At 39.2% G+C, this 72,089-nt stretch overlaps 1 protein-coding gene across 1 annotated transcript; it reads left to right on the top strand.

Moving 5' to 3' along the window:
- Positions 1 to 1,450: 1,450 nt before the first annotated feature.
- On the top strand, positions 1,451 to 48,765 carry LOC149821154 (Mitochondrial glycoprotein family protein). The gene is made up of 3 exons (XM_089982629.1): positions 1,451 to 1,654; positions 2,048 to 2,391; positions 48,438 to 48,765. The coding sequence occupies exons 1-3, from the start codon at positions 1,472 to 1,474 to the stop codon at positions 48,619 to 48,621; spliced, it is 711 nt and encodes a 236-aa protein (XP_089838755.1). The 5' UTR covers positions 1,451 to 1,471; the 3' UTR covers positions 48,622 to 48,765.
- The last annotated feature ends 23,324 nt before the right edge of the window (positions 48,766 to 72,089 follow it).

The raw sequence follows: 72,089 nt of genomic DNA on the forward strand, positions 1-72,089 counted from the left end.
AAAAGGCAGAGTCCTGATTCGACAGAAACTCTGAAAAAGAGTCCTAATTCAACTAAGACTCTAAGATTTTGGCCAAAATGAAAGGAATGGACAAGGGGTAGGATTACTTCTAGTTTAAAATAGAAATATGATTTTAGAAAAGGCTTAAAAAGGTGAAAAGATAGAGTCCCGATCCAACTAGGACTCTGAAATTTTGAGAAATCCAGATGAAAGAAATAATCTAGAAGCGACACCACCTAGATGGGTCTCATCCGAGAATTGAGATCAGTTAAAATTGAGTTTAAAATGAATCCAAATCATTTCTTAAGAAAAATATTTTGAAATATAAGATCTTGGGGGTTAACAAATGGCAAAATATCAATTAAAACCCCAGGTTTTGAAATTGATTTCGAAAGAAAAGTTTTAAAATTCGAATCTGTATTGAAAGATTTTGAAAGGCTAGAGTGCTGGATCTCGAGAATGAGATGCAATGCCATGCAATGCAATGAAATTACATGCAATGACATACAATGATACGAGATGATATGAAATGAGATGCAAAAGACAAACCCTAGATGAGAGATTTGAAGTCTCGGACCCCTAGCGGAAACAAAGATTTGAACATTTCTGTTCGGAAGTAAAAATTGATGATTGAAATTGAGCCATAATGAAAATTATCTTTTGGAATATTTGAATTTGGGGCAAAATTCGGGCTCTTAATAGCTCTGGCAACCAATAGATTCCCTGAAGGATTTAGAGAGTGGGTCCCAGTTGCAAAAGGAAAGGGTTTGTGAGCGAAGGTGAAAAATTTGAGGTGTTTACACCATACCATTGATAATTTAATGAATTTGGCACCTTTAAGCTCAAACCCAGCATATTCAAAGCCAGCAGATCCCAGTGCGCAGTCAATGAGTCTGGTTTGACCCCGACCCAAATCATACCAAACCCTTTAGGGTTAGACTGTTAGTGTTTGGTGATAAAAATGTAGCTTCGATTAGAATCCGAGTGGGAGTCAGGTATGGTTTGTGAAATTTTATACCAAACCCGGTTTCGATCCCAGGTGCAACTAAGATCCATGATTTAAAGTATTATTTTATAGGCTATGGACCAGGATTGGTTCATGCAATCCTTATAAGACCCAGGTATGGTTTTCCTTATGGTGGAACTGATTAGACCCGAGTCGAGACCCAGTACCCACACCTTAAAGTCAGATCTAGGTCTGATCCCATCTGGGTTTGAACCAGATCCGATCCGTTCACACCCCAGCTTGTTAAAGAAACGAGCAATGAATTCGAGTCCGGGTTTGGTTCACGAGTCTAAACCTGGATCTCGAACATGCCTCAAACCAAGTGGACCCGTTTTCCAGACCCGATTTGCTTTCTTCACTTTCTAAAATTACTAAAAAGCCCTTGAAGGGGTTTCCCTCCTTCGCTCCACCGTCTTCATCATTTGTTCCTTCCTTCCTTCCAGAGAGAGAGAGAGAGAGAGAAAGATGTTGAGGAGGGTGTTAGCCTCTCAAGTGAGGAGGAGTCTCTCCTCCTTCTCCTCGTCCACCGACGTTGATTCGCTCCTCGGATCCCTCGAAGGAGATTCCGCTTCTGTTGCCGTGAGTGCGCTCCTCCTGCGATCCCTCAAAGAACACTACTTCGAAGTCTCCAAAATGAGCCCTCCTCCGGTAAGCTAAACAGAAGAAATTTTCTTTTCAGTCTCTCATGTTTGGTTTCGATTCATGGTTACCATCGTCGAAATTAGCGCAAATATGTAATCGCTGGCTCTAAACATTGAAGATAAATTGATGGTTTGATGTGCTTCTTTTAGGTTATTTGATTCTGTTCAAATCTTGTTTTATTATTTTTTGTGTTTAAGTCCGTTCAATTATGATTAATTAGCTTTTGAGATTCAAAAACATTGAAATTTCGATTGCCCAACTGCTTTTGAGGCTGATTTGGTTAGTTGGTGTTAATGAATCAGCGAGTTCAGTGTTATTTGGAAAGGAAGAGTGTAGATTTTGACAAATTTGTTACTGGAAAGCAATATGATTTTGGTTTTGTGATTTGTTCGATGGCAGAAAGTAAACCCCCCTGCACCATACTCTATAGTGAAGGGTGCATTGGATAACAACGGGCCTGTTCTAAGGAGGACCTATGAACAGGAAGAGATTGGCATCTCGGTGATGCGTTTGGCGAACTTGGTCCCCGAAGATGCGCAGGAAGAAGTGGATAGAGATGATATAAACCAATTGTTCTTGCACGTAGACATTGAGAAACCCGGGCACGAAAAGGTGTTGCATTTTCTCTGCGGTCTGTACCCGGACGCAATGAGCATTCAGGCTGTTTCGGTCAGGAAAAAAGAGAAGCTACCCACTGCCCATGCTTTTTCCATACCTTTATGTTATCAGGGCCCGAGTTTCCAGTATGTTTCACATTTACCTATGTTTCATTTGCTTGATCGATTTAATTGTTGACAACTGAAACCATCCTAGAGCCCAAAAATTTAGCTTCTTATTATTCAGAAATCGGCTCTATTTTTTTACATGACTTGTCGCATTTACTTTTACCATTAAGTCTTATAATTTAAATGATGGTTGTATATTCCCAATCTCATCTGATCGACGGTCTATGGTTTATCCATCTCCTTTATTCTTTGAATAGTCTTGTTGTTTGTTTCATGTAGGCATTGAGATCTACCTTGAGACCTAATGTGAACCATGTGTCTGTCTGCTATTCACGCAGTTGTTGGTGCCAGATAAACAGAATCTGATTACAAAAGCTTTATGTCCCATGAATTTGGTCAGAATTAGGTCTGAACCATGATTAAAATGGTGATATGACTAGCCGTAATCTTCTCATAAAGCAATATTTCTGGTCACTTTTGCTTTGTAGTTTAATCATGAGCAAGTCCTGGAGAGGAAAATAGGATATAAATGTTGAAGTGAATTTCCATGTAAAACTGTGTAACATGCTCATTTGTTATATAAAAGTTATGAGCAATGATGCTAAAAAGGTGATAACTAAATATCCAGACATGTTAGAGAGTATGAGGAGGAAACCTGAAGTGGCAACCTTGCACACTTATCTATATTAACATGTAGGGTGTTGTGGATAACTCTCACTGTTGAGGATTCTTGTAGGGCCCACATTTCACTTGTTGGGTGAAACATAGAAAAAAATTGAAATAGTGTCAGAGTTGTATTGATTTTACAACAGCTGGACTATTTTAGCTCATTCTGACATATTAGGGTGTGTGGGTTGGTAATATGATTTCTTGGAAATTGCGGGCATTGCAGTACCTTACAATTCTTATGTCTCAAATTTCTATGAACCCTCATTAATGAGAATTTTTTCCCACTATTTTCCTTATCCAAATGTGCCTGCAATCTATGTCACACAGACACTTCACTTAACATGGGTATCCTGTAATGACATGGCACGACACAAGACACACCATGACACTTCATGACAGAATCAACACAGTGTCCATGACTTTATCTATTTTCTTGATCTTGATTGCCTGTTTTATGTTTAATTGTGTATTTTCTTTTGAAAATTGTCATTGATTCTATTACATTTAACTTTCAACTCGGATTTATTGTTATAATGATTTAGAATTGTTGTTAAGCATTTTCACTTAAGATGATATTCATGTTCTATTGCTCTAGATTATTGTCACGAAATAGCGTGAAACCCAAGATGCTCCAAAAAGATTAAACTAAATCTTATTTAGGTAAATGAAATCCAAATGCCATATCACAATGCATTCGGATATGAACAAGACAAAACAAAAGTAGAATACAAGAGTTTGATAATAAATAATCTCATTAATAAGAAATATAAAATACATTGAACGTCACTACAAAATACACTCATACACACACCTAAACTACCCATCACTCTCTCACTTACAAATGCACACACCACCCATATTTATAGAAGAAGAAGAGAAATGAGAGAAAGAGAGAGTAAAGATAGAAGAGAGAGGGCTCTCTAGCCGTTGGACTGGTTCCAACGGCTAGATTGACTAGCCGTTGGACTAGCTCCCAACAGCTAGTCAAAGTCAACTTTAGTTGACTAAAATAATATTATATAGATAAATATTATAAAGATATTATATATATACATACATATACACATACATGTATATATTACATATACAAAGAATATGTACAAAAGATACATTTATCTTAACAATTATGTACATATATAAAATGTATGGCTGTGTCCCCATGTCCTACTTCTACAAAACGCTGGTGTTGTACCAAGCGCATTCTTGTCATGCCTCATACACATGTCCATGTCTATATGACAGCCATAATTTAGTAATACATTGGTCTGTCTTGATGAAATCTTTTCAAAGAGAATCTGATCGAGTAACAAAATAACAGTACCCACTTTTGTCAAATGTTGAAAAAGAAAAAAAAAACAATCTCAAATATTCAAAAAGAAAAGACAACTTTAATATACCTTTTGGAGGACGTCTTATAGATCTAAGGGTGATTTCTTCCATAAAGATAAGGTATGAGTCAAGTGACCTACCAGTAATCAGGCCTAATGACAGAGAGTTGAAATCCTGTAAAAAGAAAGAATCTAGAATCTTTGGTAGATTTATGTATGTGTAAGCCAATAAAGTAAGAAGACAAGGGGAATTCTATCAGTAAGTAAAAATTACATTGTTGTAATAAAAGCCATGTTGGTTTCTAAAGAGATGAAGAGAATATAAACGGACTAGGAATTGGGGATTGAAATCATGAGTCAACAAAGATGTATGTCATGTCAATTCTTTAGCATAAGCTTATTTTTGGCACAACCTGAATTTAAACATGTTGCTATTTTTTATCATTTTTTTGCAGCAAAAGTGAAAAGTATATGAAATAGTAAACATGAGTTTAGTGCTTACGGGAGTGTATGTATATATTAAAGGGAGGAGAATGAGAGATGGGATTTCTAGATTTGCTTGAGATCTTGTAAAATATGACCACTTTCATGATATTCTAGTGTTTTCTTCATCCAATGATACTTTTGAAGTAGCAGTTAATCTTTGGAGCAAGAAAGGTGTAATAACCTCAATTTTTGTAATTTATTTATTTAAATTTATTTGAAAATAACGAGTACTTTTCTAAATTTGGGCCTCGGATCCGTTACCGGATCCATAAAAGAATGCGTAAATAACCCACCATGGGGTATTAAAACTATACTTATAATATTTAAATAAATAATTAATAGTATAAAAAAAAACCAAGTATTTAAGGTTGGATCCGTGTTTGGACCCAAATGGATCCAACATGTGGATCTAAGATCCATAAAGTGGTCTTTATATCCATATCTATAATAAAACTAATAATAATAATAATAATAAGAAGAAATAAATAAAATTTAATTTTTTTTTATTTATCCGAGGATCCACAGTTGGATCCATTCGGATCCAACTGGTGGATCCATATAGTTTGGGGGTCGGGTTACGGGGCTCGGGTCCGGACCCGAGCCGCGCCCCTGTGTAAGCCCTTTTAAAGAAAGGGGCAACCCGATAAGGGGCAGGGGGGGGGGGGGTTACGCAGGCGTAACCGAAACCCCGCGCCTCTCGGCAAGAAGGGGGGGGGTTTCAGCGATAAAAGGGAGGTGGAAGAGGGGGTCTCACCCTCTTCCCTCGTCTCTCTCTCTTTCCCTCTCTCTCGTGTGGGCGTGCAGTAGAGGGCTGAAGGTCGCCGGAAGGCTGCAGCCACCAGCAGCCACCGCAGGCTACAACAACCCTCTTCTCCTGTCCTCTTCCCTTGGGTGCGACAACCACCGACACTAGCCCTAGCTGCAGTTCCCAGCCAACAAGGCCATCAACGACTTCTTTTTCTCACGGCAGCAACCTAATACCGGATAGAGGTACGGGTTTCTCCTTTGATTTGAATAGGAAAAGGGAGCATAGATTCGTATTCTATGCAATATTCTAGTAAAGCCAAGGAGAAGGGGGTGAAATTTGTATAGTTGTTTTAATATCCATGACAAGCAGCCGACCTAGTGTGTTAACATTTTAAATGATTTGTCAACAAGATTTAATGCTAGAATTAAGTTAGAAATCATGTTTTCTTTTTGGATTCATATAGAATGGTGTATTAAAATGCATGTTTGGCTTATTCTTATGTGAAATCGTGACTTCAAAATCTGCATACCATGTCCTGCTGATGGGTATTCTAGCACCCGATTTCGGATTTCGGCTTTGTTGAGCATAATATCCCAAGAGCACGATTTCGGCCATAGGTGTCTTGCTGTGTATGCATATTTAAGTTGCTCACATACATCTCAACATTCGTTTATATCAATACTCTGATATTGCTATTGTAAGAAAAGAAGAAGAAGAGGGAAACAGTGTGTTATGTCACGGTAAGTCTAGTACGAGAGCTATTATGTGTGCATGTTCAGATTACTGTTAAACCAGGATTTTCTTTTAGAGTTTTTCTTTTTGTCATATTAGAAGAACATGTATGTGGTGCAGATGGGGCCTGCCAGGGGTCGGTTGGCAGGGTCATCCTGATTCCAGCGAGTGGGCTCGGTTGGGCTGTTTTCTGTTTTTAAAAAAGAAAAAAAGAAATTTTTTTTATATATATATATATATATATATATATATATATATATATATATAAACCTTAGATGCTTCTAAAATGTAGTCCATATCTGCTATTTGCATAGGCAGGCGTTAATAGTTTTCTCTAAAGAGATTGTTGTAAGAATACCAAAACTTGTTAGGTTTAGAGGATGCTTTTGACATTAATGATTTAAGTCCTCCTACGTATGTATACTCAGGTTTAATCACCCAGTTGATTTTTTTTCAGTAATCGCACCTGTTTATAAGGTGATAAAACACATGGTCATGCAAAGCTTATTAGGTATACCCTACGTAATTAGTGGAATAGAAACGTTTATGGGTGTCGTCATGATTTAGCTAGTTATGTAGCTGTTTTCTGTTTACCATGGTATAAGTTGTTTCTAATGCTTTAACTGAATGTTTCATGTTAAGTTAAAGTTTTAGTATAAGATTGGCTTGTTATGCATGAGTTTGCATGGAATTAATGTGTTTATATGTAGAACATTGCATGAGTGTTCATGTAATTGAAAGCATGCATATGGCATGAGTAGATGCATAAGATGAAATCATGCATGACATGAGTACCTGTATTGAGAAAAAGCGTGTATTTACTGTGGGTGTGTGGATTATGCTTATGAAATTATTGGTTCATGACACAAGTGTTAATTCCAATACATGTTATAAATGAAGGGTTTTGGGTATAAACCTTCTCTCTATATGTTTATGTTTAAGTTAAATAATGCTTTTGGGCACGTGCACTATTACCAGAATACTCGCATGTGTGATTAAAGTGCAGGCTGTGCAAAAGAATTACATTTAACATGAATATGTGAACTCATACGCATGCATGAGGATATTGTTGTTTAAGGCACATTTATATATTAATGTACATGATCGTGCATGAAAAGGGATGTGAAATGAATGCATATGGGCATATGATTTATGATTCTTGCTTGTGAATGCATTGATGGTCAAATGGATCATCAGGAGGCTGGGTGAGCCTCGAGAACCAGTTGTTCTCTGTTTTAGTTATTTTGATGTATTGCAACAAATCAAATGTGATATTATTGTTTTACCGCACTGTTCTATGTTGTCACGGGCTGTGGACCCGTGAAAAGCTTAACATGCTGATGTGCAAACTTATGTTATTAATTCTGCATGTAAATTTGCAAATGTAAGAGAGATGAATTAATAACCAGATAAAAGAAAATAAAGAACAGTGTAATTCACTTTCTCCTTGATGTCCCTGCTTTGGCGTGGGAATCTTGGATGTTGCGGTTTGGGGAAAACCGTGAGGATTTAAAAACTCCGTGTGCGTTGTTGCCCCTGAACCTGATATTGAGGTTCTTCTCCTAGCCACGGTTTTAGGGAGAGTCCGCCACTATTCCTGGGGGTGGTGTGATTTGACACAACTGTTGTTGTTTGGTATACCAATAAAGTGGCGCCAATGGATGCTGTTTTTCATGGTGTCCTCGACTTTGGATGCTGCTTTCCAAGGTTCCGATGGATGGTGCTGTTTCCTGATATCGGTCGAGGGCTAAGTGTGGAACCCGGTAATAAAATACAAATTGGGTGTTAAGCTACCTCGGGAACCCTACTTGACCTCGGGGACTGTATCCGTTTGGTGTATCCGCGGGCAATGATAAATTAAAAAGAGTAACTTAAAGATTGTGTGCATTTAATATGCCATGCATATGGAAAGAGAGGATCTTAAATGAAAGATAATAAGGGTTCATGCATCACACATAAATCATGCATATTCTTGCTATGCATTAGTTCATGCCTGTTTACCTATTCACTTGGTTGATCTCTTTTGCATTCAAATGCCCTTATTGATTAAATTATAATCACTGTTACTTACTTAGTGTTCCCTCATGCTTAATGTTTATTTTATTTTGCATGAATGGTTAATTGCCTTATAATTTGGTTATAATTGTATCATTTTAAAATATTACATGAATCTTATTTATGTTCTTTTTCTTATTTGATTCATTAGGGAAACCTGTACGCAAAATTCTTCAAATTTCTGACATTTTCATTTTATTGGTTTTTCCCAGACACAGGTGATCAGTGAAATTGACTCGCTTCTGAGGGGATACGAGGGTCACAATTGCTTCAGATTGCTTCACTTACGGATAGAGTGACTCTACTTTTGTTTCTTCTAGTTCTTTTTATTTCCTGCAAGATGTTATTTCACTATTGACATTGAGTATGAGACTCTTATTGATTCATTAATAAAATAGTTTAGTTGGTTGGTTATGAATGATAAATGTAAGTTTGTTTGTGGTGTGTGGTTATCCAACTGAAATTGGAACTGTAGGGACCCAAGGTCTCTGGGAAGTTTTCTGCAACTCTTAGAAAAAACAAATTCCGCATTTTTCAAAGGTAGGAGTTGGGGTCATTACAGGTTTGGTATCAGAGCCACCACAAAGACTTACACTTTTATCATCTTTTTGTGTTAAATTTCTAAATTTTGGTATATGAGCCCTGTCCTGAAGCGTCGACAAGTGTGACTCGTCCTCCAGAGCAGTCTTCTTCACTGGTATGGCTATTTAATACTTTTACTTAAAGTATGTGGATTTTGTGTGATTGATTGAAATTATAGTTTAGTATTCCTTGTTGTGAATTTAATAGTCTTGGTGTGATTTCATGAACGATTATTGTTCGGGATAAATCCTAAGGGAGTAGGATTGATACAGAGTCTAAATTTTTAAGAAAGGATGTGCGTTGTAGATGTCGCATTATACCCGCAGAGGTGCTTCGTCCTCTACTGCTGCTCCCGCGAACTGGCAGGAACAGAGAGACTTTATGATGGAAGCCATTCACACCCTAACCGAGACCATGACAACTCAGACGGCTCAAACAGCACAGGCGATGCAAGCGGCTCAGGCTATGCAGGCGGCGCAAGCGGCACAGGCTGCCCAGGCAGCTGCGCAGGCAGCCGCACAAGTAGCAGCTCGTGACCCTCCTATCATTATTGCTCCAAACGCGGGTGGCGTTTCCTTCGAAAGTTTTCTGAAGTTGGATCCGCCAACTTTTTCAGGAAAGGCAGACCCAGAGGCAACGGAGAACTGGGTTGAGGAGTTGGAGCGGGCGTTCGACGTCCTGTCTGTTCTTGAGGACAGAAAGACATCTTTTGGCACGTACCGACTGAATGACGATGCCAAGAAGTGGTGGGACACCCTGCGAAGGGTAAAGTACGCCGATTGGGACGAGATCCCCTGGGAGATGTTCAGAGAGGAGTTTCTGGACACGTATTTCCCCACATACGCTGAGGAACAGATGCAACGAGAGTTCCTTGATTTGACTCAGGGAACCATGAGTCTGGTAGATTACACTACCAAGTTTCGAAACCTCGAGAGGTACTGTCCGAACCTCTTCAAGAATGAGAAGGCAAGGGCGTCGAAGTTCGTGCACGGACTAAAGGATGGATTACGAGCTCGCGTATTGTCAGGTCGGCCTCCTACCTTGGCCGATGCGATCGAGTCAGCCACGGTTCTGACCAAGGACTGGGAGAGGTCTAGGAATGTATCACAAAAAGGAGGCACAAATGAAGGGGATGCTTCAGGCGGAAAGAGGAAGGACCCACCGATAGGCGGAAAGGCTCAGGGTGGCAGTATGAGTATGCGGGTGTTTTCTACACTCTCAATGATAATATTTTTTTTCCTATGTTTGGAGCTATTTGTGTTTGAGGTATCGCGGTTGGCAACTCTGGTGTCGATGATGCACGAACCATTGCCAAGAGACTGTTCCAAACACTTGTGTTTATCATGATAGGCCAATTCTATGTTGAAATTTGGAACCAAGCAGTGTTAAAAAATTGACAACCATGTGATTTTTATTGCACAAAATTGGCAAACTAGTTTATTTAAATTTGTATAAATGCTGTCTTTTCCTTCATATATTTGACTTGATTGTCAGATAATGACTTATCCACCTCTATGTCATTTTCCTTGATAAGCTCTAATGTGCTTCATTTTTTCTTTGTTGTGGTTTCTTTGCCTTTGTCTTCAATCACAAACTAGATGGATGGAGTGAAAACATCTATTACAACACGATTTCTGTTATTGGTCTTAATTTTAGTTCCAGCTCCATTCTTTTTTAACATTGTTCTCTTGGTAGCCGTCTATGGAGTGAAGGTGATGACGGAGGAGAATTATGGGGGAAGATGGATCTGCTAGAAGGGAAATGGAGGTCGGGTATGGAGAAGAGGGAATTGGGTGAGAGGAAGGGAAATTCTCAATTGAGATGAACTCAAATGAGCCAATTCTCAAGCCAAGAGGCAAGAGCCAAATCTACTCTAAAATTAGAGAGGCCAAAGCGAGAGAATTCTCATTCAAGTAGGAAGATCACGAGTGAAATCAAAACTTGTGCCTATTTGTAGACCCCATAGGCCAGATACCCCTCACTAATACACATGTTCCTCCTACACCCTCCATTGGTCTTGGACCCAAAAGTACAATGTGTGAGAGGATCCATATACAAAAGAGACTTTCTCCAAGTATACCCATGGTTCAATACACTTTTATTTGGGTCTTGGATCCAATACATGCCATGAGAGGACCCAAAATACAATTCAAGCTGTCACATAGGTGCGGGTGCAGATGCAGCGATATGGCACTTTCAAAAAACGTGGGTGTAGGGGTGCGTGTATATATATATATATATATATCAGACCTAGTTCTGGTTTGTCTCAAGTTTGAATCAGATTTTGGTCAAAGTGTACTACGTCTAATTTGAATCAGACCTGGGTTGAATAGGACCAGGTCTGCTTCAGACCTGAGTCAAAACAGACCTAGGTCTGATTCAGACCTGGGTCAGTTTTGACTCGGGTCCGAATCAGATCTGGGTCATCTTTTCTGGGCCCAGGTCTGATTCGGACTGTCAGACTTGGGTGGTCAAACCAGACCTAGGTTTGAATCAGACCTGGGTCGAGTAGGCCCAGGTCTCCTTCAGACCTAACTCGATACAGGCCCAGGTCTGATCACACTTAGGTCAAGCTCAGACCCAGGTCTGGATCCAGACCTGGGCGACCTCGACACTTGGCCCTGAAAGGCCAGGTGTTGAGAGAGAGAGAGAGAGAGAGAGAGAGAGAGAGAGAGAGAGAGAGAGAGAGAGAGAGTCTTACCGAAGGAGGAGGTGGTGGCTCGATGGCAACGGCGATGATGGTGGTGGCTTGGTGTCTCGGCGATGGCATCATTGTGAGAAGGGGAAGTGAAGAAAGGGGGGGGGATTCGTGAATTAAGCCCTCTCCCTTTTACAGTTTTTTACTCTTAATATGTGGACCAAAATGGATTCGGTCAGAGTTGACTGAGTCCATTTTGGGTCAAAATGAGCCTGGGTGTGGTTAACCACACCTGGACTCGTGTTGACCGCACAGGATGCGGTGAGACCCACTTCCCGCCGCACCCACACCCGCACCCTCGTCAACGCGGGTGTCCCCCTTAGCTGAATTCCTGTGACAGAATTCAAGAATACACCTATTACAAGTGGAACTGATCCAATACAAAAGTATGCTATCAAATCCCACCCTCTTCAAATTTGCCTTGTCCTTGAGGCAATGCATGTGAATATGGCTGGTTCTCTTCCTCTTAGCTCACTTTTTGTTTTCTTCCATCTCTTTGCATGAAGATGTGGATCATAGTCTTAATTCCCATGAGAGTACACTATACCCCAATCTCCATTACATTAAGAAAGAAATTACTACTACATTACATTTTATTTCCCAAGATCCCTAATTAATACTGGCCACAAGATTACAAAATGCAAGTGGCTTGAATTTCTTTTCCAGGAAAAGCCATGATAAGCATGAGAAAACATTTGTTCATCACTCCATGGTGACAATCCTCGAAAATCGTGGGAATAGGCTGGGTTGTTGCTTTATGGAGTCCTCTTTTTATGTCCATTCATTTCCCACTTCTTGATGCCCTTGATAGCTTATTGGGACACATGTAACATGTGTAGTTCCTTAGAAATGGAAGGCTTGGGCAATTGTGTTTGCTTGGGTTCTTCACGAATGGCTTGAATCCCAACCTCTTGGTTTTTCATGTGGAACTTCATTTTCATGTCTTTGAAATTCCAAGATACATCTCCAAGATCTTGGAGCCATTCCTAGCACCACATTAGTCCCTTTCATTGGAATCACATATAGGGTAACTTCAAATTGGTTACCTTGAATGTCAAGGCTCACGTTTTTGCATACTCCTTCAGGTTGGAGGTTCCCTCCATTATCCACCATAACTTCAAATTGTGCTTGGGGCTGCACTTTAAGTTCCACCATTTGGGTTGTGGTGAGGCATATGAAGTTATCAGTTGGGTGGAATCGATAGGCACAATGATGATGTGGTTGTTGATTTGGCCAGCTACTTTCATAGTGTGTAGAGAGGTCATACCGGTTGTGTCTTGTATTCCGGATACCCTTTACATACATCCTCCTCTCTCTAACTCTCTTCACTATCCTCATTATCATTTACAATGTATATTTGGAGGGTTTTACACTTACACTTCATCACAATGATAACATAAACTCCTTTTGCGTCTTTCTTCCATTTGCCTAATTGACAACTTTACATTGACTTTGACATTCTTTAAGTCATCTTCTTGCTGAGATTCCAGACCTTCTCCAGCTGTTTTTGTCATTTCATTATTAGTCTTGAATGAGGTATCATCCCAAGATGTAGACTGCACTCTCGAAAGTTGAATCAAACTGGTTGCTCTTACCGATTGCTTGTGAAGTTTTTCCTCGGCTAGCCGTGCCAATTAGTAACACTTTATGATGCTGGTGGGTCTACTTGCTTGAACCTCCACTTGAAGGTCATACTTCAGCCCAGCAAGGAAAGTCCCTATTAGTGCCTCTTGGGACCAATCCTTGACAAGGTTACTAAGCCGTTCGAATTCGACTCGGTACTCCATCACATTGCCCAATTGCCGGATCTTGGACAAGGCGACAGTGGTTTACGAATGTGGATGGTCCAAATCTAAGGATCAATGCCTTAGAGAACGACTCCCAATAAGGCACACCCAAATTGGTTTCAAACCAATGGTACCACCAAACCGCGTCCTCCTCCAAGTGAATTATGGCCACGTGAACCTTCTCCGTTTCTGGGGTTTGCATAACCCAGAAGTAATGCTCAGCTTTGAACAGCCAATTAATCGGGTCCCTTCCATCAAATGTTGGAATTTCAGCTTTGGTTGTTTGATTTGGCGCATTCCCGAATTTGCACCAGAATTGGACTCTCGGTTCTCATGCACTTGGGAGGATGATGTTAGAATTGTATTTGTATCGGATATGGATCCGATATTGGATCCATATCCGAGCGTATGCTTTCCCCATGCTTGGGCGGTGGCATACTTGTAATCCTGTATATTTTTCATGTATTTTGTTCAGTAGTGTTAGATCCTATATATATCTTATTAAGAGAGGGTCACGATACTTTTAACGTGCCCTACTTTCCTTTTGGCATCCTCCTCCTTTCCCCCTCTCCTCTCTTCTCTTTATTTTGTATTTTCAGATTGAAGGCTATTCTCCAAAGCTTGAAGGCGCACTATCTTGAAGCCCTATTCAGATTCTTTCATGGTATCAGAGCAACCCACGATCGACGCCTGTTTCTCCAGCCACGAGCGAGTCTTCTCCAGCCACGATCGACGAACTGCTGAGTTACGTCTGCCTTCTTCATCACGCCTGTCAACTAGGCCACGATCTGCTGAGTTTGATCTTCATTCTTCAGCCGAGTGCCTGATCCTCATCCTTCAGCCGAGTGCCTGATTCTTCAGCCGAGTGCCTGATCCTCATCCTTCAGCCGAGTGCCTGATCCTTCAGCCGAGTACCTTTGGAAACGCAAATATTATATCAGCATAATCATGTCCACCCTCTCTTCGAGTTTTCTCTCCCAACTCATCTCCCAAAAGTTAACCCATTCCAACTATTTGACGTGGAAACGTCAGATAGTCCCTTTCATTAAGAGCCATTGTCTATATGGTCATATTGATGGCTCTACTCCAGCCCCGCCTGAATTGATTTTGGGTGAAACAAAGGATGCTACTAGTTCGGTGACTGCTACAGATAATATCCCTAATCCAGCATATGCCGTATGGATGGCACATGATCAGGCTTTAGTTGCTTATATTACTTCTACCCTCTCTGAAGAAGTGCTTGCAGGTATAGATGATGATATCTCAGCTTTTCAACTATGGAATACGCTTGCAAATACATACTCTCAAGTTTCAGAAGCTAGATATCTTCAATTGAAGCGTCAATTTCAAAGCATAAATAGAGGCTCCAGATCTGTACTTGAGTATCTCTATGAGATTAAAAATGTAAGCGATCAACTTGCTGTTATTGGCCATCCTATTTCAGACAAGGATAAAGTTCAACAGGCTCTTAGTGGTCTAGGGTCAGAGTTTGATATATTTTGCACTGCTCTAGAGGTTCTCCCTGTCTTACCCTCTTTTGAAGACTTAAAGGCAAAATTGATCCAGCATGAGGCTAGTAGAGTTCACAGGCATGATGCTTCCATTTCTACTTCGCCCAGTATTTTAGTTACTTCTACACATGGTGTGTCAGGACAGCGTGCACATACTTGGGCTCATACATCCGGACAAGGAAAGGGTATTCTTCCTACTCCTCAGGGCAACACTCTTGTTAACATGCCAAAGCGTATCCCTACATGTTTCTATTGCAACAAGAGAGGACATGTTAAATCTGAATGTTGGCACAATCCTCAGAACAAAGCTAAGGGAGGTCGACGTGATCACAGGCCAACCCCCTCTATCATTTCTAGAGCGTCTTCCTCCTCATTCACGCCCGATGCACAACAACTCTTAATGACAACTATTTCTAATCTGAATCTCAAGCAAAATGATGATGGTGTCTGGTATGTGGATTCTGGTGCTGCCGCCCATGTGACTGATGATGCAGGTAAACTCTCTAGTGCATCTCCATATTTAGCAAAAGGTTCTGTAGTTACAGGTGATGGCACTCACCACAAAATTACTCACATTGGTAATGCATATGTTTCTTTGCCGCATACTTCTCTTCCTTTACACAATGTTTTAGTCGTCCCTAATGTCAAGAAAAACATTATTTCAGTATCTAAACTCATTGATGACTCTTCCACATCAGTTGAATTCACTCCTTCCTCTGTTTTTGTCAAGGATCCTCTCACCAAGACGATATTCGCTGAAGGAATTCGTGAAGGCAACATGTACGTCCTCAAAGAAGCTCCTCCAGTGTCCAAGTCCAGTTCATCTGTTTCTTTTCCTATCAGTTCGAATGAAGTCAATTTGACTCAAATTGATATGCCGTCCATTTGGCATAATCGATTAGGCCATTGTAGTCATTCTTTTATTTCTAGCCTTGTTAATAATGGATTGTTGCACAAATCCAGTCTGAGACCTGTTAGTGAGTCAGGCATGTGCTCAAGCTGTCAACTTTGTAAGAGTCATGCCCTTCCTTTTAATTCCATCAATAAAAGAGCTTCTAAGTTAAGCGTGCTTGGTTGATAGTAGTACTGGGATGGGTGACCTCCTGGGAAGTCCTCGTGTTGCACTCTCTTTAACTCCGCCTGTGTAGTTATACACTGCCGGTCCCAAGCCCGGATAAAGGAGGAGGGTTGCGGTAGGCCTGTGACAGCCAGCATAAAAACTTTGTCATATCCTATGAAAATGAACCAATATGAGAATTTCGTTGGGGCGTTCCCTACTGAGCGACACGCTGTACTCTCTAGGCCCGGAGGCAGTGATAAATGTGCAAGGGTTGCTAGGTCGTCGCCCAGAAGCGACGCGTCACACCGGCGCCCGGGTGTGGTGTCAAATAGGCAAGGGTTCCCTCACTTTGTTGGACGGGTGGGGGTAAAGAAGTTAGTCCAAGACCATAAAATTAGGTTAGCCACTTGGAACATAGGGTCTTTAACTGGTAAGTTGGTAGAGTTAGTAGATGTTATGTGTAGGAGAAAGATTGATATTTTATGTCTTCAAGAGACCAAATGGGTAGGTGAGAAAGCTAAAGTGATAGAACCTTGGGGATATAAGATTTGGTATACAGGAATAAATAGGAATAGGAATGGAGTAGGGATTGTTATGAGTCGTCAGTTTATAGATAATGTAGTTGAGGTCCGTAGGAAGGGTGATAGAATTTTACTTATTAAATTAGTATTAGGTACGGATATTATTAATATTATTAGTGTTTATGCACCTCAAGTAGGTTTAGATGATTCCATTAAGCATCAATTTTGGGAAGATTTAGATGGAGTAGTACAAGAGACATCTTATGGAGAAAAGCTTTTCATCGGCGGTGACCTTAATGGACATGTAGGCATTAGTAGGGATGGATTTGAGAATATCCATGGAGGCTATGGTATAGGAGAAAGAAATGAAAGTGGAGAAAGGATTTTAGATTTTTGTTTGTCCTATGATATGATCTTAGCAAACACTTGGTTTAGGAAGAGGGAGTCTCACCTAGTAACTTTTAAAAGTGGGGTTAATACGAGTCAGATAGATTTTTTCCTATTTAGAAAGAGAGATAGGGGTTGTTGCATCGATTGTAAGGTTATACCAGGAGAAAGTGTAGCTACACAACATAAAGTCTTAATTTTAGATCTTAGAATTAGACAATGCCGCAAAAGGGATAGACATAGGATAGATCCTAGAATTAAGTGGTGGGCACTGAAAGGAGCTAAACAAGGAATGTTTGTAGAGCAGGTAGTTAAGGAAGTTGATTGGTGTCTCGAGGAGGATTCAGAATCAATGTGGAATAAGATAGCGGGTGGTATGAGAAAAGTAGCTAAGGAGGTATTGGGTGAGTCTAAAGGCGGTGCACCACTAGGTAAGGATACATCATGGTGGAACGAGGATGTCAAATTAGCTATTAAGGTTAAAAGAGAGTGTTATAGAAATCTAAGTAACAGTCGTGATAATGAGAATTTGGAGAAGTATATGATAGCAAAGAAGGAAGCTAAAAAAGTTGTTCGAAACGCGAGGGCTAAGGTATATAAGGAGGTTTATGACAAGTTGGATACCAAAGAAGGCGAGAAGGATATTTATAGGCTTGCAAAGATGAGAGATAGGAAATCGAAGGATTTGGGTATGGTTAGATGTATCAAAGATGAAACGCAAAGGGTTTTAGTCAAAGATGAGGAGATTAAGGAGAGATGGAAATATTATTTTGATAAGCTATTTAATGATAGTCATGCTCAAGATCTTGGAGACTTCTCCATTCCTTTTCATGAGATAAATCGTGACTTCATGCGCAAGATTCAAAAGAAAGAAATTGCAGAGGCTTTGAAGAAAATGAAATCAAGAAGGGCAGTTGGCCCAGATGGTATACCTATCGAGGCTTGGAAATGCTTGGGAGAGAAAGGTTTAGAATGGTTGACAAATCTTTTTAACTTGATTTGGCGAACAAATAAGATGCCTAATGAGTGGAGGAAGAGTACTTTGGTGCCTTTATATAAGAATAAGGGTGATATACAAGATTGCACAAACTATCGTGGTATAAAACTCATGAGTCATACTATGAAACTTTGGGAGAGGGTGATTGAGTCTAGGTTGAGGAAGGTTGTCATGGTATCGGAGAATCAATTTGGTTTTATGCCTGGAAGATCAACTATGGAAGCTATACATCTTCTTAGACAACTTATTGAAAGATATAGAGAGAGGAACAAAGATTTGCATATGGTTTTTATTGATTTAGAGAAGGCATACGATAGAGTACCTAGGGACGTTCTCTGGTGGACAATGATGAAGAAAGGTGTTTCTCTCAAGTACATTAGTATAATTAAAGATATGTATGAAGGAGTAGTAACCAATGTCCGCACTTGTGGAGGGGTGACAACCAATTTTCCGATAACGGTTGGGTTACATCAAGGATCTGCTTTAAGCCCTTTCCTATTTGCGATAGTGATGGATGAGCTTACGAGATCAATTCAAGAAAATGTACCGTGGTGTATGTTGTTTGCTGATGATATTGTTTTGATTGATGAGTCTAGAGCTGGGGTTAATGCTAAGTTAGAATTATGGAGACAGACATTGGAAGCTAGAGGTTTTAAGTTGAGTAAGAGTAAGACTGAATATATGGAATGTCGGTTTAGTAAGCAACGAAGTAGTGATGGGAGTGTAGTGAAGCTTGGTGAGCAAGATATACCGGTGAATGATTATTTCAAATATTTGGGATCCATCATTCAAAAGTATGGAGAAATTGATGGAGATGTAAATCATAGGATAAAGGTTGGGTGGATGAAATGGAAAAGTGCTACTGGAGTGCTGTGCGATCGTAGAATGCCATTGCGGTTGAAGGGAAAGTTTTATAGGACGACTATTAGACCCGCTTTACTATATGGTACGGAATGTTGGGCTGCCAAGAGACATCATATTCAAAAAATGAGTGTAGCTGAGATGCGGATGCTTAGATGGATGTGTGGAAATACAATAAAAGATAAGATTCGGAACGAAGAGATACGTAAGAAGGTAGGTGTTGCACCCATTGAAAATAAGATGCGAGAGAATCGTTTACGGTGGTTTGGACATATTCGGCGAAGGCCTAATGATGCTCCAGTTAGAAGGTTGGAGAAATGGGAAAATATATTAGTTAAAAGAGGTCGGGGTAGGCCTAGGAAGACTTGGATGGAGATGATAGGAAAGGATATGAATGCTTTGAACCTCACCGAGGACATGGCGTTGGATAGAAATGATTGGAGGAAAAGGATTCATGTGGAAGACCCAAAATGAATTTCTTTTTTGGTTCATATCGCTGACCCCAATTGTTTTGGGATGAAGGCGTAGTTGTTGTTGTTGTTGTTGTATAATAAAAGAGCTTCTAAATTGTTTGAAACGATTTACTCTGATGTTTGGGGACCAGCTCCTGTCTCATCTCCTTCCGGCAGTAGATACTATGTCATTTTTGTTGATTCTTTTTCTCGCTATACATGGATACACTTCATAAAACACAAATCTGAAGTGTTCCGTTTGTTTAGCCAATTTCATGCCCTCATCCAAAATAAATTTTCATCCAACATAGTGCATTTTCAATGTGATGGTGGTGGTGAATATTTATCATTTGAATTTACTGAATACTTGCTAAATCATGGCATCACTAGACAGATATCTTGTCCACACACACCACAGCAAAATGGCATTGCAGAACGCAAGCACCGACACATTGTAGAGACTGCCTTAAGCATGCTCCATGACACTGATCTCCCTATGACTCTATGGACTGAGGCATTTCACACGGCCGTTTATGTTATAAATCGATTGCCTTTAGCTCTTCTCGCAGGGAAATCTCCTTTCTTTCTTTTGAATCATGAGCATCCTAAGTATGATGAGCTTCGGGTTTTTGGATGCATTTGCTATGTTCATGTTGATTCCAGCCTCCGGAACAAACTTCAGGCTCGGGCTATAATGTGTCAGTTTGTGGACTATGCAGACCATTATCGAGGCTATAGGTGCTATAATCCCCTAACAGGCCGTATACATATTTCAAGACATGTTGTTTTTGATGAACTCAGATTGCAGTTTCACACTTCTTCCAAGGCTATTCATGATTCAGCGTCCAGACTATATGATCCATGGTTATATGCTAATATCTTAGGCGATGGGATTCAACCGACCACTTTTCCAGCCCCTTCTGACAGTACTCACATTGAAGCAGAAATGTCTGATGCCCAGATGGATAGTACTCACATTGAAGCAGACATGTCTGATACTCAGATGGGTGATCCTCCTTTAGACAGATTTTCTGGCTTGGTTTATTCTCGTCGCACTCCTGCCTCTACTACTGATTCTGTCATTGTTCCTTCTCATCCACGAAGGTCCACTCGAGCGAGACATCCCGTGGATAGATGGATAAGCTATAACACTTTCACTTTGGATTTTCAGCTTTTTATGACCAGTTTGCATAAACAGACTGAACCAAAGTGTTACTCTCAGGCCTCTCAAAATTCCCGTTGGATTAAAGCCATGAATGAAGAAATGGAAGCCTTGAATGAATGTCAAACATGGGAAGTCGTTCCACGGCCAAGGGATAAGAATGTTGTTGGGTCTAAATGGGTTTATAAAATCAAATATAAACCAGATGGCAGTATTGATAGGTATAAAGCTCGACTTGTGGCTAGAGGTTTCACTCAACAACATGGGGAAGATTATGATGAGACTTTCAGCCCTGTTGTTAAGATGAGTACCATTCGAGTTATTCTCTCTCTTGCTGTTACTTTTGGATGGTCATTACATCAACTTGATGTCAAAAATGCTTTTCTTCATGGTTTCCTCAAAGAGGACGTCTACATGGAACAACCACCAGGATATGCTACTAATGATTCTAATCTATGGGTATGCAAGTTGCACAAGTCATTATATGGGTTAAAACAGGCTTCTCGTTCATGGTTTGAAAGGTTCTCCCTTCACATTCAAGAACCTGGTTTTCAGAAGAGTGCTCTTGATCATTCTCTTTTTATCTATCACAAAGGAGGGATCACTACTTGGTTATTGATATATGTGGATGACATTGTTCTCACGGGAAATACTTCTTCTCATATCGTCCAAATCAAAGAAGTGTTAGAACAACACTTCAAAATGAAAGATCTCGGGGACCTCAAATCTTTTTTGGGTGTTGAATTAGACAGGACTGAGGATTCCCTCACTCTTTCTCAACACAAGTATGCCCTTGATATTCTCACATCCTCTGGTATGTCTGATTGTAAGCCCATTAACACGCCCAGCGTTTTGCATGCAAAGTTGAACGTTTCAGATGACAGTCCTGCATATCCTGTTCCTACCCTTTACCGCAGTATTGTTGGGAAACTTCAATATTTGACATTCACTCGGCCCGACATTGTATATGCTGTCAATCAAGTTTCCCAGTTTATGCATGCTCCCACAGACACTCATATGGAAGCTGTCAAGCGTATCTTACGTTATCTCAAGGGGACTATTGGCGATTGACTTACTTATAAACGCATGTCTCCTACTGTGGATGGTCATATTATCTCTACTTACACTGATGCTGATTGGGGAAGCGATCTTGATGAACGCCGATCTGTTTCAGGCTATTGTGTCTTTCTCAATTCTAATCTTGTCTGTTGGAGTAGTCGCAGACAACGCGCCATTGCAAAATCCAGCACAGAAGCTGAATATAGGGCCATGGCTGCTGGCACTGCCGATGCTACTTGGCTTCGTCACCTCCTTGGGGAATTATCTCTTCCTATTGCTCAATCTTCCATGCTGGTTGACAATCAAAGTGCCATTAAAATTTCATTCAATCCCATACTTCACAGTCGTACCAAGCACATTGAGATTGATCAACATTTCATTCGTCAGAAAATAGAAGATGAGGAAATCTCCCCTGCATATATACATACTTCTGAACAAGTTGCTGATCTTTTCACCAAAGGACTCACTGGATCACAGTTTTAGCATTTGAAGAACAAGTTGGGCATGATGAAAACTCATGCACAACTTGAGGGGGGATGTTAGAATTGTATTTGTATCGGATATGGATCCGATATTGGATCCATATCCGAGCGTATGCTTTCCCCATGCTTGGGCGGTGGCATACTTGTAATCCTGTATATTTTTCATGTATTTTGTTCAGTAGTGTTAGATCCTATATATATCTTATTAAGAGAGGGTCACGATACTTTTAACGTGCCCTACTTTCCTTTTGGCATCCTCCTCCTCTCCCCCTCTCCTCTCTTCTCTTTATTTTGTATTTTCAGATTGAAGGCTATTCTCCAAAGCTTGAAGGCGCACTATCTTGAAGCCCTATTCAGATTCTTTCATCTTGAAGCCCTATTCAGATTCTTTCAGATGAGGGTGCCATGCAAGCTTCTGGTGCACCCGCATCTAACTTGACCATTAGCCTCTTCATCAATTCAGTCATATTCTTCATTTCATCCTTCAATCCTTGAATGTTCTGATTAAGCGCACTCATTTGGTGCTCAGTTTCAGCACGCATCCCTTCCACCAAGTCCTGAGTTCCTCTTGTCTCTATGCTTGACAAGAGCTAAGTATGTTTTGCTGTAGCAGGGAAACTGCTCTGCTGCCACGAAGTTGCTGCTGAAGCAAGGGTTTAGGCTATAGGTTTAAGGCAAAATGTGATTTGGTCTCAGTAAGGTATATGTGGGCTATGTTCTGAGAAATTTTGGTGATTTTAAGAAAGGCCTAGGTAAGGGAAATTGGTTATGGTAGGCAGGTCTGTTCTCTTACAGAATTTTGTTCCTACAGTCACAGAAAGTAGGTCCTGATGAAATGGTTATATCTCAGGCTAGGGGGTAGAATTTTTGAGTGATTCCAATTGGGTTAGGTAGGGGACAAATAGTATTAAATGACATCAAAATCTCAGGTTTGGTTGATGGTATGGCTAGGGTTTTTTCACGAAGGTGAAATCTCTGGTATTTTCTGCCTCTGGCGCCGTCTGTTATAGATCAGAGTGCAGAATATGGTCTAGAAAAGCATCAATACGATAGAAATTCGAACAATTCAAAGTTCTCACAGTAACTAGACAAACTTAGGAATCTCAGAATGATTTTTGCAGAATTTAGCACACTAAAAACCCCTTGAAACAGAATTTTAAAGTCAGCGCAGGAACAAAATTACAAAACAGGAACACAAATCCAGTCTGTAAGTTGGCTGACTTTGTGAGGGTCTCTAGAGATTCGAAATCCAATTTCAATGAGACAAAATTCTAAAGTGACATTTAAGGTGTCAAGATCGTATATCCAAAATCTCCTCTCTGGTTAAACTGAATTTTTCGGTGGGTGAATCGCTGGTGTCCAATGGCCGAAATTTCGCACACATCAACACACCACCTCAACAATAGTGGGATCAACACCATGGAACCTCAATCTGACCCTCTATAGGGCAAGAGCACTCCAAATTACGTGGATCACATTCCAACACAAGAAATGGCCAAAAAATGCAAAGGAATGACCAAATTCACTTCTTCAACCACAATTAAGCAAAATTCACCAAATTTTGATCTGATCTACACCCAATTTCAGATGTAAACTACTCAAAACACTGTCTAAATGAAATTAACCCAGATCTAGACGTTGATCATCTCATATCAACAATCAACAAAAGATTTCACTACTGATTTTCATGTTGAATTGAAATTCTCGTCAATTCAAGTGAATTTCCACCAAATTAGATCAGATCTCCTTCAAATCTGATAGACTTCACTTTAGATCTGATTTGATCTCGATCATTCAATCATCCAAAAGCTGTATATAGCAATTGAGTCTGATCTAACCAAAATTCACCAAAAGTGAAATCAATCTCATCAATACACTTGATTTTCACCTTAGAATACCGATCTTCACGAATTTGGAATCCGATCAACACGAATTGCTGCAATTCTCTTCAGATCTACAATCCAACCCCGATTTGAAGTCAATCTAATGCTGATCTGATCAAATCCACAACAGAATTGCCGATCTACATGCTGCTTCCTTGAAGAAACTCCAATTGGCTACTTGATCTCCTTGATTTCTTTGAGAATTCTGAATTGTACTATTTTTTTTTGGTGTTTTTCAATATAGGAAGGCTAGAGCCATGCTTTGATACTAGAAAATGGTAGCTGTCTATAAAGTGAAGGTGATAATGGAAGAGAAATATGGGAGAAAATGGATCGACTAAAAGGGAAATAGAGGTCGGGTATGGAGAAAATGAGGGAATTAAGTGAGTGGAAGTAAATTTCTTAATTGAGATGAACTCAAATGAGCCAATTCTCAAGCCAAGAGGCAAGAGCCAAATCTGCTCTAAAATTAGAGAGGCCAACAAAAGAGAATTCTCATTCAAGTAGGAAGATCATGAGTGAAATCACAACTTGGACCTAGTTATAGACCCCAGAGGCTAGCAAACAACAAAATATCCCTCACTAATACCCATGTTCCTCTAAACCCTCCATGGGTCTTGGACCCAAAAGTATAATGTGTGATAGGATCCATATACAAAAGAGGCTTTCCCCAAGTACAACCACGCTCCAGTACCCCCATTATTTGGGTCTTAGATTCCAATACATGCCATGAGAGAACCCAAAATACCATTCAAGAACCTTCCTATTACAAGTGGAACTGATCCAATACAAAAGTATGCTATCAACTCTTCTACAAAAGAAGTTTTAGGTGTTGATGGTTTGGATGTAGCAGATGTTATGAACTATGTAGTCAAAAGCAAGGTTGTCTCTATTGTGCCGTATCGTACGATACATATCATTACTTTTGGGATTTACGATATGATACATACTTGTATCACGATATGAGTGTATCGTACCCATATCGGGTGATTCGTATGATATACTCGTGTATTGAACGATACACCTGTGTATCAACACATATTGTACGATACACCCTGTATCGTACGATACAGGTATATTGCACTTAAAAAGACCTGAAAATTTATTTTTTCAATTTAGGTTTAAAAGGCCTCTTGAAGGTTGAGTTCTCTATATGTCTAGAGGCTGTTAGAAGGGAAGCTATGCACCCTAAGTTTCGTGAGATCGATTTGGGGGCCGATTTGTGCGCAAGGGAGATGGCTTTTGCTATTTTCTCAAGTAAGAGTGAATTTTCATCTATTTTTTCACTCAAGGAAGTAGGTTAAGGTAAAAAATCTCTATTCTTTGGTTATTGAGTGTTTTTTGGAGAATATGGTATCGAAAGATCCGGCATGACAATGGTGCACTCTAGTAACAAGTGAAAACCGATTAAAAATCAAATGCAACTATTGCCAAAATAGTTTTTCGGGTGGTATCTCTTGGTTGAAGCATCATTTAGCCGGGACACATCATAATGTGCATTCATGCATGTCAATGAAATTGTCGAATGCCGAAAAATGGCAATACTAGTAATTACTTAATGATTTGAGAGGAAAAAGGCTAGAAAGAGAGATGAATGAAGTAGAAATGGGGTATGTGGAGCCCTGGGAGGATATGCATTACAAAGATGAGCTCTCTACTTCTGATCCTACAACTTATAGCATAGGATCAGAAGTAAGAAGTTTTGCAGCGAAGGGAAAAGGCATGACTGGTGCCACTAGTAGTGTCATGGCTGCCACCGCAGGGACAAAAAAAAGAGGAGAAAGAAGAGGAAGAGGAGGGAGTTCTTCGAGAGGAGGACCAAGAGGTAGAGCTAGAGGCTCTATTAGGAGCTTTTCCCCTCCTAAGACTGCCCTTGAGGCGCAACCCGATATTCATACTGCTATGACTCCTTAGCATTTAGACGAGCAGGCGGATGTCACGGTTGGAAGATGGTTCTATGATGCCTGCATTCCTTTCAATGCGGTAAATTCCTTTCATTTTCATGTCATGGTAGATGTCATAACCAGTATCGGGCCTGAATATAAAATGCCTTCATATTATGCTTTGAGAGAAAATTTTAAATGCTAATGTGAAAGAAGTGAAGACATATTGTGATGAGATGAGACAGTCATGAAGAGAAACTGGGTGTAACATCATGGCAGATGGGTAGACAGATAAAAAGTCAAGGACCTTGATAAATTTTCTTGTTTATTGCCTCAAAGGAACCATGTTTTTTCAATCAATTGATTTGTTTGATACACCCAAGACAACAGATGTATTGTTGAGGGTTTTTGACCAGGTTGTGAAAGAGGTTTAACATCAAAACATTGTACAATTCATTACTGATAATGTAACAAATTATAGGGCAATAGGTAAAGAATTGGCAAAAAAAATTGGGTCATTCTTTTGGACCTCGTGTGTTGTCCATTATATAAACCTCATGCTTGAGGACATCGACAACATGGATGAAGTACATCAGACAGTTAAATGATGCCAAGAAATTACTAAATTTATTTACGATTATGCATGGGTTTTGAGCCTAATGAGAAAGTACACTATTGGTGTTGAGTTGATTCATAGTGCAGTTACTAGATTTGCTACAAATTTTTTGACAGTGTAAAGTCTAGTAAAGAATAGAGATGCACTAAAATAAATGTTTTCATCAGATGAGTGAAATGCATATCTCCATTGCACAAAAAAGAAAGCTTAGAGAAATTATAGATATTGTATTCAGAAGTGAATTCTGGGATTCATGCGTCAAGTTGTTGAGAATAACTATACCTTTGGTGAATGTGCTTCGATTGGTTGACAGTGAAGACAAACCATCTATGAGTTATTTCTATGCGGCCATGGGCAAAGCAAAAGAGGTCATTAGAGATAATTTGAAGGGCAAGAAAAATTGTATATACTTATATGAAACATCATTGATCATAGGTGGACTGAAAACTTGATCAACCTCTTCATACTGCAACATATTATTTAAATCCTACATTTAGATACTCTCATATGTTTAAAATGGACAGGGAAGTCAACAAGGGACTTTTGGATTGCATCAAAATGTTGAACCCTGATTATAACATTCAAGATCAAATTCATAAAGAAATGAAAACTTATGATAATGCATCGTATGATATGAGGAGACCTGCAGCAGTATGAAACCGTGCCACGATGTGCCTAGGTAATTTATTTTGTCTATTTTAATTTTAATTTCATTTTGTTATTTAGTTATGATGTTTTGTATGATTATATATGTTATTGTGTTATTGATTTTTCATTTTCTTGTTTTTTTTTCTGACATGTGGTGGGCCAGGTTTGAAAGTGATGTTTCAAATTTGAAAACTTTTGTCATTCACATTTTTAACCAAACATATAATGCAAGTGGATGCGAGAGAAACTGTAGTGTTTTTAAGCAAATCCGTACCCAAAAAAAGAAATAGATTGGAGCACAAAAGGCTCAATGACCTCGTCTATGTTCACTGCAACTTACGACTGAGGTAGAAGTATACAAAAGAATAAAGTTTATCTGTTATTTTCATTCAAATCCCAACTAATTTTAATTTTTTCATGTCATCTTATCAGCAAAGAAGCACAAAGCGCAATTCGATCCCATCATTTTGAAACATTTTGATGAATTTGATGCATGAGTTAAAGAAGAAGCAAATACTTTTTTGAATGAAGATGACATTCAGCGGATTGACATGGAAGGAGCACAAGAGGTAGATGATGAAGATCCCACGTATCTTGAAGACGATGTGGATGTCGAAGGAAGAGAAGAAGAAGAAGAAGAAGAAGAAGAAGAAGAAGAAGAAGAAGAAGAAGATAATGATGATAAAGATGATTATGATTATTGATGTATCATGTTTTATTAAAAAACTTGTTCTTGTGAGGTGTTTTTGTTTAACATAAAAGTATGAGTCTTGTGGTATGTTCTTAATTCAAGATATTTAATATTAGTTGATGTTTGATAATGTCTTATGTAGCTCATAGAGGCATAAATGCTTTGTATGTGATTTTATAGTTGTATTATTTGCAATTCATCATTATTTCATGTGATATGATTTTTTTAGAATTTTTACTAAAATTTTATTGATTTTTAGGGATTTTTTTGAACTTTTTATTAAAAATTTATGATACTATATAGTGTTATTATTGGGCCAACCGATACGGGTAACGATACGCCACTTACAACCTTGGTCAAAAGCGTCGACTAGACGCCTAGTCGCCAAAAACCCTAGGAATCAGTGGGATTCTTAGTTAACCCCCTTCTGGGGTACTGATTTTGCCGACTAGGGCACCTAGTCAGCGATTAAATTGCGCTCACCTAGGCGGGAGGGCAATTTAGACTTTTTTTACTTTTGTTTTTATGAAAAAGGTGGGATTAAAAACCCTAACCCCCTCCCTCTTTTTTCTTTTTACCTCTCTCTCTCTCTCTCTCTCGTGCGCGCACGCGCGTTCACTCCCTCGAAGAAGAAGAAGAAGGTGAAGGAGGAGCAGCCCACCTCTCTTCCATATCAAGGTACCTCCCCCCCTCTCTCTCTCTCTCGCACACCTGTCGCCCTCGAAGAAGAAGGTGGAGGAGGAGCCCACCTCTCTCCGTTGTCAAGGTATGCATCCCCCCTTCTCTCTCTCTCTCTCTTCTTCTACCCCTATCTCTCCTCTGCCCCCGCCTTCTTCCTCCTCCTCCCTCTTCTTCTTCTTCGTCTCTTGTCTTTCCTCCTTCGCCTTCTTTTGCTGCTGCTACTACTTCTTTGTCGGTTCAGAGAGAGAGAGATATGATTCTCTGCGTGTGTTTTTGTTATTTTTTTATAAAATCTTGAACCATGTTTAGTATTAATAATGTGTGATTTTCTGTATTACTGATTATGTCATGTGTGTGTTATTGTGTTTCAGTAAAATTTTCAATGAAAGGCTAAAACTGAAAGTGTGATTGCATGCATGTGTATTTTTCTGTGGATTTTCCTATAAATTGTGTATTTTATAACTTTTTTAATTGGGGTTCCAATTCATGTAAATTGTGTAAGTTTCTGTCCATGTTCTCATATTCGAAGCTACAACTCATGTAAGTTTCTGTGAATTTTCTAGGCTTTATTTTAAGACTGTTTATTTAGCTTTTGTTGATATTGGCAGTTGTTTGATTTGTTTTTCAAATGTTCTCAAGTTTTAGGCAGGTTTGGTAATATAAATGGTTTCTATGCTTGGCAAGTAGCGATATCTTATACTTTATATATTTCATTGTTGATTAATCTTATGTTGCATGCTTCTTTGCTATTAGTTTTAGGCTTTTAGCACTGCATTTTTTAATTTTTATTTCTTAGCGATATCTTATACTTTATATATTTCATTGTTGATTAATCTTATGTTGCATGCTTCTTTGCTATTAGTTTTAGGCTTTTAGCACTGCATTTTTTAATTTTTATTTCTTTTTTTATTTTTAATTGGGGTATCAACTAGTCCCACCTAGTCTCTGACTAGTCTTTTTGGGGGTCTATCGACTAGGTACCAACTTCGGCTTTTGACTACATAGGCTTATACACTGTCAAGCAGTACACTGCTTTGTGTTCATCTGAGATCACCCCTAGTAGATAACAACGCACCGTGAGTGCTTTTTTTTTCATGTGACCCTCCACATCAGTTGGTCTACTAATAGGCCCATAAGGTGCAAGCATATACCAACTAATAAGAAAACAAAGGTGCACACAGAGAAGCCCGTAGGGGGTGTAGTGGGAGGAAGGGATTGGGCAAAAGAACTGGGCTGGGACATGTTTTTCCTTTTTATCCTTTTCATGAATACAAGTTGATGCAAAATTTACCTCTTCTATGCTTCACTAATTTTTATTTAAGATGCATCATTCTATGCTTTTGAATACAATGGTTAAGGAGTTTTCAACCATTGATTTTATGCAATCAAAAGTTTGTATTAGAATTTCTTAAGCAATTGTGGCATTTAGTCTATCAGGTGAACTATCGAGACTAATTTCTTAATGTATGTGGGGTGGACACCAACTTCACCTCTCTTCTTATTCTTCATGGCATCTCTTCTAGTGAACCTAGGAAGCACTTGCTTAATCCCTTCCAAGTACCTGCCATTTGTTTGAGTTTATGTTTTCTGTCTTTTGGATAGGCAAGCTGGGGGTAGCCAGCACTGGGTTCTGAACCCCAGAACTTAGTTAAGAATCATAATATGTATAGTCCAGCTGTCATATTGAGCCCTTATGTTCAGAGAGGGAAAATTGAAGTGTTTACTGAATTGCTAACCATGTGTTGTATGTCCAAAGATGACAAAAGTGCATTAATGTATGGGGTCGATGAAAAGATACACCATGTTTAAGAAGAGGAAAATCTAAAAAGATGCAAACGGGAATGAATGGTTTACAAATAAAAAGTGGTTTGGTAGGAAAAAGTTGAGAGGAAAAATAGCAATTTAAGTTGAATTATGAGTAGCAATCATTGAACTGAAAATAATAAAACAAATTAAACCTGACATAAATGAGCACTTTTCACCCTCATTCTTTCCTTTTCTTATTTTCTTAAAAGGCTGAATAAAATTTGAAAGTGTCATCAATTTCTATAAACTAGGGTGAAAATGTAATGAAATATGCGGAAATACAAACAAGGGCTTACATTATCATAAACACAAAGTGCACATACACATACACAAATACAACTAAGGGACAAATACAAGAGCACTAAGTGCATACAAGACATTAAGTAATTAAAAAGAACACATGATTATAAAAAAAATATATTTTATTAAGCATGAACGTTTTAAGAGAAGCATTAAAGAACAAGAGGGGGTTCACCCCTATTTATACACAAGAGGGAGTCAAAATAAAGTTGGACTGTTCCAACAGCTACAAAAATAGCTTTTGGACTGAACCCAACAACTCTATTTGGTCTTTGACCAAATAGTCCCTATAAAAATAGAAAAGGGCAAAAAGAAGAATGTGAAATAAAAGTACTAATGTGCCCCTAATGGGCACAACCTATTACAAAGACTAAAATGATCAAAATACCCCTAACAGGTATTTACCTATTATATCATTATAAATAAAATACATATGAATATATATATATATATATATATATATATATATATATATATATATATATATATATATATATATAACTTAACACTGTCCTTCAAACTTACAGTGTAATATACTGGAAGTTTGGAAATACAAAAAAGAATCAATGGGGAGGATCCAAGTCTTCAAGTGTCTTCATTGGAAATCTCCATCTTTATGACACATTAGACAATTTTGCAAATATAAGTCTTCAAATGTGTTCATTGGTGATCATCCCCAAACACCTTTATCGGATATCTCCATCTTCATAATATGATGCATCAAAGATATTCTTTTCTCAATCCATCGCATCATTAAGAACTTACAGAGCGAACAAAACACAGATTTCAACTATACAAAAGAAGATATTCTAACTAAATAGTTATATAGTTTAAAAAACTAATACGTATATTTTGAACAATAATAACACTCAAACAGAATTTTTAAACAAAGTAGCAAAAATGTTAAGATTTTTAGAAACATTTGTAATAATTCAAGCAAGATAAGAGGAGCATACCTCAAATATAATTTTTTATAAAAACAACATTAGACAAGCATAAGCCCATAATCAACACATTTTTAACAACAACAACAAACAAACAAACAACAACAACTACGCCTCCATCCCAAAACAATTGGGGTCAGCGATATGAACCAAAAAAGAAATTCATTTTGGGTCTTCCACATGAATCCTTTTCCTCCAATCATTTCTATCCAACGCCATGTCCTCGGTGAGGTTCAAAGCATTCATATCCTTTCCTATCATCTCCATCCAAGTCTTCCTAGGCCTACCCCGACCTCTTTTAACTAATATATTTTCCCATTTCTCCAACCTTCTAACTGGAGCATCATTAGGCCTTCGCCGAATATGTCCAAACCACCGTAAACGATTCTCTCGCATCTTATTTTCAATGGGTGCAACACCTACCTTCTTACGTAGCTCTTCGTTCCGAATCTTATCTTTTATTGTATTTCCACACATCCATCTAAGCATCCGCATCTCAGCTACACTCATTTTTTGAATATGATGTCTCTTGGCAGCCCAACATTCTGTACCATATAGTAAAGCGGGTCTAATAGTCGTCCTATAAAACTTTCCCTTCAACCGCAATGGCATTCTACGATCGCACAGCACTCCAGTAGCACTTTTCCATTTCATCCACCCAACCTTTATCCTATGATTTACATCTCCATCAATTTCTCCATACTTTTGAATGATGGATCCCAAATATTTGAAATAATCATTCACCGGTATATCTTGCTCACCAAGCTTCACTACACTCCCATCACTACTTCGTTGCTTACTAAACCGACATTCCATATATTCAGTCTTACTCTTACTCAACTTAAAACCTCTAGCTTCCAATGTCTGTCTCCATAATTCTAACTTAGCATTAACCCCAGCTCTAGACTCATCAATCAAAACAATATCATCAGCAAACAACATACACCACGGTACATTTTCTTGAATTGATCTCGTAAGCTCATCCATCACTATCGCAAATAGGAAAGGGCTTAAAGCAGATCCTTGATGTAACCCAACCGTTATCGGAAAATTGGTTGTCACCCCTCCACAAGTGCGGACATTGGTTACTACTCCTTCATACATATCTTTAATTATACTAATGTACTTGAGAGAAACACCTTTCTTCATCATTGTCCACCAGAGAACGTCCCTAGGTACTCTATCGTATGCCTTCTCTAAATCAATAAAAACCATATGCAAATCTTTGTTCCTCTCTCTATATCTTTCAATAAGTTGTCTAAGAAGATGTATAGCTTCCATAGTTGATCTTCCAGGCATAAAACCAAATTGATTCTCCGATACCATGACAACCTTCCTCAACCTAGACTCAATCACCCTCTCCCAAAGTTTCATAGTATGACTCATGAGTTTTATACCACGATAGTTTGTGCAATCTTGTATATCACCCTTATTCTTATATAAAGGCACCAAAGTACTCTTCCTCCACTCATTAGGCATCTTATTTGTTCGCCAAATCAAGTTAAAAAGATTTGTCAACCATTCTAAACCTTTCTCTCCCAAGCATTTCCAAGCCTCGATAGGTATACCATCTGGGCCAACTGCCCTTCTTGATTTCATTTTCTTCAAAGCCTCTGCAATTTCTTTCTTTTGAATCTTGCGCATGAAGTCACGATTTGTCTCATGAAAAGGAATGGAGAAGTCTCCAAGATCTTGAGCATGACTATCATTAAATAGCTTATCAAAATAATCTTTCCATCTCTCCTTAATCTCCTCATCTTTGACTAAAACCCTTTGCGTTTCATCTTTGATACATCTAACCATACCCAACTCCTTCGATTTCCTATCTCTCATCTTTGCAAGCCTATAAATATCCTTCTCGCCTTCTTTGGTATCCAACTTGTCATAAACCTCCTTATATACCTTAGCCCTCGCGTTTCGAACAACTTTTTTAGCTTCCTTCTTTGCTATCATATACTTCTCCAAATTCTCATTATCACGACTCTTACTTAGATTTCTATAACACTCTCTTTTAACCTTAATAGCTATGGTATAGGAGAAAAAAATGAAAGTGGAGAAAGGATTTTAGATTTTTGTTTGTCCTATGATATGATCTTAGCAAACACTTGGTTTAGGAAGAGGGAGTCTCACCTAGTAACATTTAAAAGTGGGGTTAATACGAGTCAGATAGATTTTTTCCTACTTAGAAAGAGAGATAGGGGTTGTTGCATCGATTGTAAGGTTATACCAGGAGAAAGTGTAGCTACACAACATAGAGTCTTAATTTTAGATCTTAGAATTAGACAATGCCGCAAAAGGGATAGACATAGGATAGATCCTAGAATTAAGTGGTGGGCACTGAAAGGAGCTAAACAAGGAATGTTTGTAGAGCAGGTAGTTAAGGAAGTTGATTGGTGTCTCGAGGAGGATTCAGAATCAATGTGGAATAAGATAGCGGGTGGTATGAGAAAAGTAGCTAAGGAGGTATTGGGTGAGTCTAAAGGCGGTGCACCACTAGGTAAGGATACATCATGGTGGAACATTTTTAAAGAAAACATAAATATTGATCATAAGAGAATTTAATCACTATTCAATGAAATACATGAAATTTTATCAATAAATAAATTTTCATACAAGGAAAAACAAATAGTAAAAGTTTAGAAATTTCATAGAGAGATTTTAAAAATCCCACATAACAAAGGGAATGATATTTGCAAATCAACACCAATTTGTGAAAAATATGAAGAGATTTAAAATCCCACAAATATCAAAAAGTGATATTTTGCAAACCTCAACATTTGTTCGACCACCACAAGTAATCACCTCACTTGACCTCTAAACCTCAAAATTCAAGTGTATCAGCTACTAGAATAAGAGCACAATCACAATGTCACTTATGGGCTACAAAACACATAAAAAATGTGAATAACAAATAATATCTCTTGTCTTCATAAAATAACACTTACACAAGTGTATCAACTACTAGAACAAGAGCATAATCACAATGCCACATATGGGCAACAAAATATACAAAAAGTGTGAATAACCAACAATATCTCTTGTCTACATAAAATGACACTTTAAACAAGTGTATCAGCTACTTGCCACATATGGGCAAAACAAATACACAAAAAGTGTGAATAATTAATGTGTCTACATAACTCACCACATTGAAAAACATCTCTTGTCTACACAAAATGACATTTAAATTAGAGCCATAATAGGAGAAAACACACGAGGTAAGAGATATTGTAATGAAAACAAATTAATGTCACCAATATCGATATCAATTTTAACAATCTTTTGAAACACCATGGTTTAAAAAATAGATAGCCATTACAAATAAACATAATTATAAGCATTCATAAACAACTGTCAGTTAGAGTTGAACTATAAGTTAACAATTTAAACTGACAAAAAAATGAGGTGCACACAACTTACCTCAACAAACATCTCTGGTTCAACAAAAGCAATATGGATCTAGAGGCCAATCAACTATCAATCAGATCCAAGATTAGTGTCAACACGACACTTATAAACTTTGATAATTACAAACTGATAAGATGACCTGATGTGCACACGTAACTCACATCAAGGGCTAACTCGGAATACCAACAACAATGAGTTTAAAGGCCAATCAGCCATGAATCAGACCCAAGACAAGTGACAACACATCACTCATAACCATAGTTGGCAAACCCGGTGAGTCGACTCGGGAATCGCCCGAGTCAACCCTGATCGGATCCCAACTGGGTCACGATTCAGGACTACCGATCCAACCCATGATAATAAAATTATCATGTATTTTATTATTTTAATGCATAATTCTTATATAAAGTCACTTGTTATGAAGAATTTAATATTGTTCAATGAAAAAAGTTAATAATCATGTATAATTATATGTTTTTTATAACTTCGCTATTGACATATTAGCTTGAAGTTTAGTTATTTTCATGTCTTATTCATATGCTTACACTATAAAATATAGTCCTGACTCGTCCAAGTCACTGAGTCAACCTACTGACTCGGTGAGCCAGTCGGGGTTTGATCCGAGCTTGAGACGCGAGTTTGCTAATTATGCTCATAACCCTTGGAAATCTAGATTGATAAGATGACATGAGGTGCACATATAACTCACCTCAACGACTAACCCTGACCCAACAATAAGGCAAAAAAGAAATGATGCATCATATAAAATTTTGTGATGGACAAGACGAATGCCATAAAAAAGGTGATACAAGCACATGAAAATCAAGTTCCAAATATGGGGGTTCGTATGTACGAACAAATTTTGAAAAAAACAAAGTTTCAAATCAAAACTAATAAAGGTAGATGAAAAACCTAGAATGAATAGGACAAGCATCGACAAGGAACCCACTATGGGATTCACTCACAAACCCACAAAGGGAATACACACAACAACAACAAACAAACAACAACTACGCCTTCATCCCAAAACAATTGGGGTCGGTGATATGAACCAAAAAAGAAAATCATTTTGGGTCTTCCACATGAATCCTTCTCCTCCAATCATTTCTATCCAATGCCATGTGCTCGGTGAGGTCCAAAGCATTCATATCCTTTCCTATCATCTCCATCCATGTCTTTCTAGGCCTACCTCGACCTCTTTTAACTAATATATTTTCCCATTTCTCCATCCTTCTAACTGGAGCATCATTAGGCCTTCGCCGAATATGTCCAAACCACCGTAAACGATTCTCTCTCATCTTATTTTCAATGGGTGCAACGCCTACCTTCTTACGTATCTCCTCGCTCCGAATCTTATCTTTTATTGTATTTTCACACATCCATCTAAGCATACGCATCTCAACTACACTCATTTTTTGATTATGATGTCTCTTGACAGCCCAACATTCCGTACCATGTAGTAAAGCGGGCCTAATAGTCGTCCTATAAAACTTTTCCTTCAACCGCAATGGCATTCTACGATCGCACAACACTCCAGTTGCACTTTTCTATTTCATTCACCCAACCTTTATCCTATGATTTACATCTCCATCAATTTCTCCATACTTTTGAATGATAGATCCCAAATATTTGAAACAATCATCCACCGATATTTCTTGCTCACCAAGCTTCACTACACTCCCATCACTACTTCGTTGCTTACTAAACCGACATTCCATATATTTTGTCTTACTCTTAACTTAAAACCTCTTGCTTCCAATGTCTGTCTCCATAATTCTAACTTAGCATTAACCCCAGCTCTAGACTCATCAATCAAAACAATATCATCAGCAAACAACATACACCACGGCACATTTTCTTGAATTGATCTCGTAAGCTCATCCATCACTATAGCAAATAGGAAAGGGCTTAAAGCAAATCCTTGATGTAACCCGACCGTTATAAGAAAATTGGTTGTCACCCCTCCACAAGTGCGGACATTGGTTACTACTCCTTCATACATATCTTTAATTATACTAATGTACTTGAGAGAAACACCTTTCTTCATCATTGTCCACCAAAGAACGTCTCTAGGTACTTTATCGTATGCCTTCTCTAAATCAATAAAAACCATATGAAAATCTTTGTTCCTCTCTCTATTTCTCTCAATAAGTTGTCTAAGAAGATGTATAGCTTCCATAGTTGATCTTCCAGGCATAAAACCAAATTGATTCTCCGATATCATGACAACCTTCCTCAACCTAGACTCAATCACCCTCTTCCAAAGTTTCATAGTATGACTCATGAGTTTTATACCACGATAGTTTATGCAATCTCGTATATCACCCTTGTTCTTATATAGAGGCACCAAAGTACTCTTCCTCCACTCATTAGGCATCTTATTTGTTTGCCAAATCTTGTTAAAAAGATTTGTCAACCATTCTAAACCTTTCTCTCCCAAGCATTTTCAAGCCTCGATAGGTATACCATCTGGGCCAACTGCCCTTCTTGATTTCATTTTCTTCAAAGCCTTTGCAATTTCTTTCTTTTGAATCTTACACATGAAGTCACGATTCATCTCATGAAAAGGAATGGAGAAGTCTCCAAGATCCTCAGCATGACTTCCATTAATTAGCTTATCAAAATAATCTTTTCATCTCTCCTTAGTTTCCTCCTCTTTGACTAAAACCCTTTGTGTTTCATCTTTGATACATCTAACCATACCTAGATCCCTCGATTTCCTATCTCTCATCTTTGCAAGCCTATAAATATCCTTCTCGCCCTCTTTGGTATCCAACTTGTCATAAATCTCCTTATATACCTTATCCCTCTCGTTTGAACTACTTTTTTAGCTTCCTTCTTTGCTATCATATACTTCTCCAAATTCTCATTATCACGACTCTTACTTAGATTTCTATAACACTTTTTTTTAACCTTAATAGCTAATTTGACATCTTCGTTCTACCATGATGTATCCTTACCTAGCGGTGCACCGCCTTTAGACTCACCCAATACCTTCTTAGCCACCTTTCTCATGCCACCCGCTATCTTATTCCACATTGATTCTGAATCCTCTTCGAGACACCAATCAACTTCCTTAACTACCTGCTCTATAAACATTTCTTGTTTAGCTCTTTTCAGTGCTCACTACTTAATTCTAGGATCTATCCTATGTCTATCCCTTGGCATTGTCTAATTCTAAGATCTAAAATTAAGATTCTATGTTGTGTAGCTACACTTTCTCCCGGTATAACCTTACAATCGATGCAACAACCCCTATCTCTCTTTCTAAGTAGGAAAAAATCTATCTGACTCGTATTAACCTCACTTTTAAATGTTACTAGGTGAGACTCCCTCTTCCTAAACCAAGTGTTTGCTAAGATCATATCATAGGACAAACCAAAATCTAAAATCCTTTCTCCACTTTCGTTTCTTTCTCCTATACCATAGCCTCCATGGATACTCTCAAATCCATCTCTACTAATGCCTACATGTCCATTAAGGTCACCGCCGATGAAAATCTTTTCTCCATGAGATATCCCTTATACTACTCCATCTAAATCTTCCCAAAATTGACGCTTAATGGAATCATCTAAACCTACTTGAGGTGTATAAACACTAATAATATTAATAATGTCCGTACCTAATACTAATTTAATAAGTAAAATCCTATCACCCTTCTTACGGACCTCAACTACATTATCTATAAACTCATGACTCATAACAATCCCTACTCCATTCCTATTCCTATTTATTTCTGTATACCAAATCTTATATCCCCAAGGTTCACTTTTGCTTTCTCACCTACTCATTTGGTCTCTTGTAGACATAAAATATCAATCTTTCTCCTACACATAACATCTACTAACTCTACCAACTTACCAGTTAAAGACCCTATGTTCCAAGTGGCTAACCTAATTTTATGGTCTTGGACTAACTTCTTTACCCCCACCCGTCCAACAAAGTGAGGGAACCCTTGCCTATTTGACACCACACCCGGGCACCGATGTGACGCGTCGCTTCTGGGCGACGACCTAGCAACCCTTGCCCATTTATCACTGCCTTTGGGCCTATAGAGTACAACACGTCGCTCAGTAGGGAACACCCCAATGAAATTCTCATATTGGTTCATATTCATAGGGTATGACTAAGTTTTTATGCTGACTGTCACTGGCCTACTGCAACCCTCCTCCTTTATCCGGGCTTGGGACCGGCAGTGTATAACTAAACAGTTATACACAGGCGGAGTTAAAGGGAATACACACAAGAAGGCACAATTTCAGTTCTTCCCTATTCCCATGTAGTCAGTCTAATTCTTTGACAGTCGGGCTGTGAACCATAGTCAAGCGGCATAGAGAAGTACAAAAATAGTATTTTCATTCAATATTACAAGTGTACAAAAGAAACTTAACACTTAAAACTCATGTGAGGTATCATAATGCAAATGCAATGATACGACAAGACAAAATGTCCATCAATGAGAGTCTTTAATTACGAACAAGCATGCCTATCAATAGAAAAATGGACAAGTACTAAAGTAAACCACGAAGAAAACACTTATGACACCCACAAAGGGTATAAACAAAGAAGACTCTCATAATTCTCAAATTAATATTTTATTAGTACCATGTATGCAAAAAACATAATACTTAAATCCCATGCAAAAAACATATAATATAATGTTCATTAAAGCGTCATGAGACTAAGAAATAACACAATCACAAGGGCCACAAAAAAAATGTTAACAAGAGAAACTCACAATAACATAACTAATTTTAATCATTTTAAAATGCATTCATAAAAGTGAATAATTCTCATAAGAGGAGATGCTCAATACCTTATTGCACGAATAAACAATCTCATTCATCAATGTGTATGTAAGACAATCACAAGTGCACAAGGATTATATATCAATATAAAAAATCATTTATTCAAATTTAAAAAATAACACGGTGTCCTTGATCACTAAGATCCTAACCACACATAATTTTTTATACTTCACAAAATATTTTGTGTTTCACATGAGAATACATCAAAAAGAAAGAAAAAATCAAACACAAATTAAGCAAAAAACTCATAAATTCATACTTGTGAATGACACACAAAACCATTTAAAAATAATATTTCAAATAATTTTAAAGTATTTGACAATTTTTCAAAAACAAAAAAAAATTCAATATAACAATAAATACGAACACGATTTGACATTTATAACCATGAAGTGTTCAAATAAAGCATCTAAATGCCAACAACACATGCTTAAGAATACTAGATCATATACGCACATATTAAATAAATCAAGTTCAAAAATCTAAGATTCAACTTAGATCTCATAAAAGCGTACACATATATCATTTCATAAGATCAAACAAATTTTATAAACTTTATAAAACATTTAATAAAAATAAACCTAACAATAATTTTGAAAAGCTTTTAGTTTTTTTTTAACAAAAATAACAAATAACTTTTCAAAAGATAAGAAAAATTGAGTGTTTTCTCATGCATAATACATGAGATGGATAACTCAAGTAACATTAAAGATTTAAGATACATACCGGGTTAAGATTTCCGTTGAACCCAAGTCACACAACGATCACGAAGCATGAACTTGAACCAAAGAATCCCAAGATCCAAAAAAAGCAAAATACCAAGAAGGATTTCTTGGCTCTGATACCATGTAATGAAATATGCAGAAATACAAACAAAGGCCTCCAAGGGCTTATGATCATAAACACAAAGTGCACATGCATATACACAAGTCCAACTAAGGAACAATACAAGAGCACTAAGGCATTACACAAGCACTAAGTGCATACAAGACATTAAGTAATTAAAAAGAACACAAGAATATAAAAAATATACATTTTATTGAGCATGAATGCTTTAAGAGAAGCATTAAAGAACAAGAGGGGGTTCACCCCTATTTATACATAAGAAGCAGTCACAATAAAACTGTTGGACTATTTCAACAGCTCTATTGACTAGTCCAAAAAGAACCCAACAGCTCTATTTGGTTTTTGACCAAATAGTCCCTATAAAAATAGAAAAGGACAAAAGGAAAAAAAATAAAATAAAAGTACTAATGTGCCCCTAATGGGCACAACCTATTACAAAGATTGAAATGACCAAAATACCCCTAATATATATATATATATATATATATATATATATATATATATATATATATATATATAACTTAACAGAAAACTGGAGTTACCACATATTGCATCTTCTTTGGACATTTTTTCTTTTTGAGATGGAGGAACTAAAACTGGATTGGCTAGCCATCCTTTAGTCAATATGATAGCTATATATATATATATATATATATATATATATATATATATATATATATATATATATATATATATATATAACTTAACAGAAAACTGGAGTTACCACATATTGCATCTTCTTTGGACATTTTTTCTTTTTGAGATGGAGGAACTAAAACTGGATTGGCTAGCCATCCTTTAGTCAATATGATAGCTAAGCAAAATGTGTGGGTCAACAGAAATAGTAGTTTCTATTTTTCAGTGGATATGATGTTTACTGAGAGGGTTTATATTGTCAGATCTTATGCTGAGTGAAAGAGATGAGGAAATTAGGGTATAGGAATGTGAAGTGAGATAAATGGAAAAATGTAGAATCATGAAAGGAGAAATTATTTTCAGGAATAAGTATATCCTCAGTAGAGTGGGTTAGTTGGTATAATCTAAGAGGAAGATGAGGAAATATGAGTCTGTGGGAGGGGATGATTTGAACATTTGAGGAACCTCTTAGGGAGTAGCTTTGGGACAAGTGGTTTGCCTTGCACTTCATATGATGCTGAATGTTAATTGACAAAGAAACAAGAAGATATTATGCAAATAAATGTGATGAATATACTAACCATAATGAATAGAACAGTGAGAGTATATGAGGTGAAACATAGGAGGTTTTGATAAATGATAAACCAAAACTATTCTAGATTTTCTCTATGTACAAAGGCTTAAAAAAAAAGCCCAAAAGTATGATTGGAATTTGTTGAGACTAAGATGTTTTTAGTAAATAAGTTTTTCTAAACTAGAGGTTATTTGCATCTTATTCTTTAACAAGGGACCTATTAGGAATCCTACTCGGACCCCACACATCTACATGAAGAAGATTAAACAATCCTTGACTTGATGGACTCTGACTGGAGGGAAAAAAGCTTCGACAATGTTTTCCCAATTGACATGTTTCACATTGAAAATAAACTGAGGAAGGTATATGAGGAATGACACGACGAAGTTTTGTCACTGGAAGGTGACCCAAACGATGATGCCACAATAAAGGACTTGAGGATGATGTAACAGTAGAGTGGGCCGAAACCTCTAGTTGGTGAAGGTAATACAGACCACCTTCCTCATAGCCACCGCCAATCCTTCTCCCCGTCAGCAAGTCCTGAAAGGTGCATCCCATAGGATCAAAAATTACTCTACAATTCAACTCTTTTGTCATTCGACTGATTGATAATAAATTCTGTGGAAACGAAGGAGCATGAAGAACATGTGACAATTGAAGAGTAGGGGTAATAGACATGTTTCCCTGCCCTACAATTGGGGAAGAGCTACCATCAGCAAGACGTACCCCTTTCTGACCTGTCACAGGTTTTAAACTAAAAAAATTGCTCGAGTTTCCGCACAAGTGACTAGAGGCTCCAGAATCAATAACCCACCTACCACCTTGAGCAGATAGGCCATCACTTGCCGAGCACACAACCTCCGTAACAGAAGACTTTGAATTGGATGATCGTAAAGCAAGAAGCTCGTCATATTCAGCCCTGCTAAGAGTTACACAATCATTGGAGAAATCTGCATCTGATTTAACCACTTGAGCCATAATATAAACTAATGGGCTTGATTCACAAAATGCAGGAGCAACCACACGCGCATACCCACAATCAACAGCAAGCCTGAGTATATCAAGTTTTGACTTCACCAATGAAATCTGAGAAACACGACCTTCGACTGTTCAGATCCAAACTCCAAATATAATTTTAAAGAAACTTGACCAAAACCTTTCACCTCAACCAAGGATGACTATAGGCTGTAAATCAAGATCACACATCCAACACGACTTAGAGTGTGTTATCATCACACATTCGCCACTACGACAACCAGTAGCAGCACCCAACACACGACTTAGAGTGTGATACCACATTGCCCAACATAGAATCCCACTTCAAGGGACACGATTCCCACAAACAGAATAAATTTTTTTTTCACAGCAGGGAATCACGCCTGCTGATTAAAAAAAACTTATTAACATGCAGTTTTCAAAAGTCAGCTGCGTCAAAAGGGGCACGACACAACACCCAGCTTCTTGCTAAGTAAAAAAGATCACTACACATCACCCAGCTGCTTGCTAAATACTTTTAACTCACAACATCTGCTCCCAGCCATATACCTCATGACAGCAAAAAAAAATTCAATTTCACGACTTCTGCACAGCACTTGTACTTATCAACATAGATAAAGATATTCACGACAGCTGCGTATTTATCAACATAAATAAAGGAACTCACGACAACAACTCTCAGCAATATAAATCACGACAGCCAAAATAAAATCAGTTTCACGATACCATGTTAGAGCTTTAATGGAGTAAAACTATTGAGACGCTTACACTTCAGCAAATCAATATTTGATAGGCGCAAGCACACCAAGTTGGGAACCAAGGTGCAGATCTGCAGTAGACAACTTCAACTACACCAAAAACGAATATCAGATCTGAATATGATCTGATTTAACATTACCACGTCAACCCACAAGAACAGCAACCCACGCCACCACAAAGACCGCTGATCACCAGCACCACAACGATATTAACAGCAACAACTCATGACCACAACAGATCAGATCTGATCACAACATCTTTAACACGCCTGCAATGGAGACAGATCTAGTCCACACCGTGCGACAGGCTCTAAATCACCACCAACTGCAACATCGTCAATGCCAAGACTTCAATACCCAGATATCCACCTGCTGCTCCAGCTTGCCAAATCACAACGATCCATCTTCAATAGATTTCCAAACTGCTCCCAGATTTGGCTTCAGATCTGAGTCACGACCTCTAGTCAATAGTCGTGACTAGGTCTGACTGCAAATCTGTAGCCAGGTCTGATCTTCACACAGAAGGACCGACTATCCGATGAGATGTTGCTCGAAGGAAAATGATGCTGGAACTTAGGCACCCAAGGTCGCACGCTGCTCTGATACCATGTTGAAGGTAAGATGAAAGGTGCAGAAACTGAGGTAGAGAGAGAGAGAAAGAGGAAGAGAGAGAGAGAGAGAGAGACGGTTGGAGAATAATAGAACTTCTTAATCTCAATTAGGGCTAATCTCTATGTTAAATAGAGATAGTCCAAGGAACAAAATTACACCTATGGCACTGTCTACATACTCAGACTTCTCATCGAACATGTGAGTTTTGGGATCCATTGGAATATTAGCTGGCTTGGCTCCTAGCATTCCAGTCTCTTTTAATAAGTCCAACACATACTTTCTTTGAGACAACACTAAGCCCTCTTTGTTTCTTGCAACTTCGATACCCAGAAAATATCGAAGGTGACCAAGATCTTTAGTAACAAAGTGTTTCTGAAATTAATCTTGGGGCTTCTATGAAGAAGTTTATCTTGGCTTTGTCTGCCTCCTCTGTTTTGCTTCATCATAGTCAGGCTCTATTCGACCCCAAATGGATGCAGGCTATGAAGGATGAGATGGATGCCCTATGTTCTAGGGGCACTTGGGATTTGGTGGCTCCTCCGACTGATGCAGATATTATTGGTTGCAAATGGGTATATACCATTAAATATAACTCAGATGGGTCAATTGAACGGTACAAAGCCCGGTTGGTTACAAAAGGTTATACTCAGACTTATGGTGTTGACTTTTTTGAAACTTTCTCCCCAGTTGCTCGTCTTGGCACTATTCGTCTTGTTCTTTCTGTTGCTGTGCACCATAGATGACCCTTGTTTCAGTTGGATGTCAAGAATGCCTTTTTGTATGGGGATTTGCAGGAAACGGTTTACATGCAACAACCCCCAGACTTTGAGGTTCAGGAGGAGTATAAGAAGGTGTGCAAGTTGAAGAAGACTATTTATGGCCTGAAGCAGAGTCCAAGGGCATGGTTTCACAAATTATTTGAGGTCATGTCTAGTTTTGGCTTTGTCAGGTCAGCTTCAGATCACTCCTTGTTCATCAAGAAAACCAGTGCTGGAATTGTTGTTATGGTGGTATATGTCGATGACATCATATTAACAGGGAGCAATGCCCAAGATATTTTTGCCACAAAAGATCATCTTCAGAAACACTTTGTTACTAAAGATCTTGGTCACCTTCGATATTTTCTGGGTATCGAAGTTGCAAGAAACAAAGAGGGCTTAGTGTTGTCTCAAAGAAAGTATGTGTTAGACTTATTAAAAGAGACTGGAATGCTAGGAGCCAAGCCAGCTAATATTCCAATGGATCCCAAAACTCACATGTTCGATGAGAAGTCTGAGTATGTAGACAGTGCCAGCTTTAGATCCTTGGTGGGTAAGTTACTATATGTGACAGTTACTAGACCTGACATTTCATTAGCTGTGAGTAAAATCAGTCAGTTCATGGACAAACCTACAAAAGTTCACTGGGATGCAGCTATGATGGTTATTCGGTACTTAAAGGCATCTCTTGGTAAAGGTCTGTTGTTTAAACGAAATCCATCTTTGGACGTTGTTGCTTACACTGACGCGGATTATGCAGGATCTGTTGAAGATAGGAAGTCAACATCTGGATTTTGTGTGTTTGTGGGAGGAAATCTTGTTACTTGGAGGAGTAAGAAACAAACCGTTGTAGCCAGGTCGAGTGCTGAATCTGAATACCGAGCAATGGCCCAGACTGCAGCTGAGATTATGTGGGTAAAATCAGTCTTAACCGAGCTTCAGGAGAAAGTATCCCTACCTATATTGATGATGTGTGACAATAGGGCTGCTACATATATTGCCAACAATCCAGTGTTTCATGAAAGGACTAAACACATTGAAGTTGACTGTCACTATGTTCGCGACTTGGTTCAGGCTGGGTATATCTGCACCGATCATGTATCTTCCGAAGATCAAGTAGCGGATGTTTTTACCAAAGCCCTGGCGAGACCAAATTTCTCAAAGTGTTGTGACAAGCTGAGCATGATTGATATCTATGCTCCAGCTTGAGGGGGAGTGTTGAGACTAAGATGTTTTTAGTAAATAAGTTTTTCTAAACTAGAGGTTATTTGCATCTTATTCTTTAATAAGGGACCTAGGTGTAATTTTGTTCCTTGGACTATCTCTATTTAACATAGAGATTAGCCCTAATTGAGATTAAGAAGTTCTATTATTCCCCAGCCGTCTCTCTCTCTCTCTCTCTCTCTCTCTCTCTCTTCCTCTTTCTCTACCTCGGTTTCTGCGCCTTTCATCTTACCTTCAACAGAATTTATACGGTTTTAAGAGTTGCACCTTAAAACATGGTTGGACTCAGAGCAACATGAAATATGGAGTGACAGAGGTTTACTCCTAGTTAGAAATAGGGGATAAGATGTAGACTCAGATATAGAATATTATGTTGATCGTGAAATGATAGTTCATTCAAAGGATTAGGATGGACTTAGGTCCCTTTGGATATGCTTTCAATTTAGAGGTGATGCTTTCTTGCTATGGTTGTCATAGATCATATGCTAGTGTTAATACCTTGGATCTCTTTGCTAATACAAGAAGCCGGTTGTCACATTAGCTAAGTTTAGTGTTAACCTGATGCTGAGACATGTGACCTTGCAGCGGACAGTGAGTAGGCAGTTAATTTGTCTGATGTTGTCTGTATTGACATCATAAGGCTCTAAGTTTGTTAATTCAATGTTTTACCATCAATGACAGTCTATGGATTGGGCAATGTGATTATGTGTTATTTGCATATTTCTTCTCATCAATTGAATTTCCATGAAGCTTAGAGCATATACCAATCATAGAGATCTTCATGGGGTAACTAATGGGCAAAATGGATTTTGAAGTCATCTCAAGGTACCAAGTCATACATCTTCATTACTGCTCTTTCGCTAAATGATCTAAATTGCCAACGGATGTCTCAATTGAGCACATTTATTTCGTTTCCCATACTAGGAATTTTGATGGGGTACGTTCCCTTGTTTATATCTTGTGTACGGGACACTCATGGAAAGGATATTGTAGTTGGCTCATTTTAGGCTCTATGGCAGACTTGATGCCACCAATCTTCCATTGGAAAAGTGCTGTCTGTATGTTCATCGTATAATGTATTTTGGCATTTCTCTACTTTCTCCTTTCCTAACATATGATGTAATTGGGCATTTCTCTACTTTCCCATTATTTTAACTTTACCATATCTACTGTGATAACTCTCTGGTATGGATATGCTTGCCGTATCATTCAGTGGAATTCCACCTACTTGCATTTTCAAGTGGATCAGAGTATTGATGGATATATCATGGTTTATTTAGAGGAAATCTTGTTTCACATATAGCAATTTGGATGTGAAAGTCATTTTTTTATAGTTATATTAGGTGCAATCTAACCATCAGTTTGTGGTAGTGAGATTCTAAATGATTACAAATTCACAGTATGTGTACCTTTACCAAAGATTGTGTGTGCACATATAAAGGGGTCTTCCCATAATAAATTGTGTATGATGTCCTTTCATGTAGTCACCCACTAGCTTTTGCAGTAAACATGCTTTCTTCAACGGCCTGTCACTGTCATGGTACATTAAAGAAGGGTGAACAAGGTAATTCAGCAAGATTGAGAAGGTGTGACAAACATTCATCTTGTTCCAAATGCACTTACCTTGATGTGGGAAACTGTTTTTCATACTAAAGTACATGTTCTGAATAAGCTTGAAATCTAAGGTATTGACCCGAGGCAAAGTAGATGACAAACTTTTTGTATGCTGATGGTACCTGGGAAGTAACTTGCTTTTTAACTAGAGTATCAAGAGGGGATCCAAGGCTCTTGATGAGGAGGTCCTTGAACTAATTGGAACAGCAGATGCAGCAGGAGAGTGTTTAATTTGAGCAGTACTGCATATCCCACTTAATCAAGCCACTGATCAGGACTTTTACAATCATCATAGAAGAAAATGTGGAACTTGCAGATGGGTATCCTGAAATGTAAATGAGCGAGACTGTCCTTACAATATATTCCTTACTGTATGCACAGCTTGTTGATGTTTATCACTGCTGTCGCATGGATATGGTTGTTGGATATGGGGATACAACCATTTTGATGAAGTTTCCAATATACTAGTACATAAGGAAATACAGAAGGCCAGTTAAAATGGAGTATCCATGTGACAGTTTATCAGTGGATTTTTTGGCACCATTTTTTACTTTGTGAAAGTTCTTCCTTGACAAAAGTAATATTGATGTGTCTTTACAAGTTCCTGTCTAACTCGAGTGCATGGACAGCGAGGAATCAAACCTACGTGATGGTGAAGGCTGCTTTAACCGTCTAGTAAAATTCAGAAGTCATTTAATTTTCTGAATATTAATGGTGCTTTGTACCATTGGTTGTTTTTATCTGTTAATGGAATGTGAAATGCTTGTGATTGACATTCCTAAAGGTGCTGTCTGTTTGCAGGGATCTAGATGAAAAGATGCGTGATGCCCTTCACAACTACATTGAGGAACGTGGAGTGAACGAGCGTCTCTTCCCTTTTCTCCAGGCGTGGCTTTATGTGAAAGATCATCGGCATCTTATGCGTTGGTTTAAATCTGTTGGAACCTTCATTAGCACGCGTGACCCTACGGTTAAGCTGAAGTAACCCTAACGTTAAGCATAGGTTTTAATTCATGTCGCATGGATGCGGTTGCGAATACGGGGATACAACCATTTTTATGAAGTTTTCAATATGACTAGTATGTAAAGGGGATACAATACAAGTTTTCAATCACATTTTTATCTTTTCTCAGTGGTTGATATTGGCTGCCTATGCTGCTTCTGAACTTTTTTGTTTTTTGGCCTTGCACAACAATTGTCATTGTGATATCTGCAAGATAATCCTGTCAAGAGGTGCAAATGAAAATAAGTTGGGAAGTGAACAGGGGTTTGGCCAAAAAAGAAACTACTCCTGGTTTTGAAACAGCAATTGTTGAGTTGTCAAGGTGATTATATATAAGCTCACAAGTCTCCACGCATCTGGCTAGCTGGTTCGGCTTAAGACATTTAAGTTGAAGGATGCCAAGAGTTTGATACCTGAGGTGTGTGTTCCTTGTTTTATGGCCAGAGCAGTAAGCTCCCTGGTGGTAAAAAATGGTGGTCAAGAGTTTAACCACTTGGGGGTGGGCCATACGACAGAGCGTCAATCTCTCCCGCGACCCGCTTGAGCCGGTGGGGTTTTTCCTTGATAAATATTTTTAAAAAATTTGTATAGTTTGTTTTATAACAGAGAAGGCTCTGCCTAACCCAAGCTTGCTTATAAAAAAAAATCGTGATGTCGCCATGTGTGGATCTAAGCTTCCTTAAGCAAAGCTTATTGAAAGGATTGTAAATGAGATCTAATCTGCCTAAGCAACTGTCACAGCAACTTGCCATATAGCGTTCTGTCTAGGAGGCATGATATTACCCACGGACACGACACGTGATACACTATGACATGTTCCAATACTATTTTGTAATTTTCTTGATAATTATATTAATAAAAATATGTTGTTTGCATGTCACAATTAGGGATGCAAACGGTTAGGGATTCAGGTTGGATATCTGGTTGGGGTCTGCCTAACCCCAGCTTGACTTAAAAAAAAAGAGTTAATTTAGTCAAATTTGGTAGCCAAAATGGGATCTGATTAATAATCAGATCCGGATTCAGCATCAAGTTTTGTATCTGAATCTGAGTCAAAATTTTAGAAAAATCTGAATCCTGCATGTTGATGTCTTAGTTTAAAGCAAGTCGGATCTGGATCCAGTTTTTGCTGATCTCCATCCCACTCTGGCCGGATCTGACTATGCTAGATCCGATTAAGTTGAACTCGGTAATGCTTAGATCCGAGCCATTTACATCCCTATTCACAATATTAAAACTATATTTTTAGCAATTAAAAATTAAAGAGTCTGCTGTTTTATCCTAATCAATGTTGTCAGTATTGATTTCGAACCTAAATCGATTTTTAATGCGATTCAGTGAATTGACTGATTCGGAATCGAACCGAAGTGAGTCGAATCAGACATTTTTTACTTTTTAATATAAAAAATCATTAAAACTTTAAAAAACCATTCTTAAAATATGTTAAAATAATATTTAAAACTTTTTAAAATATTAAAATATTAAAAATCGTCTGGGAGCTGAATCAGTCCATATCGAATCAATTTTGAACCAACCAAGAACGAGTCTCTCTTTTTGCTGCATTTGCACACTAAAAAAAGAATAACCAACATTATAGGAATATCCAATAATATGGATGTCTAGGTATCATTGTTTGGCATGTAAAAGGCAAGAAAAAAGAAGGGCAAGGGTTGATACTTGGAACAATATATCAAAATTATGAACAAGGTTGTTAAAGTGATAGGAAAACATGTGAAATGATCAAAATTATTATTTTTTAAAAAGGCATTTTCTTTTGAATTAAGGCCAAGAGGGTCTAGATTTTCATATCCATGCTAAAAAAAAAAATTATAAACATATTAATAGCTCTTTTTTTAATCATGGTTACCGAGAACCGGGTGACTTAATGAGCCCGCTCCCCTACAAAGCAAACTCCTGGTGGAGTCACCGACACCCAACCCCTTAGGGAGCCCTACAGTTAAAGGCATTCACACACCTGGTGGGAATCTAACTTGGGACGAAAGAGTAGCACCTAAAATTGATAGCAACTACAGATGTGTCTGCCCCAAAGGGGTTTGGCATAGTGGGATAGGGCCTAGGCCGCTAGGCAGGCGGTCTAGGTTCAAATCTCATGGGCGTCACCCCTTGCACAAGCCAAAGCATGGCGACCAGAGCAGGACCTGTAAAGAGGCCAATGAGGCATGGGCCTCAGGGCTCCTGGGCCCAAAAAAATTTTAGGGCTCCATATTTAAGGCCTGAGCTCCCCTTATTTTTATTTAATATAATATAAATATTTAGAATATTATATTTGTTTAATGTGAATGCAAATTTTATTGTTATTTTGATTCTTTAAAAAAAAAATTCGGAGGCGCTGCCCCCGAACTCCTACTATTAATAAGGGGCCCATTTTTTCCCTCTGCCTTAGGCCCCATAAAACACAGGTACGGCTCTGATGGCGACTCTATGGGGACAAGGGGTCAGCTCACAGAGTTTTATGCTGCCGGGACAATGACCGTAAGTAGGGCAGGCAGAGCCAGCACGACTAGGTCTCTGTTCCTGAGGGTGGTTTGTCCGTGTAAAAAAAAATACAGTTAACCCGAGTTTTCAGATTATAAAAAATTGAAAAAATTAAAAATAAAACCTAGCACAACTTTCTGGTTTCCATCAACCAGTTAGGTGGGTTCAGATTTGGCTCTATATCGTGCATGAACTGGTTAGGTCAAGTCAATCCCATTAGAGCAATAAATAAGTTTAGAGTTCAAATCCTGTTGCTTGCACTTTGAAAGGATGCATTTATTTTGTAAACAAGCCATTTTGGGTTTGGGTCAATGGGTTTAAAGTAATTCTATAATTTTCAATTTTTTAAAATTGTGTTTTTTTTTTTAAAATGAGCTTGGCTCAGTATGTTTAGAGTACAAATTCTGTTATTTTCATTTTCGAAAAATGCAATTGTTTTTGGTAAACAAACCAGCTTGAGTTCAGCTCATTTGAGTCGGCCTCACCATGAGCTCAATCTCCTCTCGGGTCGCCAAAAGGATGAGCCAAGCTTGAACACCCTCTGTTTGGTTTGTTTAGCTCATTTACCAGATGCAACTCAGAACAGCCCTACGTCTCCTAAGTCTTAGTCAAGTCAACTACCTTGAGATTTTGAACTCCCAATTCCAGCTTGGTCTAGCCAATAAGCCATCCTACTGACCCAAAAGTACCTAGGGCCGGACAATAATGGACTGGGACTAGACCATTTGACAAGCCTAAACCCAGTCAGGGCCAGGTCGGGTCCCAAGAAATCGCTCCATGAACAGCCCACAGGCAGCCCAACCTGACCTAATTCCATTCAGTCAAGCCTCATCTTGACTTGACTCAGAGTGTGTTTCTACAAACAGTAGACAGGTCTGGTAACCACAGTAACTTTATCAACTCAGTCCAGGTCAACTTGACTTGGTCAAGTAAGACCACCTGGCCAACCTTTTCCTCGTCTAAGTTAACCAAGTCAGTTGATCAAGCCCAAGTCCCACTGACTAAGCTTAGCCAGCCTACTTGAATAACCCACTAAGTGAATCAAGACTCAGCAAGTATATCCAAGCCCATGCCGACGGGGGGCTCTGCTTGTTTGGTAGGAGCCGTTAGTGCACGTCACCATGTGTTGGGACGTCGCAAGTTCAAAACCCAATGCTATGTTGTGTAACTGGTGGGGTCTGCCTAACCACAACTTGCCTTTAAAAAAAAATCAAAGACCCATGAGTACCATATGATAGTTGACTCAGTCCAGCCACTATTATCAAAATTAAAGCCAACTGACCTGAACGGTTCGATTCCAATCGAATCGGTCAAGCTTCAGTCCAATAAAACCCATTTCAAAAAATCGGCCGATTCAACACCAATTCAGCTCGGATCGGGCAGAATCATCTCGATTTGCACATAATCAGGGTTGAGTCAGCCTTTTTTTTTCATTCTTTGATTTTTATAATTTTAAAAGTTTAGAAAACCAAATTGCCCGATTCAGCCCGACTCGATTCAAGCCTAAATTGGCCGATTCTCTGAATTGCTTGGAAAATCGGATCGGGTCCCAAACTGATTCTAACATTGGGTCCAGGTCAAGCCAACAAAGGAAAACAAGAATCAAGTCAACCCTCACTTAACCTAGTCAACCAAGCCCAGTCTTGAACCTACCAGACCCCCGAGTCTCTATCCAAAATCTAGAGAGAGAGAGAGAGAGTATGGGTACAGTAGAAAAGACATCTGACTATCAGAAAGAGACTGTACGGTTTGACTGCTGTTCTCTAAATTGACTGAAATATCCTTGGAGCGATCACCGACTAGTTCTGTCAGGTATTTTATAAGGGTATATTTGTCATTTAGTTGAATAGTTAATGTACGCCACTTTCTGCGTACCAGCTGCAGAAACTTGACTCCCCCGATTTTCTTTTTTCCCGAGTAATCGCCGCGACCCATCGAATTTGGCGCCTCTCTCCCCTCAAGGGTACGGCGATCCGTCGTATCTCTCGCCTCGTTGTGTGCGGCGATTTTTTCGGAATCTGAAAGCTGAACGAGAACGCGTCGATTCACTTCCCCATGGTTTACGTAAATACCCCTAATATTTTTCTTAAATGACTAAACTGCTACCCTTGTTCAACCCCAACTCTGTCAGTGCCGTGTTCTTTCTTTCAACAAAATGGTTAACTTTTTTACTATTTTCAAGTGTTGAAATTGACTCAAACGGTACGGGTGGCAAAATCTGACACGACTCGCCAACCCGCTTCTTAGGCGGATTCGGGTTTGGCTTAAACGAGATCGCATCGTAAACAGAGGTCGACCCGCCTAACCCGTTTATTAAATGGGTCGGGTTCTTGTTAGGGGTATGCCAACCCGCCAACCCGGTTGACCGTTTAATAAACGGGTTAGGCGGGCGGGTCAACCCGTTTACCCGAACCCGCCTGCCAACCCGTTTACTTTACCCCGACCCGCCTGTCAACCAGCTCGCTAACCCGCCCGCCAATCCACCCGCTAACACGAACCCGACCCGCTAACCTGCCCACCAACCCATTTACCCGACCCGACCCATATATTAAACGGATTAACCATGTCGTATCGGGTTACCGTTTAATAAATGGGTCGGGTTCGTGTTTGCCACAGCCGACCCGTTTAATAAACGGGTCAGGTTCGTGTTGAGGTATGCTGACCCGCCGACATGACCTGCCAACCTGCCGACACGACCTGCCACCCCTATTAAATAGAATGTTTTATTTATTTATATATTTTTTATTAAGAGAAACCGCCCCAAGCACAGAGACTTAGCCGCCCTGGCTCAGCCTACCTCTCTATAGTTTCTGCTCATGTTGGCGTAAAACTGAGAACTTACCCCTCAACCCCAGGGAGTCTCCCCACAAGGAGTGATGACCATGAGATTTGAACCTAGACTGCTCATCAAACGGTTCTAACATATTGACTAACCATACTAAAATATATGTATGGATTCATAAAAACTAGAGTGTGCACGACCATAACCACCATTTATTTAGTCAAATCAAAATAATGAATTCAATGTGATAACTAGGTCTGAAAAATGAGAGCAGCTTGCCGCTTGGCTCAAAAATTGAGCTCGGTGAGCTGAGCTACGAGCCAGCTTATTTAGGTAAATGAGCCAAGCACAAACATAGCAAGCTCAACTTGGCTCGTATAGGCTCAGTTTACATATATATTTTATTCATGTATTATATATTATATATTATATACATATTACATGTGTTTTATATATTTATTATTATATATATTAAAACCCCAGGTGAGGCCCACGACCACTCTGTCTTATGTAGCCCACCTCTGAAAGCTAGGGACATAGCTGTGTGCCAAATTTGATCAAGAGCCTTCAACTCAACACCTGTACAATCACCCTGCTGACCACGCGGTGGTATATTATATGTATTATAAATGTTTATATTATCAAGCATAAAAAAACACTTAAAAATCATTTTAAAAAAAAAGTGAGCCAGCTTGTGATCGCTTAGCCAAGCTTGGCTTATAACGAGCTTGAGCTCAGCTCAGCTCAGCTCGTGATGAGCTCACTAGCCAAGCTTGAGCTGGGGCATAGCCTAAACGAGCCGTGCTTCAACAGCACAAGCTCACAGCTCTAATGATAACATTGAGTAATATTTTTATAAGGATGCACCATAATAACAAATATCCCAAAAGTATAAGATAGTTTTTGTTTTCTCGTATTTAGAGAACCAATGATTATTATTTTTTGGATAATCCAAGGAAAAAAAAACCATCACTAACTATACATTGGCACTACCCGGTTGGTAAAACCTTGGGGTCTCCTTGCCCACCGAGGAGTACACCCAGTTTTGACCTTGCAAAAAGGATGTCACCCATGGGTTTTGAATTTGTGATGTTCCGTCAACTTTATAACATTCACCAAGTCTTTTCTATCGGATGAGAGGAGCCCTTGTGAGCATACATATTTTTTTGGGTTTTGATTTTATGCTATAAATCTTTATCAGTATTATTATAACTGGACAAGATAGTTTATATATATATATATATATATATATATATATATATATAGAGAGAGAGAGAGAGAGAGAGAGGTAATAGTTGCTAACTTTTCTAGCTAACCACCATGCTAAACAGGCTTTCTAAGGGTTTGCCTCATGTATTACTTAAATCTGACTATATTGGAATGGTTGATTTATTAAAAAATGATACTTGAATCATGTTTCCTTTATGAAAAACATGAGTTTTTAAGCCTTGAATATTTAAGAAAATCTTAGATAAGCGGTTTTTTAAGCCTTATAAAAATCTACCCATGTGTTAGAATCGGATAATCAATAAATATATATATAGTAATGCTACAGCGCTTCGGGAGCACTTACTCCCACCTACTGAAAACCATAATTGTAGGTTGTATGTACTTAGCATAGTTTATTTGATAGGAATAATATTTTGGTAAGATTTTTTAAGTCATGAAATTTTAATACATTGTTAGCCATTGATTTTTGAAGATCATAAAATACTATGTATGTCATATCCAAAAATTGTTTTTTACTAAATAATGATTGTAGATTGAGGTCTTATCAAAATGCTTAAATTTTTTGAAATTTGGAAGCTTTTATTAGGTGAGAGTAGGTGCTTCGTGAGCACCCTCTCTCTCTCTCTCTCTCTCTCTCTCTCTCTCTCTCTATATATATATATATATATATATATATATATATATATATATATATATATATATATATATATATATATATATATATATAATGCGCTGGTGCTGCCCCTTTTCTTGTTTTGCCCAGTTAGGCCTTTTCAATTTATTTATTTTTTTGTGATTTTTCTCACATCTAATATATATATATATATATATATATATATATATATATATATATATATATATATATATATATATATATATATAAGTAATGCGCTGGTGCTGCCCCTTTTCTTGTTTTGCCCAGTTAGGCCTTTTCAATTTATTTATTTTTTTGTGATTTTTCTCACATCTAACACCATAAATGTGACCTATAGGTTTTCTTTAGGGGGAACTGGCTTTTGGATCATTGAAATATGACCTATATACAGGGTTTTTTAGTGATCCACAATCAATGACTATAAAGGCATCAGCTTTTTTCAGCTCATAAAATCACAAATTTTTTTATTGAAAAACATTATTCAAGAGTCTATTCTTATTAAATCGAGAATGTTAAACACATCTAATAGTTCACATCTATCACAAAACACTTCAAACTATGGGGCAGAATGCTAAAAGTGAGCCTAATATGTTCAGTTCTCTCTCTCTATATATATAGAGAGAGAATGGAGCAAGCTTATATACTAAAACTGGTGGAGTTGATACTAAAATCAAGGGTCACATCTTCAACATCCAATCTAGCCGTGATTGGAAACCAGAGATAGAAAGCTCATTCATGCAATTACCCTTGATACCAGTATTTTAGTCACTTAGTATGAGAAAAACCTTTTTTTTTACTTGCACCAATCCCATGGCATTGCAATCTCACCCAGTGTTTACAACCACAAACCCTACCCCTCTCTGGGTCCCACTTGTACTGAGCTACAGTAAAGTTGAAAATTCATAGTTGCATTTACAAGCAAAAACCCTTGCTGCCTATTGTGTATAATTTAGTTGAAAATTTGTAGTTGCAAGTTGTATCTCTACTCAATTTGACCTCAAGATTTGTTCAACATGGTTTCTTTGTTAAGCATCACTCCCTGAATCATATTTTTTTTAATTTTTTGATATAAACATATGATTGTTTGAGCCATGAGTTTTTGGTACATTGTCCCTTGAAAACCTGATGAAGTTAAGTATTTCAAACACATGATAAAACCTATTTTCTACTAATTAACAAATTATTGGGGATCACGTGTAAGGTTAGATACACAAAAATTTGGAAAAAGTGAAAAACAGCCTCTTTTCTAGATTGCATATACAAGTTGACCAATGGTTAGATGTGCACAGATTTAAATACTGTGCACGTCATTTCTTACTATTTTTTTTTCATTTTTTCTTAATTCTGGCTATACATATATGTGTTTTACATGGTCAAATTAGTGGGAACTGAGAATAAGCTTCTGGATCTGTTCAGCATGGTTTAATGTTTGATAGGGATAGTAAATTGAATCATATTTTGAGTAAAAATATGATTTTCAAGTCATAAAATTTTGGTACATTGTGAATCATTGATTTTTGAAGGCCTTGAAAAGCCTACTTATATGTTGCAAAGTGCAAACACATGACACAAAACCTATTTTTTACTTGACGACTGTCGATCACATTTATATAACTGAACATATTAGGCCCAATTTCTCATTCTGCTCCATACGTTTTAACTGTTTTATGATAGATATGAGCCGTTAGATGTGTTTAGCATGCTCGACTTAGTGAAAACCAACTCTTGGATCATGCTTTTTTTTTTATGAAAAAATATGTTTTTCTGAGCCGGGAAAAACTGGTACCTTCATAGCCATTGATTTTAGATCACCGGAAAAACCTATATACAGGCCAGATTTCAGCGATCCAAAAGCCGGTTCCCACTAAACAAAACCTATATAGATCTCATCTATAGTATTAGATGTGAAAAAAATATTTAAAACTACCATTTTTGAAGGAGCCTAACAAGACCTAACAAAAAGGGGGCCTAAGGAACACATTACTCTCTCTCTCTCTCTCTCTCTCTCTATATATATATATATATATATATATATATATATATATATATATATATATATATTTTGATGACTAAGGAACCCTCACGTGCCTGCCTCGCTAGGTAAAACTTTGGGTTGAGGACAAGACCCTAAAGTTTAGATTCACAAAATAATGTGGACAAAATAACATTTTTTCTTGATTGCATGTACAAGTGACTAGCAAATATACAACGGGCAAGTGTGCACACTATTTTCACCGACTTTTTTCATTTTTCAAAATTTTTAACCATATAGACGTATTTTACACGGTCCAATTAGTAGGTTTTTTTTTTTTATATTTACACGAAAAAATCACCCCCCAGGAATAGAGACCCAGCCGTGCTGGCTCTGCCTGCCGTGCTTGCGGTCTTGGTAGCATAAAACTCTGTGGAGTTTACCCCTTGCCCCAGAGAGTCACCATGCTTCAGCTTGCGCAAGGGATGATGCCCATAAGATTTGAACCTAGACCGCTAGGCTAGCGACCTAGGCACCATCCCACTACGCCAAACCCCTTTGGAGCATTGTGGCTTTATGTTGGTTGATAAGTATGCTGCCTATTATGTCTATATATATAAGAATCAACAGTCATAATTTTTTAAATGTTAAATATTATAAATATGGACTAGGGGTTGGTTCTTAATAAATGCATCATGCCATGCAGATCATGGGAAAAAAGTGGCCATCACTGATACACTTAGGGCATGCACTTAAGTCATGCACACCACACCTCTATATGTATATATATACGTGTGTGATTGTTGGTTATATCATAACCTATGCATTTTTTACCTACAAAGTCTTTTTTTTAATGACGAGGTCCCGAGGAACCATAGGAAAAGTAAGGAAAACCCGCAGTGGGGGCCCCACAACAACCCTACCTTACGTGATCTACCTTTGAAAGCTATGGACACTCCCATGCACCAACGGGATTTGATCTGGTGCCGTCAGGGATTTGATCTGGTGCCATCATCTCAGCACCCTCACAATCACCCTGCTGGCCATGCAGGCGACCCCTTTGGTGGTTACCTACAAAATCATGTGTGATGTTGCAAAAGCAATATCAACCCCAAAAGTCTAACAATTTATTGATAATAATTATTTGTAAAGAAAAAAGCACAAGATTGTTGCCTCCAGCTATCATACATGATACATTTTTAACACAAACGTAAACTTAAAATCCCACAATAACATGCTTTTGAATGGTTGCTGATCATTGAATCCATATTCTGCTTATAAACTGCTCAAAACTTGTTTACCCTTAAAAATAAAGCTAAAAAAATACAAAAAAAAAATCTTATCAATCTTTATCACTCTACAATTTGGGCCTGCTCATCTGTAGGGATGTAAAAGGGTTGGACTCGGGTTGGATCTAGGCATTATCAAGTTTCGTTTAATCGGGTATGGGCCAATCAGGTTCGGTTTTGGATTCACATTTGGATGAAATCCTGATCTTCAACCTTCAACAACCACGCCTTCATCCCAAAACAATTGGGGTCGGCGATATGAACCAAAAAAGAAAATCATTCTGGGTCTTCCGCATGAATCCTTCTCCTCCAATCATTTCTATCCAATGCCATGTCCTCGGTGAGGTTCAAACCAAATCCTGATCTGACTAGCTTAAAATCCGATACTTATACTTAATCAGGTAGGGCTTTAGTCGGGTTCAGGTTTGAATGTTGCCAAGTTAACCATACATCATGAGTTAAAAATCCATGGAGAGAGTCCCTTGCGGCCAGATTGAAGCTAGTTAGGAGGACCTAAATGGTTTTACCAACCAAGGCTAGAGGGGTCAGGTTCCTTGATCTAGCTAATATGCTAGATCACGTGCACACCTTTTTTTATTAAAATAAAAGTTTTATTAAAAAGATGATAAGAAAAAGGTGAGGAATCAGCCCATTAACATGGGGAAAGTAAGAGCCTTAGAAGAACACAATTCCATGCTCAAAGCAAATGGTCAGAAAATATCATACCTATACATATCTTGGCCGAGCCATTTTGTTTCCATGTTCATATGACTAAGGCATTGAGCAAGTTTCCGTCGGCTCCACCGTGGCTATGCAAACACTGCCCTCTCTTTCCCCTTGAAAAGAGAGAGAGAGAGTTGTTTTCAATGTGATCCCCCCTTTCCACTGAAAGCTTTTCCATTGAGAGGGTGGGTCTGATTCTGTTTCAGCGAAAGAAAGCTATGCAGAAACCCTTGAGCAGAGTCTTCTTCGGCTGTACACAAACACCCCTTAGAGTTGATATAAAATGTACTGACCCCTTCACCTCAGGTTCGACTCTCAGCAGGTGTGTGAGTGTCTTTAACTGGTGGGCTCCTAAGGGCTTGGGTGTCAGCCAACCCCACCTGGGGTTTACCTGGTAGGGGCCGGCCTATGACCCGGTTCTCGGTGAGGGTTCTTCATTATAAAAATATAAAATAGATTACAGACATGTGTGCCTTTAAATTTAATTTTTATTAGCATTATTTTTTTTTAAGAAAAAATTTATTGGCATGATGACAAAAAGAAACAAAACTGAGAAAACCAGTTATACATGGCAATAATTGTACTTTGTGAATTTGATTCTGTCCATTCATTTGTTTTGTGAAGGACAGAAACTTGAACCTGGGATTAGAGGGTCACGGTCATGCCAACACCAACTGTTAAGATCAATAATACACCTGACCCATATTGTTCCCTTGCGACTTACAGTGTACAGTTGCGCTTAGAGTCTGTTTTGCTTTTGTTGAGTCTGATGTAAGCTGCCCGGTTCAGGTGAATCAATACCCCGAAGGGGCAGCCCGTATACTTGAACTGTAATAGCCTGCGGGCAAAATTGTGAATGAAGTAAATGCGTTGAACTTTCTTTTGTTCACCCTCGTTGTGATTGCTTCTTGTGATTGCAATTTCTCTCCATCTATTCTCTCTTGCTCTCTTGCACTCTGATTACAAGCTTCCGCGATCGGCAAGCAAGCTGACGAGTAGGCTTGCGGCGGTGAGGAAGGATCGTCGCACCGCGCTAGCCCATTGAAGGAAATAGGCTCGTGACAAGTGGTACTAGAGCCCGTTCTCGTGCTGGGGAAGGGACTCCGGAGTCGGTGTCGACAGACACAGCGATAGGCTGCGATTTGTGAGCAAGACATCGTGGCGCCTTATCAACACTTGCACAACACCAAAGGCAAGGCAGTTGCCGAAGCTGAGGAGATGGGTTCACCTCGAGGCCAAGAAGAGTTGGCTGCAACTGTTAACAAGCTGGTGGAAGATGTGACTTCGCATAATGAAGCGATTTCACGCGCATGTGAATCATTCAATGGATTGAATGATGTGGTGGCGAGCCTGCAAGAGCAGTTGAACTTACTAATGGGGCAGGTCACTTCATTCACGACTACAGTGACCGATCTTGAGTTGAGAAACCGTACGTTGCAGTGGACGGTGACCCTAAATGGCAGAAATGGTGAGAGACCATCAATGATTGATGTACCTAGACCCGCAAAATTCAATGGTTCTCGTGACAGAAAGGCCATTGAGAACTTCTTGTTCCAAGTAGAAGACTACTTGGATATCCAGAATGTGACCCTCGAAGATTTGATGATCAAGGCTGCAGCGGCCTTACTTGATAGTGATGCTATCGCTTGGTGGAGGCGGAAGCGCAATGACATGGAGAGGGGTCAATGTGTGATAGACACCTTTGATGACTTCAAAGTAGAGTTGCACAACTACTTCATGCCAAGAAATGCGCAGAGACAGGATTACCGGATGGTTCGTGAGCTCAAACATACTGGTTTGTTGCAAGACTATACCAGAACGTTCCAGAAGCTTATGCTGGAGATACCTAACATGCCAGAAGACGACATGCTCAATTGGTTCATTGTGGGACTTCAGCCATGGGCACAGTCTGAAGTGGAAAGGAGCAACCCCCGTATTTTGGAAGATGCATATGTGGCGGCTGAGCGCTTAGTTGACACTCAGCACAAGCCTATCACCCCATCAACCAAAGTTGGGAAGAAGCCTGACTACGGAGGCAAGAAGGATGAGCAGCGCAATGATAAAGGTGAGGCGTCGACACTCCATCAATCCGAAAAGAAACAGAACTTCACAAAGCATAACAACAGCAACAAGGGTGCGATTGTGACATGTTGGTTCTGCGGCGATAGATATATCGCCAGGCAGTGCTCAAAGCGCCTTGTTAAGGACGACGGGCAAGCCAATGCTGCACGAGAAGAATGCAGCGATACTGAATACAGTGACACTGAGACCATGAAACCAAGGATGGGGGCCATGCGATCAATTAACGCAGCCAGAAGTTACGCAGCTAAGAACATGCAGGTCAGTAAGGAACTTATGTACGTAGAAGTCATTATGAATGAAAAGTCTACTTCAGCAATGGTAGACTCGAAGGCCACACACAACTTTGTCTCGCGGGAAGAGGCAGAGCGGTTGGGCTTGAAAACTGGGCCAAAGCAGAGGACTATCAAAACAGTAAACTCTGAGGCCAAGCCCATCCTTGGTGAAGCAAGAGATGCGGCTACTCAAGTGGGGAGTTGGGTCGGCAAAACCAACTTCTTTGTAGTGCCCCTGGACGATTTCAAGGTGATTCTGGGTATGGAGTTTCTGCGAAGCCAAAATGTTATGATGCTGCCAAAGTTTAACACGTTGACGATCATGGGGTCAGACTTGTCACACACAGTGCAGTGCATTACGCAGAAAGGCAAGTCTTCAGTGTTATCGACAATGCAACTGAAGAAGGGTGTCAAGCATGGGGAGCAGACATTCTTAGTTGCAGTGTGTGCAGATGAAAAGAAGGTAGAAGCAACAGTGCCGCCGACCCTAGCCCCACTATTGGAGGAGTTTCGGGGGGTGATGCCCCCGGAATTGCCAAAGCGTCTTCCGCCAAGACGCGAGGTCGACCACAAGATTGAGTTGACCCCGGGAGCGAAGCCTCCTGCAATGGTTCCATACCGTATGGGGCCAACTGAGTTGAAGGAGCTGCGCAGGCAGCTAGACGAGATGTTGGACATAGGCATTGTTCGTCCATCAAAAGCCCCATTTGGTGCCTCGGTCCTTTTCCAGATGAAACATGATGGCTCTAAACGGTTATGTGTGGATTATTGTGCCTTGAACAAGGCCACAGTGAAGAACAAGTACCCATTGCCATTGATAGCGGACTTGTTCGATCAGCTAGGCAGTGCCCGTATCTTTTCCAAGCTAGATCTGCGATCGGGTTACTGGCAGGTGAGGATTGCCGAAGGTGATGAGCTGAAAACAACTTGCATCACCCGCTATGATGCTTACGAATTTCTAGTAATGCCATTCGGGTTGACAAATGCTCCAGCCACGTTCACGACTTTAATGAACCAGATCTTCTACCCTTACTTAGACAAGTTTGTGGTAGTCTACCTGGATGATATCATGTTCTACAACAGCAACATGGAGGAACATGTTGAGCACTTGCGAACAGTGTTTCAGGTGCTGAAGGAGAATGACCTCTGTGTCGAACGAGAGAAGTGTCTCTTCGGGCAGGAGGAGATTAGCTTCCTTGGCCACGTTGTGGGGCGTGGTGTGCTGCGTATAGATAGGTAGAAGATAAGAGCCATTCAGGAATGGGTTCCGCCAAGCAAAGTGCCAGAATTGCGGTCATTCCTCGATTTGGCAAACTATTATCGGCGTTTCATCGAAGGTTATTCCCTCATTGCTGCGCCCCTCACAGATTTGTTAAAGAAGAATCGAGTATGGCTCTGGACAGGAGCGTGCCAAGATGCCTTCGATGGCTTGAAGAAAGCCTTAGTGAGGGAGCCAGTGCTGCGACTACCTGATCATTCGAGACCCTTTGAAGTCCACACTAATGCCTCAGACTTTGCCATTGGTGGAGTTATTATGCAAGATGGTCATCCGATCGCATGTGAGAGTCGCAAGTTGAAGGGTGCAGAGAGGCATTACACAGTGCACGAACGTGAGATGATTGCCATTGTGTATTGCCTCAGGACATGGCGACACTACCTTTTGAGTGCCGAGTTCGTCGTCAAGACGGACAATGTGGCCACGAGCTATTTTCAGACACAAAAGAAGTTGATGCCTAAACAAGTTCGATGGCAGATGTTTTTGGCTGAGTTCGACTTTGCCTTGGAGTACAAGGTTGGGAAGACCAATGTTGTGGCAGATGCTCTGAGTCGTAGGGCTGAACTGGCAGCTGCGCGCGCGGAGTCTTCTGAAGTGCATTTGGAGGGTGCATTGCTGAGCCGCATTCGCGAGGGTATGCAGCAGGATCTGACCGCACAACACCTTGTTTCTCTGGCACAGGCAGAGAAGACTCGGCGATTTTGGCTACAGGATGGCCTCCTTGTAACAAAAGGGGGACGCATCTTTGTACCACGGTGGGGAAGTCTTCGCCGAGAGCTACTTAAGGAGTGCCATGATACACTATGGGCTGACCATCCTGGTCAGGAGCGGACCTTAGCACTCCTTGAGCGCGGCTACTATTGGCCGCATATGAGAGACGACGTTGAGGGGTATGTGCGGACATGCCTCATCTGCCAGCAAGATAAGGGGACAAACCAGAAGGCTGCCGGTCTCCTTGAACCTCTACCAATTCCAGAACGTCCTTGAGATAGCATCTCCATGGACTTTATTGTTAGTCTGCCGAAGGTAGAGGGCCTCAGTTCTATTTTGGTTGTGGTTGATCGTTTCTCAAAGTATGCCACCTTCATCCCAGCTTCCAAGGAGTGCCTTGCAGAGAAGACTGCAGAGTTCTTCGTAAAACATGTGGTGAAGCACTGGGGCATACCAAAGAGCATTGTGAGTGATCGCGATGCTCGCTTCACGGGAAAGTTCTGGCGTGAAGTATTTCGGCTACTTGGCTCTGAGTTGATTTTTTCAACAAGCTTTCATCCGCAGACAGATGGGCAGACAGAGTGTATCAACAGGATATTAGAGCAGTACCTTAGGCACTTTGTTAGTGCCAATCAGAAAAATTGGGTGAAGCTTCTTGATGTGGCACAATTTTGTAATAATCTGCAGAAGAGCGAGTCTTCAAGCCACAGTCCGTTCAAGATAGCCACGGGGCAGCAGCCACTGACCCCGCACACTCTTGCCACACAAGAAAAGGGAAGGCCATCATTCGCCTATCAGTTTGTTCGTGACTGGCACGAGCAAAATGAGTTGGCGAAGGCATTCTTACACAAAGCGGTAAAGAGAATGAAGAAGTGGGCGAACAAACACCGTCGGCCCGCAGGGTTCCAAGTTGAGGACCAAGCGTTGGTGAAGTTATACCTTGGTCGCACAGGCATCTTCCGTGGGCCGCACCACAGACTACTCAGAAAGTATGAGGGACCCTTCACCATCACAAAGAAGGTGGGCAAGCTGGCATACAAGCTGGAGTTGCCCCCAGACTTCAAGGTGCACCCGGTGTTCCACGTGTGCAACCTCAAGCAATTCCATCCAGATGATAGAGACCTGGAACGCAGTGTGCCACAACGTGCTCCCATCATGCAGAGGGCCCTGGCAGTACAACGGGTCGAGAAGCACCTCAATCAGATCCTTCGCCACAAGGTCAACTACTTGGGACAAGCGAAGAAATACTTGGTGCAGTGGGAGGAAACAACAGAACCAACGGAACCAACGTGGGAGCCTGCATTTCGAATGAACAACCGCTACTCGGCTGAAGTCAGGGCTTACCATGAAACAGATGGCGCCAAGGACGGCGCATGATTTGAAGGGGGGAGCATGTTCCCTTGCGACTTACAGTGTACACTTGCGCTTAGAGTCTGTTTTGCTTTTGTTGAGTCTGATGTAAGCTTCCCGGTTCAGGTGAATCAATACCCCGAAGGGGCAGCCCGTATACTTGAACTGTAATAGCCTGCGGGCAAAATTGTGAATGAAGTAAATGCGTTGAGCTTTCTTTTGTTCACCCTCATTGTGATTGCTTCTTGTGATTGCAATTTCTCTCCCTCTATTCTCTCTTGCTCTCTTGCACTCTGATTACAAGCTTCCGTGATCGGCAAGCGAGCTGACGAGTAGGCTTGCGACGGTGAGGAAGGACCGTCGCGCCGCGCTGGCCCATTGAAGGAAATAGGCCCGTGACACATATAGTGATGCATGTAAATGTTTTAGATAATTGTGAAGAAAAATCATGACTCACATGACATGCAAAGAGATACGTCCACAGGGATGCTCCAACTCATTCTCGCGTCGTGTCCCTTTGTATATTCTTTTTCATATAAAATTATACAAAAACAGTGTAGCACGTGTCCTTTAACCGTGTCTTTCTGACTAGTTGGAAAAGAGAGAACATGAACTTGGGTCATGTGGCAACCCAGCACGTACACGACTGGCAGTTGTTTAAAGTGGGATTCATGGACAGTGCTAGGCTACCAACTTGGTTGAATAAAGGACATTTCTTTCATAGAATGCCTTTCAAAATTTGATCTAACCTATGAAAGTTTGTTTTTAAGAATGGATTTACAGGATGGAATAAGAGATGAGCAGACAAAAGGACCATACTCTGAGTTTGTTAAAATGTGAATTTGATGTTTCAAAAGCGTAGCATGGCACAAGACTATTTTCATCTTGTTAGTTAATGGTTAAAAAGAAAGGATTTCATTTTTTTTATTATTTAGGGTACTTTTGGAAGTGAAAAAGATATAGGAAAAGTGATAAAAGTTAGAAAAATTGTACTGTTTTTCCGACTCTTTCAAACAAAAGACTTTTTCTAAAAAGTATAATTCTTGATAAAAAATAATACTACAACAAAAAGCTGAAGGAATGATACTTACAAAGAAAAAATAGTGATTTACACATATCACCACCCATCTTACCACATCTCACCACCACCACCACTCACTACCCTTTAGAAATTGAAATAGCATTGATTACCCCCTCTTTTCTTTTATTGATTCTGCTGAGCATGTAAGCAATTCATGAAGCTTATTTCGAACCTTGTGATCTTGAAGTAAAGAAACAACTTTCTCATACAGAGGAACAAATTTTTTTATCATTGCGGACACAAAAAACTCATATTTGGAACCAAGTCCTCGAAGAAGCCAAAAAGTTTTTTCTCCATCTTTAACATGTTTCCCTATAATTGCTAGATCATCAAAGACAACTTTGAACTTTCTGATATATTCTTCAAGAGGATCATATCCTTTTTTGAGAGATGTCATCAAGTGAAGAAGATGAAAAGCTTGCTCTTGAGATTCATGAGCGAAAGCATTTACGAGAGTTTTTCAAATCTCTCTTGGTCTTAATCCCAACTACTAATCCTAGTACACTTTTTGAAAGTATGGCGGTGATCCAACATTTCAATAGCTGATCAGATTGGTGCTAAGCAACAAATGATGGGTTTTGAATAACTTTTGTTGTATTAGACTGATCAACAATAGTGGGTGGCGGCACGAGTGTTTTATCATTTAGAAACCCCTGCATATCATGGCTCTCAATGAGTGTCATCATTTGGATTTTTCACAAGCAAGCCTCAATTTATACGCTTCAAGAAAGCTCTGATACCATAAAAAAAGGTAGACAGAGAGAACAAAAGAGCCACACCACACAAAAGAGGTGACGTTTTACATGATTCAAATCACATGCAGTGGCGTAGCTAGGATTCATGTGAGGGGAGGGGTGTAGGAAAGAAAAATCTGGTTTGATAGTCGGGGGTTCGGGGGCAGTGCCCCGGTTTTTTTTTTTGAGATGAAATAACAAATGGCTACAATTATTAATAAGAATCTATTTCATATGGACAAATCAAACTATTTGCTGCAGTCAGGGCTGGGCTAGGACTGGGCTACAAAAATGAGAGGGTGGTGTATGTTCGCCCCCGATGATTCACTGAATCCAACGTCTGTGTTCGGGGGATCGAATGAGCGCCACGTGTTCATGCACATGGGGCTCGTATTCTCGTGTATGTTGACATACTTTGCATCGGACTCTGGTGCTGTTGAAAAGACTTAATCACCCTTACTTGCTTTTCTTGCCCTGAAATGGCGGTTCGAGGAAATGACAAAAATATCCTCCATTCAAAAGTTGTGAAATGACGGGTCGATAAAAGGACAAAAAAGTCCTCCATCCAGAAAGTTTGATGTTAACCATTTAAAGTGGAGACGTTCCCTATTCATTAAACTCCTGTGCCATCTGCTGTAACAGTTGCTCCCATTATCAACCCAAACTTTGCCTTCGTCTCCAGTCGAGCTTTCCGCCTTGTTTTTTATCCTGTTGTACAAGACATTGTTGCCTTCTCGTGCCTGCCTTGTGTTACAAAACATTCCACTGTCTTCTTTTATTTGTCGTTGTTGTTAGGCATTATGGAAGAAAGCAATGATGCACAAACATTCAAACCAGTGCCATTAAGCCAACGTGAGTAGCTTTTCATCTCATCATGCTATCGATGAAGAAGACATGTCGTCTTGTGTGCCATTAAGGCATTGTTTGGTTATTGCAGGTAGATCATGTCCTTACGATGGTTGGAAACTTATCGATATTTGTAAGACGGTGGGACCTGTTGACAAGAATGCTTGTTTACAAATGCTAGGAAGGGCCTCTACCCCATCAGGTATCCTACATTAACTCATCATATGCATTGTATCTCAAACCGCTGTATTAGTAACATACTCCCATTTTTGCGAGATACATTTTTGTTAGTTAATATCGATTTGTTTGCTATTATGCTCAAGTTCTTCCTTATCGATTTGTAATTTATTGTGCGATATATTTATGGACCTTTTAGATAGTATGGTTTTGTATCGTCGAGTTTTAAGTTATTATGCTGAACTTCCGTATCGATTTTCAATATCTTACAAATTGCTATACATATCGTTTTGTAAGATATTATATGTTTTGTAATATGTATTTGTAAGATATTTGTACACAGACTTTGAAAACGTGTGGATGCAGAAACACATCGTTACACGCCTGGCGGGGCGATTTTCGCATGCATATCGCTGCTATCTCAGCGACTTCTATTGAACTCGCTTTAGAGCCTCACGTTATCGTCAACACACATGTAGGACATGCGTATTTTATTGGCATGGTAAGCGACAAGTCGATGCTCAGTATAAGCAAACATCAAACCGCACTTGCTTTGATACTTTCATTCATTAAATCACTGCTTTGACTTGCTTAACCCTAGTGGTATCCGTTGTTATATGCATCCTAATTAAATCGTAGTAAACCTATGTCGCTTGCTAACGCAAATTGATATATTGCTTACAAAACATTCCACTATCTTCTTTTATTTGTCGTTGTTGTTAGGCATTATGGAAGAAAGCAATGATGCACAAACATTCAAACCAGTGCCATTAAGGCAGCGTGAGTAGCTTTTCATCTCATCATGCTATCGATGAAGAAGGCATGTCGTCTTGTGTGCCATTAAGGCATTGTTTGGTTATTGCAGGTAGATCATGTCCTTACGATGATTGGAAACTTATCGATATTTGTAAGACGCTGGGACCTGTTGACAAGAATGCTTGTTTACAAATGCTAGGAAGGGCCTCTACCCCATCAGGTATCCTACATTAACTCATCATATGCATTGTATCTCAAACCGCTGTATTAGTAACAGACTCCCGTTTTTGTGAGATACATTTTTGTTAGTTAATATCGATTTGTAAGGGTAAAAAGCTGCAAACAGAAATTGATATATTGCTTAAAACATTATTGAGCTTATCATCAGGTTGTAATAAAGACAATGTATCTCAATCAATCGAAAGATCTGGAGAATTGAATATCTATACTTATGACTCAACTAAAGAATTGAACATCTGCACTAACGATGCACATGAAAAGAAGGGTGCAAGCATTAGACCCACTCTTGACTTGAATGTTCCAGTGGAAGAAATGCAATTCAATGATGAGGTAGACTACCATGACAGTGCACATAATAAAGGTGTAGGCACCGGGAATGTATACGGAAGTACACTTGACTTGAATGTTCCAGGAGAAGAAATGCAATTCAGTAATGAGGTAGATTTTGATGTAAGTACACTTAATAAAACCGGAGGAACTGGGAATGTACATGGAATTACACTTGACTATGTTCCTTTTGAAGGAATGCAGTTTAATAACGAGGAAGATGCATATAAATTTTACAATGAGTATGCCTTAAAAGTTGGCTTCAGTGTGAGAAGGTTTTCTTGGTCAAAAAATGCACAGGGTGTCTTGGTTAGAAAGACATATGTCTGTTCCAAGCAAGGTTGGAAGAAATCAATGGGAAATCCAACAAGGAGCATGTCGGAATCAAGATGTGGATGTCATGCGAGATTGGTTTTGAGAAGACATCCGAATGGGAAATTTGTCGTGCGTACTTTAATCAGTGATCATAATCATGATTTATCTGCATCATTTATGACTCCTATGCTAAGGTCACATCGTAAAGTAACTGTAGCGCATGCTGCAATGGCTGAAATAGCCGATAGCGCCGGCATTGCACCAAGGAAGACATACAATTTGTTTACCCGCATAGATGGTGGTCGCGAAAATGTGCCATTCACACCTTTGGATCTAAGAAACCACTTGAGAAGGAAGAGAACAGATAACATGAAGAACGAAGAAATATGTTCCTTGGTTCGTTACTTACAGAATAAATCAAGCAATGAACATGGTTTCTTTAGTGCAATGCAAGTGGACGAAGATGAATATGCTGTGAATATGTTTTGGGCAGATTTAAAGTCTAGAGTAGATTATGAATGCTTCAATGATGTGCTTGTGTTTGATACTACAATAAAGATTAATACTGAACATTGGCCATTTGCGCAGTTTGTGGGAGTGAACCATCACGCACAGAGTTGTATATTAGGCGATGCTTTTGTGTATGACCAGACCAAGGAAAGCTTTGAGTGGTTGTTCAGAGTATTTACACAGGCAATGAACATGAAACATCCTGAAACTGTACTTACAGATGGTGATTACGCAATTGCGGCTGCAATGCTTCATGTGTGGCCAGATGCACATCATCGCCTATGTTTGTGGCATATCTTTCAAAATGCAGCAAAGAACATAGGACACATATTTAATCAGAATACAGGGTTTGACAAAACGTTTACAAGGTGTGTACTTCATAGCGTAGACGAGGTCACTTTTAAGTCAGATTGAGACAAAATGATTAAGACATATGACCTTACTGACTGTCTGTGATTAAAAAATTTATATGCAGAAAAAGAGAAGTGGGCATTGGCATATGGAAGACAATACTTTTGTGCAGGTATGATAAGCACACAAAGAGCCGAATCTATGCATGCCACCCTGAAAAAAACCCTGTATTCATGTGTAACAATGTTTCGTTTCATGGAACAATATGAATTATTTGTAGACGGTCTAAGACAGAATGAGCTTGAACAAGACGTGAAATGCTTCAATACACGACCTCTAACTTTTGGCATGCAAATATTGATGCGACCTGCAGCTCTGTATACACTAACTGTATTTGAATGGATCAAGAAAGAGGTGTTGCATGTGATGAATTGTAAAATAGAAGGACTCGTGCAAACCGAGAATATGCACAAATACCATATTTTTTGTCAGGGCAAAAAGCATCAGGAAAGACAAGAAGCACATGTCACGTACAATTTTGACAACAGAAGGGTAGAATGTTCGTGCAAAATGTATGAATTCAAAGGTATTCTATGCTGTCATGCATTAAAGACACTCAATCAAGAGAAGATACAAGAAATACCTGAGTCTTACCTAATGCGAAGATGGAAGAGACGCGCAAAGATTGAAATGCTCGTTATGGACAATGCGAGTAAATCTGGTGTTGACCAGAAGCGCCACATAGCCTCTCGTTACCAACAACTATGTAGGTCATTCATGCATGTTGCTGATTTGGCATCGAGAAGTGAAGAATGCTATGTATCTGTGAGAAAAGCTGCAATGGAGTTACTTGAAAACGTGGAGTCAAATCACCTTAAGTCTGTTGCAGCGAATGAATACCAGCAGAAGATAATGGGATCGAACACCGCAGGTGAAAATCATGTTTCGCTTGACACTCCAAAGAAGTTGCGTCGAAGCGTAAACATTATCTTCAACAAGTCAGTAGTGAACGTTGTTGATTATGATGAACATATTCATGAAGTGAAGGGTATCAAAAGAAAACCTGCCTCTGATCGCAGTCGTCGGAGGTCAAAGGGTGCACTCGAATTGGTTGGCAAGAAAAGGACTAAGAAACAACCAACCTGTAATAAAAAACAACAAAGCCCTTCAAATAAACAAGTATTTTTGACATTATATTGCTTCCCATTACGTGAAGCTTTTCAATATCTAACTCGTGTAATGTCCAACATGCAGCAATACCCTACAGAAGTACCA

The sequence above is a fragment of the Nuphar pumila genome, chromosome 12, assembly GCF_984573655.1.
Source record: "Nuphar pumila chromosome 12, dmNupPumi1.hap1.1, whole genome shotgun sequence".
In the NCBI taxonomy this organism is placed as follows: domain Eukaryota; kingdom Viridiplantae; phylum Streptophyta; class Magnoliopsida; order Nymphaeales; family Nymphaeaceae; genus Nuphar; species Nuphar pumila.

Bases quoted from the DNA above. Each gene is read 5' to 3' on its own strand.
- LOC149821154 (XM_089982629.1), top strand. From the start codon at position 1,472: ATGTTGAGGAGGGTGTTAGCCTCTCAAGTGAGGAGGAGTCTCTCCTCC. The intron at 1,655-2,047 runs GTAAGCTAAACA...GTTCGATGGCAG, and splicing joins CCAAAATGAGCCCTCCTCCG to AAAGTAAACCCCCCTGCACC. The intron at 2,392-48,437 runs GTATGTTTCACA...GTCTGTTTGCAG, and splicing joins TATCAGGGCCCGAGTTTCCA to GGATCTAGATGAAAAGATGC.